The following is a 61,117-nucleotide window of genomic DNA, read 5'->3' as shown; positions in this document are numbered from 1 at the left end:
AGAGCGGGCAGCACAGAGCGGGCAGCGCAGAGCGCAGAGCAGGCAGCGCAGAGCGCAGAGCACAGAGCGGGCAGCGCAGAGCACAGAGCGCAGAGCGGGCAGAGCGGACAGCGCAGAGCGGGCAGAGCGGGCAGAGCGGGCAGCACAGAGCACAGAGCGCAGAGCGCAGAGCGGGCAGTGCAGAGCGGGCAGTGCAGAGCGGGCAGCGCAGAGCGCAGAGTGGGCAGCACAGAGCGGGCAGCGCAGAGCGGGCAGAGCGGGCAGAGCGGGCAGAGCGGGCAGCACAGAGCACAGAGCGCAGAGCGCAGAGCGGGCAGTGCAGAGCGGGCAGCACAGAGCACAGAGCGCAGAGCGCAGAGCGGGCAGCGCAGAGCGGGCAGTGCAGAGCGGGCAGCACAGAGCACAGAGCGCAGAGCGCAGAGCGGGCAGCACAGAGCGGGCCGAGCGGGCAGCACAGAGCGGGCAGCGCAGAGCGCAGAGCGCAGAGCGGGCAGCGCAGAGCGGGCAGCGCAGAGCGGGCAGCGCAGAGCGCAGAGCGCAGAGCGGGCAGCGCAGAGCGGGCAGTGCAGAGCGGGCAGCGCAGAGCACAGAGCGGGCAGCACAGAGCGGGCAGCGCAGAGCGGGCCGAGCGGGCAGCACAGAGCGGGCAGCGCAGAGCGCAGAGCGCAGAGCGGGCAGAGCGGGCAGCGCAGAGCGCAGAGCGGGCAGCACAGAGCGGGCAGCGCAGAGCGGGCAGCACAGAGCGGGCAGCGCAGAGCGCAGAGCGCAGAGCGGGCAGCACAGAGCGGGCAGTGCAGAGCGGGCAGTGCAGAGCGGGCAGCGCAGAGCACAGAGCGGGCAGCACAGAGCGGGCAGCGCAGAGCGGGCAGCGCAGAGCACAGAGCGGGCAGCGCAGAGCGCAGAGCGCAGAGCGGGCAGCGCAGAGCACAGAGCGGGCAGCACAGAGCGGGCAGCACAGAGCGGGCAGCGCAGAGCGCAGAGCGCAGAGCGGGCAGCACAGAGCGGGCAGCGCAGAGCGGGCAGCACAGAGCGGGCAGCACAGAGCGCAGAGCGCAGAGCGGGCAGCACAGAGCGGGCAGCGCAGAGCGGGCAGCACAGAGCGGGCAGCACAGAGCGCAGAGCGCAGAGCGGGCAGCGCAGAGCGGGCAGCGCAGAGCGGGCAGCACAGAGCGGGCAGCACAGAGCGCAGAGCGCAGAGCGGGCAGCACAGAGCGGGCAGCGCAGAGCGGGCAGCACAGAGCGGGCAGCGCAGAGCGCAGAGCGCAGAGCGGGCAGCACAGAGCGGGCAGCGCAGAGCGGGCAGCACAGAGCGGGCAGCACAGAGCGGGCAGCACAGAGCGGGCAGTGCAGAGCGCAGAGCGCAGAGCGGGCAGCACAGAGCGGGCAGCGCAGAGCGGGCAGCGCAGAGCGGGCAGCACAGAGCGGGCAGCACAGAGCGCAGAGCGCAGAGCGGGCAGCGCAGAGCGGGCAGCGCAGAGCGGGCCGAGCGGGCAGCTCAGATCTGTCGAGCCCCGCTCCCCCCGCGCCCCCACGGTCGGTGCGCGGCGCTCTTGCGCCCCCTGCCGGCCGCGCCGCGCCGCTCGGAGCCGCGGCCGCGCAGGGCCCCGGTGCCTCCTACCCCCCGCCCCGGTGCGCGGTGACGCCGGGGCCCGCCACCCGCGGCGGGCTCGGTTACTGATGAGCCCAGCTGTAATCCAGTGCACAGCCCGCCGAGGAAGGAGAACGTGTCACAGCGGGCAGCCCCAGCCCCATCCCGGCTTGTTGGAACGGCTCCTTGAGGCGAAGGCTCATGTTTCCAGACAAGCGGGGAAGTGACCCTACCTACTGCCTCACCACATCCTTCTTCAGCCTCCTCACTGGAGAAGGAAGAGGTTTACTGCGAGAAGGGAGGACACTCCTTTGACTGGAAAGGGTCTCAGAGGCCCCTCTCCCATTGCACTAAGAGAGGAGGATCCCGTTTCAGCCACCGGGTCATCCTCAGGATGAATCCGTAATTCTCATGTTTCTCTTCTTTCTGTGCTATTTACTCTTCCAAGGGCACCTTATCTGCCTCCCTTTTGGGACTATCAGTCTCGTGACGGACACATCTGCCTTCCCACCCTGTGCTCAGAATTTGTCCCCACACATGGTTTCTTCTGGAGTGCAGGTCACAGTAGCTGTTGCCAGGAACTGATGTATGACCTTGTGGGGAGGTACAGATGCCTCCTGCCATGCTCTGTCACACCAGTGGCTTGGGGCTCACCTGAGCCTCAGCAGCCCTTGGGAGTCTGTTCTCTCCACCCGGGGAGGGTTCCTCTCCTGCTCACCAGCAGCCTTCCCGCAGGCCCCTGTGCATCCATGATGCATTTGGGTCCTTCCTCTCGTTCTGCACAGCTGGGGAACACAGATGTCCTGGGCTGCCTGCCCAGTCTGGGGTCCAGGTGCTGGCAGCACTCAGGGTTTGAGCACTGTGGGGGTATGGGGGCAGCCCATTTGGGTCCTCCCTGGGAACCTGTAGCCCTGCTCTGGGCCACAACAGCTCTTCTCTGCCACGCAGAAAGGTCAGCAGGGGCTGTTCACCCTAGTGGAGACAAGGTTTGTTTGTTGAAAGGTGTGCAGTGAGTGTAGCCTGGGGAAATGGAACCCAGTGTATCACCAACAAACCCAGCATATAATTCCATATAACACATATAACCACAGCAGCGACATTACGGGACTTTGCCCTGCCCTGCCCCTGCTCACCCCAGCATGAACATTGCACAGTGCTGGAGCTTTAGCCTACAGCCTCAGGCCAAGGTGGGGCAGCACAAGGGACCACAGTCTGCTAGCAAGGCTGGAGGGATGCTGAACCCGCAGCAGTGTGTGCTGAGGCCATGTTCTGGTGTCATTGCCATGCTGCAGAGGCTGGGGACAAGGCGCAACACAGCCCTCAAACACACTCCATGCCCCCAGGAAGTGGCAGTTCTGCCAGCACTCCAGGTCCTGCTCTTCTAGCACATCTTCAGCTCTATGTTATCCCCCTGTGGAGACTTTTAGCCCATGGCAAAGGGATTTGCATGGAGCTGCTCACAGTGAAAACATTCCTGGACAATGCTGAATGTGATGAGCACGTCCTAGGTCACCCTATTCAGCAAGCAGCTGGGGTCAGGAATTCATTTTGAGCCTCTCTCTCAGCTTCCTGAGCTGCAAGACCTAAGCCTGGCCCTTTTCCTGAACATGCTTTGGCTCATCTTGATCTAATTCCATCCCCTCATCACTGCCATGGCGGTGTGTGCAGATCGCTCAAGAATGTCACCCCCACACCTTACGCTCCTGTCTGTGCCCCCCTGCTCTGCAGTGACTGCTATGACACCGATACGCTCCTTCCCCACGGCAGGCAAAGGGACCAGCGTGTCCCCAAGGGCGCGACCGCAGCGGCCGCGGGCCCTCCAGCCCCGGCGGGTGCGCCCCGGCCCGGCCCGGCTCGGCCCGGCGGCCGCGAGGTGGAGCCGTTCCCCCGCAGCTGCGGCCGCGCACCCCGGCCTGTGCCGAGGAGAGGCTCCGGCAGCCGCGAGCGGGTGGGTTGGGACACCGGATAACGCACCGGTGCCACAGACAGCTGAGTGTGCGTTCCCATCGGCGGGAGGGAGGCTGAGCGTGTGTTCCCTTCGCCATTAGGGGAGGGATGCTGTGCTTGTCACGAGTGGGAGGACGCCACGCGTGTCTTGCACACTTTGTGCCGCGGCAGGAGCCTCGGCATGCTCTCGGGGCAACGGGGGCCTCTCAAGGATGCACAGCAGCCCACCAGCGGCATCTCTGCTGAGCCGGATTATGTGGCTGCAGAGTGAGGGTTTCTCCTGGGAAACATCTCTCCTGAGTTTTAAGAGCTGTTTTCCAGGGCCCCAAATGCTGTTCACGGGCCTGAAGTCAGAAGCAAAGCTTAGCTCTAGCGCAAGGGGCTCTTTAAATAAACCTCATCAGCTACCTCAGCATCTTCATGTGCTGGGGACCCCGCTCCCGTCTGCTCTCCTTTCCCTGTTCCGAGCCTTGCGCGGGGATCGGAAGGAGTCGGGCGGTGCCCTCTCGCACCGGAGGAATGTGAGCCCTGCCGGCTGCAGATAGCATCTTGTCCGCTGCGTTGCAGGAGCAGGCGGGACCGCAGGGAGATGTGGCAATCGGAGCACAGCGTGTGCCTGGTGCTTCAGGGATGTTCCCAGCGAGACACCAAGGGAAGAGGTCACAAACCTGCCCGGCAGATGGAGGCTGTCCTGTGTGAGCCGGGAGCAGCTTGCTAGGCTGGCTCTGGCGTGGCTGCAGTTGAGGTTTGGCTGGTTTGCTCCAAACCAGTTCAGTGTTTGGGTAGATTTGGGCTGGTATTCCAGAGAGCCTCAGCAGCTTGGGCTGCACCTCTGCTGCTCAGTTGGGCACAGCCCAGGGGACCTTGGCTGCCCAAGGGCTGGGGACCCCAGCCTGCTGCTGGGACCACTACAGCACAGAGATGCCAGCCCAGGGCTCCAAGGCAGCAGGGCCTGCTGCTACTCAAACTTGCCTCGAGCAGCTCCTGTGGCTCCAGAGCCTGCTCAGTTGCAAGCAGCAGCAGCCACTGTGATATAAACAAATCCCTGTTTTTTGAAGTGGTCATGGAATTGAAGTGCCTGCCTCCTGAGCAGGCCTCTAGGGATGAAGGCAATTCACAGCCCCAAACTGGCCAGAGCTCCAGAAGTGTTTGGACAATGCTCTCAGCCACACGGTGGGAATGTTGGGGTGTCCTGTGCAAGGCCAGGAGCTGGGCTTGATGTTTGAGGGCCGCTTCCAGCCCAGGAGATTCCGTGATTCTGTGAGTTCCTGTGAGGCAGCAGAAGTGTGAACACGTGGTCAAATGCATGTGGCCACACTTCTCCAGTCCTCCCGACTGTCTGGGGAGGTCATCCCTCCACTGCCTCTGCTGATGATCTGGGGCTGAGCTCCCGGCGAGGCAGGAGCCCAGGGGGTCCTTGGTGTAGCTGTGTCAGACTGAGCAGATGGCACAGGCCTTGCTGAATCAACTAAAGACTTCTGTCTGTCTCATTTTTGTCCTGAAAATGAGTCTTTCTGAAAGGTGGTGGTGGTATGTGGCTGGCAGCCAGATGGTTGGGGGAAGAAGGGATATTGAGAAGAAGAGCTGGGAAAAAGGGTTTGGAAAGAGTGACCAGGGTGAACAGTGAGAGAAGGAAGGCAGGAGAGGAGAGGTGGGAGGGAGGGAAGAGAAAGAAGCTCATAGGAAAACATGGTGTGAAGAGGGAGAGAAGAAAGATGGTTTGGGGGGTTGGGGGGAAAAGAAACACACAGAGAGTTTTGTAACAACTTAAATTCATTCCAGACAATGTCCAAGGAGCCCTGGCAGCACGGGTTGAAACTAACCCTGCCTTTGATTTTATGAGTTCATTATATGTTGTTTGGGACAGTGATTCATGCATCTTGGCTGCTTCACATTTTCCCTTGTGTCACAAATGAAGAGGGGACCACGAGATGGATTCTTTGGATGGAAAGTATTCCCTCAATTGTTAGGTAGATGTCTCTGTGCCATGCAGAGATCCCAGGAGAGTGGTTTCCTGGGCTGCCCCAGCTCCCTGCACAGCACACACAACCTCTGTGCCCCGTGTCTTGCTCCTTCTTAAAGGGAAAGTACTGGGCATGGCTGGGCAGAAGGATGCCCAGTGGTGGCCATGTATGTTCTGTGCCTGCTCCTTGCTGCAAAGCCCAGATGGGCCAGAGGATGGACAGCTGGGAGAGCTCAGACCTGTGTGGGGAGCATGTCCAGTCACCAAAGACGGTCCTATGGCCAGTGTCCCAGAGCCCATCTCTGCAGATGGTGAGGGAAGGTGACCCCAGGGCCACAGTCCCAGCTTGGGGACCATGCTGACATCATACTGCAGCACTGCTCTAGGTGTTCCTCACCTCCTTCCCCACCCCAAGACCATCACTGCACTTACAGGTTGTCACTGCTCAAAGGGGGGGGCACTAGATGAACTGCAGGAAAAACTGTTCAGGAACAAGTTATTGGCTTCTAGACCATTTTGGTTGGCAATATTTACAACCCTAATAATAGGCCCTGGTCAGAAGAGTAACAGAACCTGCCCAAGACAGAATCAAAGTTTGCATTAGACCTTACTGCAAAACCCCAATGACTTGGTTGGGTATTGTTACTATTTTTATCTTTCTGTGTCATTTCAGGCTTTCCAGTGAAAGAAAGAAAAAAGTCTCACAGATTTGTTTTTAACAGGTTGGTAGAGAAAATACAGGCCCCCAAAACTGGACACCAAATGCTCTTTGACTGGCATTTTCTGGTTTTGATTTAAAGTCTCTTCCAAATGAGACAAAGTTCAGCCTGAAAAATTTTGACCAGAAAGACATTTTTCAGTGTGTTTGGTCCTAGCCTGAGCCCTGTAAATGATAGTACTTCTACACTGGCTGTGACCAGCATGCAGAACTTCCCATGCTTCCGTACCTTACACTGACCAGTGGGAAAGTGTCTCGAAGGTCCACACTTATTGGGGCATGGAAACCTCTGCAGAGGCCTGGAGTAGCTCGAAAGGAGAGCTGAGGTTTCCTTACAAGCTTGCACTATGCCAGATGAGCTTCATGTGGACTCCCAGGTGCAGCCACCATGCAGAAACCCATGTGTGATGTGCTGTGGTGAAGAGGACGAGAAGCACTGAAGAGGGATGTCTGAAAGCTCGGGGTCTGGCAGGGGGGACCAACAGTCCAGCCCTGTAAGCCCCAGTCTGCCCTGCTCCAACTGAGTTCCAGAGACCCGGGTAGCCCACACTGCCTCCTTCCTTCAGGCCTGGGCTCAGGCACTGCTGTTCCTGTGGGGAGCCTCTTCTCAGAATGCAGCACTCTCATTCTGCTGGGATTGCAGGCCAGCATCTTTCCCCAGCAAAAGCTTCACTTCAGGAAAATAAGGAGGTTTTTTTTCTTTGAATGTTGTTGTTTCTAAAGAGAATTCTTAGGAAAAACACTCGCTGAGACGGATCAGTTCATGTTCGAAGTTATCCTGAGGCAAAAGGCAGAGGGTGTGGGCTGTGATACACACCCACATCTGTACAATGAGGAAGGCAACAGCACAAAGCAAAAACAATTGCATGAAAAGCTTTCCAACAACAAAGTTTGCAAACCCACAGAGCCCAGGCTATTTCTTGTGGTCGGTGGGTAAGAGTTCCCAGATAATAGGGCCTGACAATGGAACAATGGGGGCCGAAAGACTCGGCTCATGATTAGGAGTTATATAACAGTGGCTGGCATTTATTAATAACACTCGTGTTGGGCTTCATTTTCTTAGTTAGCACTTTTCAGGTTCAGAGCACTTTATAACCTCTGGCTATTCCATATTGGATGCTCAGCATGAGGTGACCTGGAGCAGTAGGAATAAACTTCATGCCTGCTTCTCTTGCAGACCTTAAAGGGGAGAAAGGAAAATGCCAAGCAATAGGCTTTCATTGGCTATTTGGGACCTTTCTTGTACCCCACAGTCACGGTGGGGTATAAGACCCCAAAGGAACATCATTTGGGAAAACAGAGTTTTCTGAGATGTGTTACTGAACCTTAATGTTTACAAAATGCTCCTTTTCATGGAGAGCAACAAAAACTGGGACTTTCACTGGGACTCAGGAATAAGTTTGGGTGTGATCCAAAATGGGAACCAGCTCTGGAGGAACAGTCCCACAGCCAGCCTGCAGTGATGGCATCTGCCTCCTGGCACAGTTCTGGGAGCAGGAGTGAGACATCCCACAGAGACAACCCCGATGGGTGCCTACCCCATCCAGGCACGGCTGCTCCCGGAGGATGCCCTCAGGCCAGGCCGGGCTCTCTGTGCCGGCTCCCATGGGACCCTGGCGCGGCACCGCAGCCATCCCGCCAGCGCAGGGGATGAGCGGTCCAGTCTGAACAGGTTGTCTCCTTCTGCTCTGGCTATTTATTGCTCCTCTGACTGTTGCTCATGGTATGTGCTGACCGCTCAGCCTGCTTGTGAAAAACAAGAGAATTCCCGTCCAAGCTCTGATGCCAAGCAGGCAGCGACGCTTTTCTTCTGAGCAGGCCTGAGAACCTCTCCTCAGCCCTGGGAGGCAGATGTCTCAAAAGCAGCTCAGACCTGGGAAAGCTGTGGTCCAGGATCAGGCGTTGGCCCCAAACACCCAAACAGCTCATCAGACAGTCCGCAGTCTGCTCCAGAGGCAGAACCAGCGCAGGCAGGAGAAAAACCTGCCTGTGTTCATGGAGGCAAAAGCAAAGGGCCTCATGGCCCCACAGCTTCACTCCTAACCCAGAGGCAAGGGAGAGCTGCAGATTCTCACAGGAGAACACTACAAGGAGAAGGAAGAAGGGTTTGCACCTACAAGGGATAGGACCTTGTGCCTTTTTCCACTGGTTCTAGAAGTGCATGTGGTCCCATAAGCAGTCCAGAGGTATGGAAATTCACACTTCCAGCAGTTCCTCTTATAGGAAAGGCCAGGAGATTCTAAGCAAAGCCAAGGGTAAAGAGCCACCCCAGGGACAGGCCTATGACAAGCCCCAGGAGTCTTGGGGAGGTGCCTGCCCCTGACTGGAGGCACAGGACTGTGATGCTGAACTGATTCCCAGAGCCCACTGAGCAGTAGCCAAGCTGATGCACCTTGTAGGAGGAAATACCTTTTTTTGGTAAGATTGAAATCATTCACATCTGTCCAGATGTGCCAACCTGCATAGAAGAGATCTTGAGATAACAGATACCATGACCCTGCTTTTTTTCACATTGTCTTTCAGAGATGCTGGCAGCACCAGGAGCAATTTTAGCACTTGTAAACGATCCTCCCACATGGGAAAAAACTTCCCACACCATCAGCTAATGCTGTCTGGTGGAGAGCAGATTGCACTCCAAATGCCAGAAGCACTGATGGTTCAGGGGCTCTGCTCACTGGCAACCATCTGCCAGTCGACGTCTGATCAGCTCTTCCTCCTCAGAGGTGTCTGGGGGCCCACCCTGCACACTGGTCCCTGCACATCTTCCCTGCCTGCATGCCAAGTGCTTTGTTGGGCAGGGACAGCCCAATGCCAGGGGCTCAGCATCCTCTGCAGTGCAGCCAAGTACGGGTAGGGCTGTGAGCAGGGGCCACTGATGACACAGAGGTGGGGCTGGGTTGCCCTCAGGTCTTTGGCTGCAGAATGGTGGTGGTGTCAGGGGAAACCAAGGTGTTTCCTGGGGTTCACATCTCCTCATGTGTCTGCCTCAGGCTTGGGAAAGGCACTGCTGGGGCTTCTTCCTGCTCCTCCTGTGTGCCTTCCTGCACAGCTGGGGTGAATGACAACCAGGCTGGATCGGGGGGACCCCACGCAGCATGGCCGTGGTCATGCCATGTGACATGGGTACTACAGGGGGAATAGTGCCTCTCAAGGCCCCAGCCCAGGACATCTGGCCCTGATGATCACTGGTGGACTACCCAGGGCAGCCCAGCATATGGGATCCAGCTGCCTGCGCCTCACTCCAGGTGAGGCGGGATGAGGTGAGACTGGCTGGATGAGACGAGCAGCCAGGCGAGATGATGAGAGTCATTTCAGACCTTTTAAATCAAGACTTGGATGTGCCCTTTGCTGCTGAGATTGAAATCAGGACCCTCCTAGCTTCAAAGATGGTGAGCATAAAAGGTCAGATTTCTTTACTGTACATCCCAGGTGAGAGCTACAGCCAGAACTGTCTAACAAGCACAGTGTTCCAGGCAGGAGAACCCTTTCATTATGTGCCCTGAAGTGCTGAACAGAAAAGGCTTAAATACAAATTAATTTTTTACAGGGAGAAATACATACTGACCCAGGCAAGCTGATGAGAATTAAAACATTCTCCTCACACTTACCGGGAAAGGATAACATTCACCATCTGGCCTGGTTCTTTCTTGGCACCCAAATCTGAATGCACAGAGTCTATGAGTTCAAAGTGGGTCAAAAGGCTCTGGTACTGTCTGGGGGAAACCTCTAAAATCCCATCATTACTTTTCCCCTACAATTTAATTTGTTGGAGAATTGCACAGGCAGAAACATAATATAGTTTCAAGGTAAGTTTGGTCTAAAAAAGTTTCCTTTTTGGCCAATGCCAAATGCAGTTCCTGGGGCTGTTTCCTTCTGGCATTTGTCTCTGCACCCATCTTTCATGCCTTCCCACCACCAGATGAGGAGCATTTAACAGTGTGGCACTGGCTTAATGACAGACGGTGCCAAAGCTGGTATCTCTGGATCTTAGTGGCAGCTACTCAATGGCTTATCTTTGTGTGTTTCTCCATCTGCTCTGCCTTGTTTGAGGTTTTACCCTGTTGGAGGTTGGGGTTTTCCTGCACTTGTCCTTCTGATCATGGCTTGCACCTTGAAGATCAAATTGAAGAGCTTTTAAGAGAGAAGGAAAAGAACTACATGTTCTCTGAATCCTTGCCCTGGGCATTCCCTGGCTGTGCTCCAACAGCTCTCAGGGCACAGCAGAGCCATCCTCCCCCCTCGAGCTCAGTGTCACAGAAGAGGAAAGGGAGAAGCAGGGAAGCCATGACTGGAACTATAAGACCATGGGTTTCATTAGCAGGAATTTGTGCTTTATTTACCAGTGCACTCCTCTATGCCCAGCGTTGTCCTCACATCCCATGTTTCAGCAGGCTTGCCCAGAGCATGTGAACAAGAGCTCTTATTCTCCTCAGTAGGCATCCACAGTCACCTCCTGTCCGTGCTGCACGGGGGGAGGTTTGCAAATGGTCTTTCTTAGGCAGATGGGCCACATAGTCTGTGACAGCAGTTTTTAACAAAAAGGGCATAAACATATAAAATTTCGATGAAGAACAGGGGGAAAAAACCTGATTGAATTTTCACAATTCCTTTCCCAATTCCTGTCTCACTTCAGTCGGTTGAATGTTTCTAAATTCAGCTATGCTTCAAAAATTTCTGACCAAAAAACATAAGGATGTTTTTAGAAAAACGTTTCTCAGTTTTTCCCTTCTGGTTTGGCCATGTGTTTGACTCACTGAGAGGAGACTCCAGTTGGTTTTTCTGACTAGAACCACACTTTAAAGAGAACAGCCATTCCCTTAATTGCGGCTGATAAATCTCGTGGGCACAGATGAAGATAAATCACATTTTGAACCCAGAGTACAAATTCTCAGGGTTTAAACATTTGTGTGGTATTTGTTAAGCAATTTGAAGTCTTATTGAAGTAACTGAGCTGGACAACAGGGTTGGACCTGGCCCAGGACAACAACTGTGCCCAGACACTAGGCCTGTGTGGAATACGGATAGAGGGGCCTGGATGAATCCCACTTCACTCGGAGCACTCATGGAGGATATATCCTTTCTTCTATGCAGGACATCTTTGGTTGGGCTTCTTCCACTGCTCCCTTTGGGAGGATGGAGGGATGCTCTGTCAGCCCCCGTGGGCAGCCTTTATATTCCAGGCATGCTAAAACTCCTCATGAAGAGCAAATTTGCTTCAGCCCAGAGGAGAGTCATGGAGGACTTTGGACTTCCTGTGTCTGCTGCTGCAGCTCCAGAGGAAAAAGAGGCTCCTGCCACCCTGGGGTGGCCCAAACGGGACCCCAGAGTCAGCAGTGGCTGGGATGAAGTTGGAATTCCTGGAAAATTCCTGGAATTCCTGCTGCGTGTCCAACACGCGCCATCCCACCGAGGCATAAAGCCCCAGCACTGCAGCCTCGGGCTGCTCCTCAGGACGGCACAGCTCCCTCGGAGGGACGAAACCCTCCCCGGCACCACCTCACTGCGGCTGCCCTGCCAGAGGCGCTTTCATGGCCGGATGCTTGAGGCGGTGCATTCCCCTGTGGAAGCACCTCGAGGTGCCCCGAGCCATGTGGCGGTACCGGGCTCCTTGGGCTCCGAGCCGTGTGGCGGTACCGGGCTCCTTGGGCTCCGAGCCGTGTGGCGGTACCGGCCCCTGGGGCTCCGAGCCGTGTGGCGGTACCGGCCCTCGGGCTCCGAGCCGTGTGGCGGTACCGGCCCGGCCCCTGGGGCTCCGAGCCGTGTGGCGGTACCGGCCCTCGGGCTCCGAGCCGTGTGGCGGTACCGGCCCCTGGGGCTCCGAGCCGTGTGGCGGTACCGGCCCTCGGGCTCCGAGCCATGTGGCGGTACCGGCCCTCGGGCTCCGAGCCGCGTGGCGACACCGGCCCCTGGGGCTCCGAGCCGTGTGGCGGTACCGGCCCCTCAGGCTCCGAGCCCCACGGCGGTACCGAGAACCCCCGGGCCCAGCGGGCCCAGCCTGCCCCGCACGGCCGCCAGGTGGCGCCGCCCTCCCGGGTCAGCGCAGGGCCGGGGCCGGGCCGCGCTCTCGGGGCCGGGGCCGGGCCCCGCTCTCGGGGCCGGGGCGGCGCGGACAGACAGCAGCCCCGTGGGGCTCCGTGAGGGCACTGCCGCGCCGTGTCTGGCCAGGGGTCCTTTCACCAGCCTCCGCTGGGACCCCCAGAGCAGTGTCCGGGAGCAGGCAAAGCCCCCGTGTTCCCGTTGAGAAGCCACGTCCCAGCCCGGTCCAGCAGCCTGGGCAGAGGGCACCTCCCGGTACAATGCAGCCCAGGGCCCTGTTGGGTGCCACAACATCACAAACACCATCACCAAATCCTTTATTAGTATCCTCCTTTATCCAGCTTCATGGCGACGCGTTGACCCGCACGCTGCCTTTGCTGGCTCAAAGAGGTGTCCAAGAAGATTGCTGGCTGCAGTTCCCGGGTGGCAAGGGGGGAGAAAAATGTAGGCTCTTTCCTAAAATATGGTCGAAGAGCAGAACACCAAGTGCAGCCCAGTGCTTAATCTCAGCTCCAGGATGAAATACAGTCTCTGCCCCAATAAAGTAGATAAACTGAGCCAAGGCTGGAGGCTCAGTCCTTTGTTAGTACCATCTCCTGGAGAGAAAGTGTCTTTTGGCAGCAAATGTGATGGAAACAGACCGGACAATGCTTGAGGACACAGCCAGCCTCTAAGGAAATCTGATGGCTCTTGCAGAATCCTCCAAGAAGCTTATGGACTCAAATACGTGTACATGATCCAGCATCCATGACAAGGAACTTTTTTCTCTGGCACAGCTGTTCTATTTCCCACCTCAGACTCAGAGCTGCCTCTCCAAAGGCTGTCCTGCCACGGCATCCAGGGATGCAGCTTTTACTTCTCTTCTCAGCCTTCCTCTGCTCCACTCTGCCTGCTGCTACCCCCCAAAGGCAGCTCCAGAGCACCCAATGCTGAAATAGAGGAGCTACAAGGAGCTTTGGACACGCTGCTGCTCAGTGGGTGGAATCCTGGAAACCCCAGGGTCCCTGCTGTGGACCCCCAGCAGCTCTGGCAGCACTGGCTCCAAAGCCTCAGCTTCTCTTAGTGTCATGCAAGACTCCCCCTGGGGAAAGGTCGAGATCTTACCTAAAATGGGGGGGTCAGTGACCTTGGCTGGGCACCTTGCTCACATTCTCCAGCACGGGAGATCACTGGTGTCCATGGGCCATGTTCACAGGGGACAAAGCACTGGATGTGGCTGACCTAGTCAGGTTGTCTATGAGCAACCATGTCCTATATCTGGATATCCTTCACTCCCAGCTTCCAAATACAAGAAGGAGCCTTTCCCATCACATGCTCTGTCATGTTGCTGGGACCATGGGCTTTTCTGAGGTCTCCTCTCCCTTTTTAGGACATCAGTGTGATGCTGGAGAGCAGGGTCTCCTACCATATCCCAGCGGTGGTCCAAGGGCCCTTGGTGGTCTGTGTCCCACTCCAGGGTGCCCGGTAGGAGGCCAAGGTTCTTTGGGCAGGTCATTGAAACTCCTTGGAAGGAATGGTGGGGCCTACAAAAAGATGGGCAGAATCAGCCCACTGAAATTCACTGATGGGCAACAGCCACATCCCACACATCTGTTTCAGGATTTGGGTCAGACTCATGCAGACGAAAAAAAAAGACTGTTTTGCTGTTTGCAAACAGGCCCGGCTTTTTTTTTTTTTTTTTTTTTTTTTTTTTTTTTTTTTTTTTGTGAATGGATTCATTCACCGTCCTCCTGAAAGGGCAATTTTAGCCAATGGCCGGCTCGCAAGTGCTGCCTCCCAGCTCCTCCTGATTTGCTCTTCACGGCTCTGCCTCTCTGATTGGGCTCCCAGTGCCACATGATGCTGTCCCTTCTCCTTGACAGGGTGTCTGACACTTTTAGGCAGAATACCAAACAGCTAACGCCGAAGAGCAGCCATGTCCCTGGGATGCTGCTGCTGTTAGTGTTTGGTTTTAATCACTGGGGAGGAGGGGAAGCTGGTGCACAGCTTTTGCAGATGAGCCAGCAGCCCTTCTGACACCTCTGGAGTGTCATTGTGTAAAGCCCTGCACTCCCTCATGGAGAGGGGCCAGAGTCCTGCTCTGCCGAGCAGCAGCTGGGCACTGGTTGGGTTTGATATACATGGGCACAGCGAAGGAGAACTGCATGGGAGTGGAAAGGAATCCTGGGTCTTGCACAGAGAAAGCAGAACCCCCACACTTGTACCCAGTAGCCGTGAGGAGATGGTGAGATGAGCCCAACTCTGCCCACCCTGCAGGGCACACGTGGTCAGCACAGGATCACTGAGGTTGGAAAAGACCTCTGAGATCACTGAGCACAGTGCATCCTGGCACTATTAACCTCAGCAGTGTGGCTTGATTTTCATTGAGGTGATGAACAAGGAGCTGGGGGTGCCTGAGGAAGTGGGTCCAGCTCAGCTGGAGCTCCTGACCAGCAGCAGTCAGAGGATGAGCTCACCAGAGACCTGCTGCTAGACCAAGCAGGGGCTGCAGAGGGACTGGCTTTCTCTGATAGCTCCTGGTGGCCCTGACAGGCTGTGAAGGAGATTGACAACAAATGCTCGGCCTGGAGGAGGAGATGAACACAATATTGTATCCTGAGAAAAAGTTTAGCTTGGGCTTTAAAGGTTGAGGAAGGCAATTACTGCCTCCAGTCCATTCATCTGCCTTTCTAGGAATGATGAGTGATGGGCCTAGGTCATCACCTGGGCCTGAGTAAGATATCTCAAGAGCTGGCACTGAACACCTGTGAGCTCTGGCCCTGTGAATCTGAGTTACCCTGGCAGAGCCAGCGTGCTGACAGAAACTGCATTCCTGCACAGCGGCCTTAGTTGAGGGGACATGAGCTAAACAGGGAGAGGCAGGGCGGAAAATGGGGATGAAATAAGCTTTGCCAATGAGACGAAGAGTTAACCTGCTGCTGGTGTCAAAACCAAGCTGGGATGTGAAAGAGGAATGGAAAGGTGACTTTATCCCATCAGGTCAAATGTCAGGAGCCATCCTGAACTAATTTTCTCTCTCAAGAGAATCTGGATAATCTAAATCTGGGGTTCATGCATGGGAAAGCAATTCACCAAGTGATAGAAGGGCCTTGACATGCAGAAGGAAGAGATGGAGACCTCTGCAGACCTGAGAGAGGGGCTCTTTGCTTCAGTCAGGCTTTGTAGGGACTGCAAGGAAGAGATCCAGCTGTGACTGAGCCAAGGGAGCTGCCCCTAAACAGCACGTGGTGTTGGAGCAGGTGAGCTCTGGCCAGTGCCAGCTGTGGAGAGGAAAGCTGCCTTTGCTTTCCTGTAGTGCCGAGGGACATGTGCCTGCAGGGCACGGAACATCCATTGGGTCCTGAGGAACCTCCTTCATCACCTGTGCTCTGCCCTGCCTGAAGGAAGGAGTGGTTAAAGGGCTGATCCTTCAGATAAACACCTTCTACCTAAGAGTGGAAACGCAGTGTGGAGAAGGGACACTGCAAAGCGTGGGGCTCACTGCAGCTCCACAGGGCATGGGGATGGTTCCCCTGGCAGCACCAGGGCAGAGGAGGAACAGCTGGGTGCCCAGGAGTGGGGGTGCACAGCCCTGGCAGTGAGTGCCTGTGGCCGTGTACGACTTTGGACAGTGCAATGACAGGAGGGACCCAAGTCAGAGGATGGTGCCCACCCTCAGTGCTCCAGCCCTTTTCCCAGGCCATGACCCCAGGAGGCACTGGGAAAGCCCATGTCTTCAGAAGCTGGCACCCACCACATCTCAGGGTCCTGCCAGTTCTGCCTGTTCTGCCCCTTTCCCCCTGCAGCTCATCCCTTAATCACAAGCAGCTTGGGGAGACAATGCAATAACCACACCAAAGAATCAGGCTCGTTCCCCTTTGTCTTGCTCTCCTTTGAGGCTCGGCAGTTGAGGCGAGCCCTCACGCCCACGGCCCGGCCGTCACACGTCCGACTCACCGCCTGCCAGGGCAGCCAAGCTCCTCGGCATGAGGGCAGCGTGCCACCAGCACCAGGTGACCGTGGCCCAGCGCTGTGGAAGGTTGGCAAAGCAGAGCTGGGTGGGCTGGCACGTGGGACTGCCCTCTGCTCCCCAGCTCTGGCCCTCACTGAGCACCTTGGCTCTCAGCTCTCACGCTTTCACCTCCAGACAAACCATCATCTCAAGCGGGACCACTGAGTTCCCCCCAGAGACGGAGGCAGCCCCCTCCTCCCTCCAGCACATGGCATGGAGGCTTTTAGGCTGGTTTTAGCTGAGTTCACACAAATCTCGCCTTCCCCTTTCCCAGCCCCCCTTCCCCGCGCAACTGAACTCAGCCATTGAGCCCAGCGAATGGTTTATTTCCCAGGTTAGCACAAAGCAGGGGTCTCTGTGTGCCCCTGGAACCAGCAGAACAAAACGCACAAAGACGTTAGAGGGCCATTTGTAACCAAATCCCAACACACCAGATACTGTTGGGATTATGTCAGAAATATTTTCCCAGAATGCCTTCCCCCCATGCTCCCTCCTACAGATGTTCGGCCCCCACACCACAGATGTTGTTCCTCTTGCAAAATGAGCTTTCCCCTTTCTCTCTGAAATGCCCGTGATGTTTTGCACATTGTCTTTGCCGAAGTCTCGTTTTCACCCTGCCCTCTGCATCTTCCCCTTCACCGATCCCTCACTGACAAATGTGGAAAGGCCAACCCTCGAACAGGGATGAGGGGATGGCAGCAGGGCTCTGCAGGGATGTGGGCTATGGGATGACACTGTCTATCTTGCCTTGTCCCCACCATGCCCATCTCAACAACCCTCTCCCTGTTTCAGCTTCAATGTGTGACCTCCAGGCTCTGCAGGCCTGCTTCATGGGACTTGCTGGACCTCAGTTGCCTCAGACGATGATGGAGGGGTACAAGCCAGACCCCTTGGAGGGTCCTGGTGCCTTCCCATGGGCTTGGTGTCATACTGCTCTCCTGTGCTGCATGCTAAGCTGGAGGGGGGCAGGGTCTCCTTGCTGCTCCACAGCTGCTTTGGGGGAGAAAAACTCCTCACTGGCCAGGGCCTTTGGCAGCAGGGATTTTTCCTCAGGGATGAGGGCACGTTTTGGGCGCGTTTCAGACACATTTCATTCACCAGAGGGAACGGTCAGACCTTCCCCTCCAGCACCAGCAGTCCACGCAGAACATGCAAGGCAATGGCCTGGCAGCCCGTCAGGGCCGTGCTCCAATCCCTGTGACCGACCGACTGACAGACAGAGAGACCGACCGACAGACAGACAGACCGACCTCCATCGGCAGCGGGCTCACACTGCCAGCGCCCTCGCACTCCGGTGCCGGGCTCCTCCCCAGCCCACCCGTGCGGAGCCGTCCCGTTCCTGCCTTGCCCCGGCTCCGTGAGCTCCGGCGGGAGTGCGGGCGCTGCAGCCACGGCAGGCTCCGCTGTCCCCACACAGCCAGCGGGCAGGGACACGGGCCCTGCTGTCCCCGCACAGCCAGCGGGCAGGGACACGGGCCCTGCTGTCCCCGCACACCGAGCGGGCAGGGACACGGGCCCCGCTGTCCCCGCACACCGAGCGGCGCTGCGGGCAGGGACACGGGCCCCGCTGTCCCCGCACACCCAGCGGGCAGGGACACGGGCCCCGCTGTCCCCGCACACCGAGCGGCGCTGCGGGCAGGGACACGGGCCCCGCTGACCCCGCACACCCAGCGGGCAGGGACACGGGCCCCGCTGTCCCCGCACACCCAGCGGGCAGGGACACGGGCCCCGCTGTCCCCGCACACCCAGCGGGCAGGGACACGGGCCCCGCTGACCCCGCACAGCCCGGGGCTCTGTCGCGGCACCAGGTCGGGGCGCAGGGCTCGTCTCCATCCTTCCCTCCTCTGCTAGTAGCGGCAGCCGAGAAAAAACATTTGTTCCGACACACGCGGGGCTGCCAAGCTGTGTCGGGCGCTTCGGTGGCCGGGGCAGCGACCTCGACCGCTTCCTCTGCCAGCAGGACGGCTGAATCCAAGAGCCGCGGAGCGCGGAATCTCCCAAGGACTTCAGGTGACACCTCCAGTTCGGGACATCGCAGCTCTTTTATGCATTACGAGACGTTTCTTTCCCGTCGGTGCTTTTCCCTCTGCCCAACAGGTTAGAGTTATACACGCAAAGAAATCCCAGAGCGGAATCCCGGAGAGACAGAAACCGGAGGAGCTGTCCCGACTTTTGGGGCATCTCGTGATTTACATCAGCGTGGCCCAGGCAAAGCCCTTTACTCAGCACCTGCTCTGAGTAAGAATCCGAATTTCTGCTGGTCTCCCAGAGAGCTGGAGTGCAGCATGGGGTTTTTCTTCAAAGATAGAGTTTATTGCTAAAAATGTTTTGATCAGTGATAGCTCATATTTACATTGATATGTTTTTAAAGGAATATTCAAGTAAACATTTCCAATAGTTTATGGCATAATCTCTAGCTTTTTTTTTTTTTTTTCCTATACACAAACGTTAAAAATAAATAAACTGTACACAGAAAATTTCCTTTAACATCTCTACACCACTATATGTATTCCCACACAAAAAAACCAATTCCACTCTTTCATAGATTTGTACTTTTCTTTAAAATTTCCTTCTTAATTAATTGTTATACACTTTTTAAAAAAACACTAGAGAGCTTGGCAAATTAGTTCAAACATCAGTGACAAGGTCTGAAGAAGATAAAAAAAATACAGCACAGAGAAACAACCACTCAGGGATGCTGCGGTTCTTGTTTTTCTTTTTTTACACCCTCCGCCCCTTTTCTCCTTTTGATAAAGACATCTTTACAAGAAATTTCTGCCCTTCCCTTCGGCAGGGAAGTGCTTGGGTTCTGTGGGGATGGGTTTAAAATGTGGTCCTATGTCTTTAAAATAATAATAATAACAATAATAATTATAATAATAATAAAAAAACAGCTGCAATTTCCCCCCCTTTTCCTTTAAAATCTCTCTATTTACACGGCTGGTAGGTTTTTTTTTTCCTTTTTTTAAAGTTTTTTTTTTTAATTTTCCTTTTGTTAGAAGGCTATATACGTATAAAAATAGACATCTGATTGTAGTGCTTTACTGTGCCTTTGGCCTGCCCTGCAGTTCCTGGGTTCGCTTTCCCCCCTTTTGAATAAAATAATATTAAAAGAAGTCCAAGTGAAAAAAAAAAAATTAACAGCATAAAAAAAAAAAAAACCCTGCAAAATTAACAAAAAATAAAAAATGAAAAACAAAATAAAACAAAACAAACAAAAAAAAAAACCCAAAGCGGTTCATCTTCTCCCACTTCGCTCTGGCGGATGGGGAAAAAAACCACCTCCCAAAAAAACTATCCCAAAAAAACCCACCCGAAAAACCTCCCCCCCGCTAAAGTGATCCGGAGGAGGAGGGCGGCAGTGCAAGGGGCCGGCGCGGCTTAGCAGGAGCACTTGCACTCGGAGATGAGCGGGTACTGCACGGGGATCCAGGTGCAGTACTTCTGACTGGACCAGCCCTGGCAGTGCCAGCGCAGGAAGGTCTTGGTGACCGACTTGACGGGCTTGCAGAACATGCCCTCGGGCAGCGAGCAGGACTTCTCGGCCAGGCAGTTGCCCTCCTTGATGTAGCGCGGCCAGAAGCGCACCCCCAGGTCCTTCCAGGCGTAGAAGACGGGGCAGTGGGTGTGCGCCCAGAGCCACTGCAGCACCTTCCGCCGCGCCTTCTTGCCCAGCCGCAGGCGCGGGCCCCGGGGCGGCCCCAGCTCCAGCCGCCGCAGCTCGGCCGGCAGCGCCGCCCGCCCCCGCCCCGCCGCCGCCGCGGCGCCCGAGGCGTTGGCCGGCCCCGGCACGGCCACGGCCATGAAGCCGGGGTCGAAATGGCTGCCCAGCTTCTTCCTCAGCGTCCTCTCGTCCAGGTCCTGCTCCTTGGGGTCGTACTCGGGGTCCGGGTGCTCCACGATGTCCTTGACGGGCAGGTTGTCGCTGGGCGAGGGTCGCAGGCGCAGGAAAGGCTGCCCGCCCGCCGGCAGCCCCAGGCAGAGGCAGAGCAGCAGCGCCCGGATCGCCGTCATGCTCCGGGCGGGCCCCGGCGCTGCTCCCGGCGGCCTCGGCTCCTAGCGCTGCCCGGCGGCGCCCGCCGGCTCCCGGGGGCTCATAAATAGGCAGAGACACCAGTGTCCGGCGGGGCCCGTTACTTTAAATAGCCCGGCCGGGGTTGTGTGACAGCCGCATCTGAGGCTCGCCCCGCGCCCGCGGCCGCTGGCTCCCGGGGCTCCCCGCCGGGCCGGCTCCAGCCGCGGTCGGCAGCGCCGGGGGGTCCGAGCCTCCCCCGCGGGGGAGGGCAGGGCACGGCGGCGGCCGAGCCTTCCTCCTCCTCCTCCTCCTCCTCCTCCTCTGCCGCCGCCGCCGCTCTCGCTCGCTCCCCCCCAAAATTCACAGCGGACTCGTCTCCATCGCCATGGTGACAGCTGGGCCGAGCCCCACGACAGCTCGTCTAGACGGTGTGACAGGGTTTGGCGTGAGACCGGAGCCCGAGAATAAAACCCTCCTTTATAGCCGGGCGCGCCGGGCGAGGGGGCGGGAGGAGGGTCACGGCGCCGGGGCGCTCGGGCGGCCCCTGCGCGGGCACGGCCGGGGCACGGGGCTCAGGCGGCGGCGGGCGGCGGCGGCAGCGCCCGCGGCCCGGCCGGGTTCCTCCTCATGGCGAGCGGCGGGGGCGGCCCGCGGGCCCCCGGGGCATCCTCGGCGTGATGGGGCTGGGGGGCCGGAGGGTGTCCCCGGCACCGGCGAGGCGGCGCGTCCCGATTCCCTGGCGGCTCCTCGGCGGGGACGGGCAGGGGCGGGCTCGGCCGTCGCTCAGCAGCCCCGGCGACCCATGCCGGTGCCGCTGTTGCTGCCGCTGCTCCGGGGAGCCGGTCGTCCGCGCCGCACTCAGCGCATCCAGCCGCGGCGCCGCTCCGTGCCCTATGCTGCCTGCTCGGCTCGGCGCGGGGCAGCCAGGCCCGGCCCGGCCCGGCTCGGCTCGGTGTCGCCCGGTGTCGCCCGGTGTCGCCCGGTGTCACGGCGCGCCGCCCGCCGCCGCCTCCCGCCCGCCGCGCTCTGCCGCGCCGCCGCTGCCGCCCAAGTTAAATACGCGCCCCGCGCGGCCGCCCCGCCCCCCTGTCACTTTCCCCGGCGCTGAGTGACAGCCGGGTCCTGCCGCCACCCCCGGGGCCGCCCACCTCCCTCCGGAGCCGCGTCCCACCTGCGCTGCCGGCCCCGGGCTCCTCGCGAGCTGTCACCCCAGCGGCGGGAGCCCCGGAGCCGCGGGCACCGCCGGACCCCCGGCCAGCGGGACCGTCACTCCGCCTCTGCCTTCCACGGCTGCTTTGCTGCCCCATGTCTGCTTCTCCACAAAAGCCCAGCCGCCACCAAACCGCCTTCCAGCTTTACACAGAGCTTTAGTAGAATAGGGTGCCATGTCCTTAGAGGCCCTCTGGGACAGCACACCAGGGTGGGACCACTCCAGCATCAGAGTCAGCACCGTCTGCAAGGCAGCCTGCAGCCTTCCAGGAGCATCACTCTCACTCGGGAGAAGGCACCCCTGCATCCCTCAGTGCAGCATGGTGTGATAACCAGCCAGGTAAAAGCACTGGCTCTTCCTTCACCTCCTTCTCAGCTGTGTGGGGCTACATCTTTTTTTTTTTGAGAAGAGCTGGACCCGCAGCCTTTGAGGCACAGAGCCTGCCAGCCTGGTGTGTGTCAACAGTGGGAAACCCCAAACCCTCCTCACCTCCTTTACCTCCACATTGCTGAGCGCTGAGCTCACACTTGAACCATATCCAGAAATTGGACACACAGCTGGTTCCTCCAGGCTGACAGTGTGTAAGAGCATTCCTGCCCATGCCAGTCACTCTCTCCCAAAGCCATGAGATAACCAGTTACCCACTGGAGGCAAGGCAGGGTGCAGAGGGGCTGACGTGGGTCGTGGGGCCAGTTCCTCACCACAGTGTGCTTCTGACCTAGCAAACTGAGGGGCTGCAGGGACAGATCATCCCAGAGCATCCATCTGGCACATGCTTGGGGCTGTACAGGGCTGGCTCCACTTACTAGGCTAAGTAACAGAGCATCTCCCCTGGCTTCTGTCTCTTCATCATTCCAGAAATGCCAAATGTTGGGTTCAGACAGGAAACATAAACAGATCCCCCTAAAACAGAGTGGCTGGACATCCTGAGTCTGAATAGAGTCAGAGCATCTGCTGGACACTGGGGAGACAGAGCTGCTGATCCCAGTGCATCCCAGTCATTTACTGTGTGCAGGAGTTTCAATGTCTCAAGCCTTTCTTCCCTCACTCTGTATTTCTGCTTTCATGATCCCAGCTTGGTTTGCTGAACTTGGAGCTTTTCTGCGCTCATTTGGCTCACACATATTCTGCAATTAGACCCATGGAACTGTACTGTTTCCGAGCTTTTTCACCATTACCTCTCAACAATTTGCAAAAGAGATGGGTGTTGCTATCCCCTGAAGCTGAGAATTATCCGTGAAATGTTCTCATTATCTATTTTCTGACCCCGATGCACATGCAGTGCTTGAAGTGAAGGCAACCTGAATGTGCAAGATGTGCTCTGCCATCTCTCGCTGCTGGGTGGGAAAATGCAGCGCTCTCAGCAGTGTCAGAACTAAAGCAAACACAGAAATGAGAAGCAGCTCAGGGCAGAGACACCCAAGAGTCAGGAAGGGGGCAATTACTCACCAAGATGTACTGCTGTTGGCACTGCTGCCTGAGTAAATCCTGGTGGGGTGATTAACATCTGACTGTAATTGTAATAATAAAATCCGACATGTACACAGCATTTTTCATCCTGAAGGATCCCAAAGCACTCAAGTAACTTAACTCCTTCAGCTGTCTTCTGGACTTTATAAACATGCTTCTTAATCATCCTGCCCAGGCAAAGATGTCTTTGCTCTGGCCACCCTCACCTTGCTTCAACAGGTCCCCCGTGGGAGAGGAGAGGCTCTCCAGGGTGGGCTGGAGAAAATTTCCCCTTCTGGAGGCAAGATTCCTGGCAAATGGTGCTTGGCATGTTCCAGGGTTAGCGAGGGAGAAGGCACCAATATCTCCAGGGGGCTTCAAAGACTGCAGTGGGCTAACTGCTCTGCTTTTGTGCTAGCCACCGTGAAGCATCTCACTTGGTCTTCTTCTGAGCTTCCCAAGAGAGAAAGGGGAAATGAAGACAACTCCTGGACAGGAAATATAAGGCTTCATTCTGTCTGCAAGGTCCACCATGAGAGCCAAAGGCTCCTTCTTCCCTTCCCTTCCCTTCCCTTCCCTTCCCTTCCCTTCCCTTCCCTTCCCTTCCCTTCCCTTCCCTTCCCTTCCCTTCCCTTCCCTTCCCTTCCCTTCCCTTCCCTTCCCTTCCCTTCCCTTCCCTTCCCTTCCCTTCCCTTCCCTTCCCTTCCCTTCCCTTCCCTTCCCTTCCCTTCCCTTCCCTTCCCTTCCCTTCCCTTCCCTTCCCTTCCCTTCCCTTCCCTTCCCTTCCCTTCCCTTCCCTTCCCTTCCCTTCCCTTCCCTTCCCTTCCCTTCCCTTCCCTTCCCTTCCCTTCCCTTCCCTTCCCCATCCACTTTCCCTTTCTGCTCCCTGTGGGCACACAGCCCAGCTCCCAGTCTAGCCCTTAATTAAAGGATTTCAAGTTGGAAAGGGTACATATCCCCTATCAAAATAATTCTGTGTAAGAAGAAAGGTGTCATGTTAAAGGCACTTTCTGAAAGGCTAAAGGGGTTTTCAGCTGCTTATTTTTGCTACTTTTCCAAATCTGGCATCCCTTTGTCAGCTAAAGAAGACCTGGAAGATTTTGTGACAAAGTATAAGGGCATTTTTAGTTCATGTTTGAAACTGTTCTCACTGGAAGGCTGTCAGCAGGTAAACTCCAAGTACCAGCAAAGCATCAGTGATGCTCTCTTACCAACAAAGTTTTTCATCTGACAAAGTGTTTTATCTTTTAGCTTGTGTCGGACAGAACAAATTGAACTCAAAGCCAGATGTGAAGATACCAAGCAAAACTGTGTTTGTTATAAAGTCATTCCTATTCCTTCAGCTGTAGGCACAGAAGCTTCACATCCACACTTGAAACCCTGGAAAAGTCTCCTGCCAGGTGTGGCACAGGAAGCTCACACTTCGAAAGATGAGACTGAAAGGAGAGAATTGAAGGGAGAAAGAGAAGGAGAGAAAAAGAGAAGGAGAAAAGAGAAGAGGAAAATAGAAGAGGAGAACACAACTCCCAGCCAAATGTATTTTGTCACTTTTGGTTGTATTTTTCATGCTGCTTTCTGTGTGTTTAAGTTTTCCAGGATTTCTTTATGCTTGAGAAACAATGGTGATGGGATGGCATGGCAAATATGAGGAAAGGCTTGGATCTGACAAGACAAAAGCTCTAATTTTCACTTAAAGAACCAAAAAAATCTCCCAATGGTGCATCAGGTTTTCATTAGAGATATGTTTATTTTCCAGTAGAAATACATTACCCTCCTCTCGTCAGTGAGTCTGAAGGAGCTGTTCTCAAAGTCTGCCATGGCAAGTGGCTGGCAGGGCTCCAGGGGAGCCTGGGCAGCAGCTCAGGGCTGGCTGGCTCCTGCTGTCTGCTGTGGGCAGGGCACATCCAGGGCCTGACAGCAGCTGGCAGCCCGAGGCCTGGTGAAGGCGACAGGGACGGCAAAGGCCACACAGCCACAGTGTCACCGTAAGGGTCAGATGAATGGGACATGCACACACAGACACACAGAGTGTCCCTCGTGGTCATCACGGAGGTACTGAAGTTTAATTTATGTCAGTAGCTCAATAATCCCAGTTTTAATGAAGTTATTCACCAGCTCACGCGTTTCTCTTCAGGAGAATGTGATAGGATGAGATATAGGGTGGCAAGAAGGCCCCAGTCACCTTCTGCTAAAATCTGTCTACGTCTTGGACCTGCCCTGTTCACGCCCACTGTCTGCTCCTCAGCCTTGGGCCACCAGCCCCAGCAATCCCCCCCTCCACCCCTGCTGCCCAGTGCTGCCCTTCCCCAGTGGGACCAGGAAGGAGCATCTGGCAAAGGTGTCCTCTGAAAGTCAGGCCAAGTGTCCCAGTGGAACCCTCCAGCTGTGCCTGGGAGCTCAACACTCACCCTGCACTGAGTTCCAAAAAGATGATGGGGACAAAAGCACCCCTGAAGCTCCAAGAAGGAGGTTATGTGGAGCTTAGGAGATTAACCCTAATGCTAACCCTCAGAAATAAATTTTCTCTATCTCAAGTAGGGTGGTTTTTCTATTCTGAGCTTTTGTTTGCCCTTATCATTACACCTTTTTCTGTTTTTCAAGCTCCTTGTGACTTTCTCCCTTGTGGCATCATGATATTGTGCCCCATCTCTCCCTGTCCCACCCCTTTCCAGTGGTCACTATCCCTGGCAATGTTCAAAAGACATGGATATGGCATGGTTTAGTGGTGACCTTAGCAGTGCTGGGGTAATGGATGGACTCGATTACCTCAGGGGGCTTTTCCAACCTAATGGAATCTATGATTCTATCACTTCCAACCAAACTTGTTTCTTGCCATACACCTGGCCCAGTATTTCCCTGTTTCCTGTGGAGCTGTACCTTCCATTCCCCTTCAACTGCCTTGAGCTGGTCCTTGAGCATTCTCACTGAGATTCCCGCTCTCTGCACTGGCTGTAGCACCTGCATCTACCATACCTGACACCACTCACTTCAGTGCCCCATTTCCCTGTTGTCCCTGAGACTTCTAAAATTACTCTACCAGTTCCAGTTAACAGTCAGCCTGGTTTCTGGCACATTTTTAGTAGTGCCTGACGTTATAAATGCTTTTAAAAGACCTACCCTATCACCATTTTATGGGAAGCAGTCCAAGGTGGTGGTTTCCTCCCTCCTCTCTGAGAGCTTGGAGTTGGTTACATCCAATTTACTATGGCCTGGACAACTGGGAGAGGTGATGCCCAGGGTGGTGGAGAAGGCTGGTCTGAGCCAAAGGTTGGGTTGCTCTCAACCCATTCCCAGTGACTGCAGTGCTCACCAGTTGCTGGGCCATCCTGAGCATGCTGTGCCTGCACACAGCACAGCAGGAGCTGCTCCCCTGCAGCCACCAGCACTGTGAATATTCACACGCATCAGTTATGTGGTCCAGTGCTCGTGGGAAGGAGATCTCACCCTACAACAAGGGAATCTGCAGAAGCAAAGTCCCTGGTGCAGCAGTTTGATCTTCCTACCCTCCCTCAGCCCAAAGCATCCATCACATATCCTGGGGGCTGGGAAAAAGTTGGGATCTCAGGATGGATCCCTCTAAAACTCCCCTCTTCCAGGGGACCTGGAGGAACACTGAGCAGTGCAGAGACCAGGAATGATCCCTGGACATCAGCCAACATTAAAAAACAGCAGCATGGAGCTCTGAGGTTTTACCCTCTTGGCAAATATCCGTCACCACGTGTTGACACAGAGCAATGCTGCCACGTCACGTTGTACGTGGCACTTGCTGTCAACACCAGTTCAGGGCAGAGAGAACTGCTCAGGGCAGCTATTTTTTGAAAATGTCCTGAATAAAGGGCTGGACCAAGCCCTGGGGACACAACCTGCCACTAAAGGTGGCCATGCTGGGGAGAACTCTGGCTCGAGGGCTCATGAGACATGGCTCAGGGATAATGTGTGTAAACCAAATACAAACGACCAGCCCCAGGCCAGCCTGGTGACACCAGGCTTTGAAAATTTGTGACCCCTTCCTTTCTGCTTGGACATGCCTTTTGCCACTCTGGAATACAGGAAGGCCTGGTGGCCAGTGTTGGGAACTTGCCAGGCAGATGAATAGAATCACAGAACCATTAAGGCTGAAAAAAACCTCTGAAATCATTGAGTTCAACCATTATCCTGGCACTTCCAGGTCAACTGACAAGCCATAGCCCTGCACAGCACATCCAGCCATTGCCCAACTCAAATGGGAATGTGTAAGGACTCTCCTCCAAGAGCAGCTGGACCAAAGATCCAGCTACAGCCCACCCCCAGCGCACTTCCCATCCCAACAGCCATCCCCCAGCAAATGCTGCAGAAACACTTTCTTTCTGCTGCCTCTTCTCACCTGTCCTCAGTGCTGGTGAAGCTCCCCTTCCTGCAGGGCTCTGGCAGGTTGGTCCCTTCCCTAGACCACTGCTCCAGGCTCCCTCCTGGGTGCAGAGCCACGTCCCAGCACAGGGATCCCATCCCAGCTGAAGGAGCACCATCGGTGATGCTCCCAAGGACACCAGGCTGTGGCTGGAACCGAGGTGGGATGGAGGGCAGGGCTGTGACTGATGTGTATTGCAGGGACCTCAGGGTGCTCCAGCTCAGCTGACAGCAAGGACAGGACACACAGGGCACATCCAGAGGTTCAGTCACCTTCAATCAACCCCTCTGCCCTTGCACCCCCCAGTGCCCTGCTTGCCAGGACACGTCGTGCTGAGGTTCCATGGCACTTGGCTGACCTGCCATGCTCCATCTGCCTCTGCAGCTGCCTCTGCTCCCCAGTCTGGCACCCCCAGCACAGCCCATCTTACCCTGAAAAAGGGCTGTGTCTTTGTCTTGGGAGTTGCACTGAAGGCAAATTTTTTTCATCTTTTTTTTCCACTTAAGGGTCCTTTTTTTTTAACCTTTAAGGAATTTTTGATTTTTTTTTTCTTCAAATATTGCCCTGCTGGGTGGCCTCAAGAGGCAGGGAGGTGCTCCCATGACCATGCCAGTGTGCTGCCTGTGGGACTGCCTTGCCAGCTGACACGGTGAGTGACTTGTGCCCCTGGCTCTGGGGACACTGTGGGGTCTCAGAGCGCCTTGCTCCAAGCTCACACACACAAACAACCCTCGCTGGGTCTTTCCTACAGCGCTACTTCAACCTACTCACTAGCTTTGGGAAGCTACATCTCAGAGATCCTCCCAAGGAGAGGGATCTCCTTCCAGCACTGCTCCCCTCCATCATCAAAGCATCAGAGGAGGGAAGGGCCAGGAGGGTCTGACAGCTTAAACCACCAGGAGACAGGGGAACCTCAGTGACTTTGTGGAGCTGCACCCAGTGCCCACTAAACCACAGTCTGTGGAGGCCAGAGCAATTTGAGGAGAGTGTGTTCAGGGGTTAGTGCTGCAAATCCTGGTGCCTCTCCTGTACAAGGGACAAAGGTCAGTTCTGGGGTACCTCAGTTTGCTTCCTCCTGTTTCATGTAGCTCCAGTAGGGACATTTCTCACTGCAGTGACATGGGTCCCTGACCAGGAGAAGCTAATGGAAAGCAGCAGGAGGCGTGAGCTGACACAGGATGGAAAACAGGATCCTATGTCAGCATGTGGCCTCATGCTGTCCCTGAAGAGGTCACTTTTCATAGAATCACAGAATCTCCTCAATGGGAAGGGACCCACAGGGGTCATCCAGCCCAGCCCCTGTCCCTGCACAGACACTCCAGCAACCCCACCCTGTGCATCCCTGGCAGCGCTGTCCAAGCTCTCCTGGAGCTCTGGCAGCCTCAGGGCTGTGCCCATTCCCTGGGCAGCCTGGGCAGTGCCAGCACCCTCTGGGGGAAGAACCTTTCCTGATATCCAGTCACATCTCCCTCTGGTCCATTCCTTCTGCTCCACAATGCCAACAGAGCCGACTCCATGCTAGAAGCTGGAGGGAAAATTCCTTTTCTGTTTAAATCCTAAGGAAGTTGGCTGTGCCCCTGAGAGTGATTAGCACTGAGCCACCTCATCCCTCAACAAAGTCCATCCCAAAGCCAGGAGGGGCAGAGCAGGAGATTCTCCTCATGGAAGAGATTTCTTTTCACCCTTTTCACAGTCTAAGGAGGGAAACTGGTACCAACTCGGAGCATCCTCTGCAGCCCAGTGCTGGGGTCACACCAGCTCTGAGTAGCCTCCTACCTTTTGTTTTCTCCCACAGGCTTGTTCTTAGACAAGGAACAGGAATCTTGCCTGTTGCAGATGGTTCATCTGGAATTTTTTCTTTCAGTCTGAAAATTCAACTTATTTCAGCTACAGGAGACAAGGTTATACATTTGACAGAGATCATTCTAACTCAAGACACAGAGTAGCATCCCAGTTTTCCTGTGTGCAGGCTGGAAGTCCTGCTACCTGCTTCAAAATCTGTGGGAACGACAGCTTTCCAGCTTTCCTTGGGCTTTGGTCAAATCCCTGGGGGAGTTTATATTGCACCCATGCAGCCTCCTCTCAGCTGTGTTCTGCCACTCTATTTGTTTTCTCTTGACTCAGCTCCAGCTTTACTTGTTGTCATGGTTTAAGCAGCACACTTGTCCCTGAGATGCTGTGGAGATGTGGGGAGATAAACAGGGAGTGAGGTGACGCAGGGACCTGGCAGGAAGGGAGCTGGCACAGCGAGGCGGTGGGTGCCAAATCCTCCCTAAATTCCTCTTTGAGAAATTCAGCCTGTGAGTAACAATTCAATGCAATAACGTCATCTCTGCCTGGTTCTAGCTGTCCTGGGAGCGCGAGGAGCGGCCGGAGGGGAGCAGCTGTTGTGGAGCAGGGCAAGCAGCACACGGAGCATCCCAGCAGAGCCCAGGCGGGCCCTGCAGCACCAGCAGCCACCCCAGTGCCCACCCAGGGCTCCTCATGCCCCTGCTCCACACAGGATGGCTTGGGTGGGAGCTCCAGCCCCGCACGCAGGGCCTGCTGGCACGGCGGTGGGCAGGGCTGTGCTGAGTGCTCTGCCTGAGCTGGGCTGTGTCAGCCTCCCCGGACAGCCGGCACGGCTCTCAAGGCCAGAACCTGAGAAGGCATTTGCATTTTAGCCCAGATTTTCCCAGTTAATCGGGACCCTTCAGTCTAGTCGCTTGCTTATTTTTTTAAAGCAATGAAAGAGATTTCCCAAATCCAGGCGTCTCTAGGATTACACGCAGGCAGAGACACCATCAGTCTCTGTCAGTCATTCGCTCTGGCTGCAAAGTTGGCGGCAAAGGAGTTCAACTGCAGGAGCAGGGGAGCTGAGCCTGGCCCCAGCCCTTGTGGGTGCCTGGAGCTGCTGCTCTGCCCTGTGACATCTCAGTCCCCTTCAGCCCATGCAAATAGTTGCAAAAGATGCTAATTTGCATCCAGAAGGTCATGGGTCCTTGACATGGTGTTTGTCCTGATGGACATTTCAGAGGGCAGCAGCAAAGGAGGAGCAGAACGAGGGGATAACATGAGAAGGAACAACATCAAGCTGTGGAGAGCTGTGAAATGTCTGCTTCAATGTGAGAATGGGCTCTTCAGTGCCTTCCCACTAAGCAGAGAAATTCCTTCTGTTCATCCCTGAATGGGATGGTATGTTGGTATGTTGCATTTAACAACAACAACAACAACAAGTGATATAATATTCCTGTAAAAGATTTGATTCAGCACTGTCGAGACTTTCCCCCTCCAGCATCTGGCCCCCTGCAGGGAATATGATTTGGAGAGTGGAGTTGAGGAAGGGGTATGAAAGGTGACCCCTTGCAGCATGTGGCATCCAAGGGCTTGGAAGGCAGAGTGATGCAGATAGAAAGGATGTGAGTTCCTTGCTGGAGAAGAGTGAGGAAGGCAGCACTTGCTGCGGGAGCACATCCTGCCCTTCCCTCCATGCTGATACACAGCCCAGACCTGAAGCTGCTCCAGGTCACAGCAGTGGGTTGGCAGTTTTATTCCAGTGAGGAGTCATTTATTGACGTTCTGCACCAAAGGACATTCCTTGTTATTCAAGCCAACTTCTATTAACCAAGTCATACTTACAGTCCTTCTTCTCAGTGATTTCAGACATCCACAGTCCTCATCCCATCCCCTCCTGGTCACCACCAGGGCTCCTGCTGTGTTCTTGCACTCTTGACTCCTGCACCACGCCAGAAGCAATAGTAGCACAAGCAGGAGACAACATAAACCTGATGCTTGTTCCAATGCCAGGAGCACTGACCGGACCTGGCTAGGAACCGGCCGTGCTGGAGCTGGCTGGAGCCAGGCTTTGTGGGTGTGTTGAATGGGATAATCTACTAAAATTAAGTATCTTATTCTGTAGCTCATCACCTTGTCTGTCTCGTTTTGTAACTCTTCAGCCTAGCTGGAAAGGTTTGGGTGCTGGTTGTTCAAGCAGCACTGCCTGATGTTGGCCTGTCCCCTTGGCTCATGAGAGACCACAGTGGGACACGGCAGCAGTGATGTTGGAGAGGGGGGTTTGCATCTGTGCTAATCCCAGAACCACTTCCAACCCAGACCGGGTTGGAAGGACCCTCAAAGCTCCTCTGGTCACATCCCCTGTCACAGACATGGACACCTTCCACTATCGCAGCTGCTCCAAGCCTGCATCCAGCCTGATGAGCTCTTCCAGGGATGGGGCAGCCACAGCTTCTCTGTTCTCAGCTATCAACAGTCGACCTCGTATGAACACATGAACTGTCTGGCCATCCCAAAGCAACCACCTGGACCAGAGCAAGCCCTGAGGGCACACATTGCCACCCTCTTCCAGGCAGCCCTGCTCCAGGGAAACACGGCAGCTGGTACTCCAGGTTTTGCTGCTACAGCTCTGCTCAGCTGCAGCCCTGTCACAGCCCACCTGCCTGTCTTCTTTCAGTGATCCTGCTTTGCCTCAAGGCTTCCCTCCTGTGTCACACACTCACTGAATCCTTGCCCCAAGCTTCCCATCTCCAGCTGTAACACAAGCCGCCCCAGGAACCTCAGTGCCCACAAAACTCTTGATTTCACACTCCTAGGCACCATACAGGTCTCCCAGGTCTGCTCCCTGCTATAGCAGGCTGGCAAGGAGTGCCACCCAGCACAGACCCTCCAAGATCCTCCATTCTCATTGGGCACAAGCATCCTCTTTGCTTTCAACTTGAGGGATTGGCTTGAAGCTGTATCAGGGGAGGTTTAGGTTGGAGATCAGGAAAGGTTCTGCCCCCAGAGGGTGCTGGCACTGCCCAGGCTGCCCAGGGAATGGGCACAGCCCTGGGGTTGCCAGAGCTCCAGGAGTGCCTGGACAGCGCTGCCAGGGATGCCCAGGGTGGGATTGCTGGAGTGTCTGTGCAGGGACAGGAGCTGGGCTGGATCCCAGTGGGTCCCTTTGGACTCTGGAGATTCTGTGATTCTGTAACTCCCCATGTGTTGCAGGGCTGTGCAGGGCCAGGAGCTGGGCTGGATGATCCCTGTGGGTCCCTTTGGACTCTGGAGATTCTGTGATTCTGTAACTCCCCATGTGTTGCACCGAGGCCAGCCCTGGCTGCTGCCTCCAGAGCCTCCTCCAGCTAAAAGGGTGGCAGTCACAGGAGTCCCAGCGTTTTGCTGACTCATTTCCAGCAGAATCAGGAAGCTGGGGTTACAGGGAGAAGTTATGAATGAGAGGAGCTGGTGCTGGGTTCCACGCAGGGCGAGGGCATTGCTGTCCCACACGATGTGTAATTAAATTGTGGAGCTCATGGCCACAGGATGCCACGTGGGCTAAAAATACACACGGCTTTGAAATGAGATTAGACAAATTCACCGAGGGCAGGCTCGTGGTGGCTGTTACACACACACCACTCCTGGCTCAGGAAATCACTAAGGCATCAATTGCTGCAGAATGGAAGGGTATCACAAGGGCAGATCTCCTGCTCTATCTGCCTGCAATTTGTTACCATCGCTGGCTGGGGCTGAGCTATCTTGGCTACCCAGCCCACACTGCTGCTCTCCCTGTGCAAAGCATGGCAGTGGCAATTTTGGGGGTCCTGGCACTCTGCCTGCTCCCATCTGTGTGCTCTCCTCCATTGCCTCAGAGCTGCCTTACCCAAACCTCTGAAACCAGGGCTCAAACCCCTCCTGCTGCACACAACCACCCAGAGATGCTGCTGCTGCAAGGTGAGCACCTCCTGGCCCTCTGTGCCCTGATAAATTCACAAACCCATGAACCCTTTGAGCTTGTCCTGTCTTTACACTCTGGGGAGCTCTTGTGATGGAGGAGCACCAAGTCAAATCCCTGCCTGCCCCACTGAAACTGGAACTGCTGGGTGTGTGCTCTTCCCAAGTCCCAGAAACAAAATCTCTGTCTCTGCAGGTGTCTCACCAGCAGTGTTGGGGTGCTGCTGGTGCAGAACTGATCCTTGTGATTTGTCAAGGCCTGGCTGAGATCACATCCCGTCCTGGCAGTCTCCCAGGGCAGGTGATCCAGATGTGCCATGGGGCTGACAGCAGGGTTCTGGTCCCAGCACTGGGAAGCCACCTCACAGCACACCGTGTGCCCCAGCTCACACTGCTGCCCCTCTCCATCCCCACTGGGCTCAGGCTTTGCACACCCCAGGGATTTCTCCAGGCTCTCTCATCTCTCTTCCCTGGCACTCTGTCCTCTTTCCTACACTGCCAAGGTCTCTCAGCTCCACTGCACTGCAGCTGTCAGCTTCAGGAATCTTGCTCTGCTGTCAGTTCTTTTGGCTGGAGTCTCCACTCTTGATGCCCTCTTCTCTGTGTCCCTACAGCATCCCTTGGCCTGGATGGACAGACACACTGGAGTGTGGGGCTGGAGCACACACTGGGAAGGGGCTGGAGCACCAGGAGGGGCTGAGGGAGCTGGGAAGGGGCTCAGCCTGGAGCAAAGGAGGCTCAGGGGGGACCTTGTGGCTCTGCACAGCTCCTGACAGGAGGGGACAGCTGGGGGGGGGTGTGGATCTGCTCCTAGGACACAAGGGACAGGAGGAGAGGAAATGGCTTTAAGTTGTGTCAGGGTAGATTTAGATTGAATAACAGGAAAAATTTCCTCCCTGGAAGTGTGGCCAGGCATTGGAATAGGCTGCCTAGGGAAGTGGTGAATTCACCATTCCTGGAGGTGTTAAAAAAATTATGGGACTTAGGGACAGGGTCAGTTTCAGGAATCTTGCTTAGGGACACTGGTGGCCTTGGCAGTGGCAGGGTTAAGGGTTTGACTCAGTGGTCTCAGAGGACTTTTCCAGCCTTAGAGATTCTGCAATTCTCTGAAGGAGTCTACAACTGAGGCCCATGCTATCACACCTTGCCGAGGTATCCAGCCTTCCACCACCCAGACCTGCTCTGGTGCCTCAGTCTCTTGCTTGTCTGGCTGTACCCTTCAGCCTGAGCCCTGGATTGTGCCCGTGGTCTGGTTTAGGATGCTGGGCAGGGAGCATGAAATGCTGGGCTGGCCATGCTGCCATGCATGGGGTCAGGCTGGAGCAGGGATGGGCCAGAGGGTGCAGCCTCCTCTCCTCCTCTCCCAGGAGTTTTCTTCACCCTCCCTGGCACGGGCATGAAGTGCTGGATTCTCTATGGAAAGCAAAGGAATAAAATTCTGATAAAGACTTTGACTCTGGGATTTGTTTATGGTTTTTGATAGATCATCATGAAAAAAAAAAAAAAGATAAAAAAATTAGTAAGTATTTAGAGGAATTTGGAGGAACGGTATTAAGTATTTAGAGGAATTTGTTTATGGTTTTTGATAGATCATCATGAAAAAAAAAAGATAAAAAAATTAGTAAGTATTTAGAGGAATTTAAAGCTTGGAGCAGCTGAGGAAGAAACCATGGGAAAAATACTGTTTCTTTATATAAAACAGGAGAGGGACCATGATCATGCCAAATCTGAATTTTTGTGGGTCATTTTGTAGACATGAAATGCTGTCACCTGAAAGAGAGGGTGGTTAGAGAGGTGTGGCTTGAGAGTATCCGTGAAATACCCAGTACTGAAGAAACTGAGAAAAGACACAAGTGACTGGAAGGCCTCATGTGCTCACAGGCTTGTGCTCCAGTGCTGCCCTGATGGCTCTGCCTGAAAATTGAACACTGGGAGGTTGAACAATGGCTTGAACATTGGGAGGACACAGCAGCTGCATGAAGGTGTTTGAAGCAGGAAGGATGCAGGTGGTGTAAACCCAGGAGCAGTGCTGGCAACTTGCAGTGAATGTGGGACTGGTCCCTGCTCCACAAGCCTGCCTTGCACATGCCAGGTAGGTGGCCAGGCCTTAGGGACTAAGCTGGATGCACTCAGCACATGGGCTGGCACCTCCCCTCCCTGTCCCCTGCCCAGAGGCAGCACGGGCAGCCCAGACTCCGGGAGCCTTTAGCTGGGGGCAGCAGGAGCTGGAGCAGCCAGTGGCCTGTGGCACAGAGCGATGGCAGCACATGCACGGCCATCCCTGGGTTCCCTCTTTTCTTTGCAGCAGGGCTCACCCACGTTGTTCTGAGGTGGGAGAGGCGAGTCTGCAGCACACAAGGGACAAAGGAGCAGTGCCCAAGCAGGAGCTGGGATGGGAGCAGGGCCGTGCAGATACACCCACGGCTCAGGGGCATCTCTGGTGCTGCTGGGACAGGTGAGGATCACAGGGGCCTTGGGTGCACTCATTTTTTTATTTTTCCCTTTTCAAAGGAGTAACTTTTAAATCACTTCCTAAACACCTAAATTTTCTGTCCCCTCACCTCCTGTACAAACGTTTCCAGGACTCTGCTCACTCCTCCTCTGCCTCATCCCCACGCTGCCTCTCCCCATTACACGCTTCCCCCTCATCCCCCTCCCACCTCCCCGTCCCTCCTCCTCACCCGCTCCCGGCCCGGCGAACCCGCCCCTGCCCCCTTCCCAGGCCCGGAGGTACAAATGATTAGATTTTCAGCCCAATTAAGGCAGGCTGTCTCCTGGCTGGGACAGAAAAGGTTGGCTCTGGAAGGTGGGAAACAAGCTTTGACAGGTCCTGGCGTCCCCAGCGCCCTCCGATGGCTCTGCCCGCTGGGCCCCTTTGTGCTGCTGCAGGAGCGGGAGCAGGGCCCAGCTGGGGGCCGGGGGTCTCCTCTGCCCCTCCTCTTCCCCAGCCCGGCAAAAAGAATAGCTAATTAAGAGGTCTAAACGCAGGCAAAGCTAATTCCCTATTCAGAGCTCTGAGGGGCAGCGGGGAGGGAGGGGAAGGCGGCAGGCGGTGAGCTGGGGAGCGTGGCAGCATCTCCTGTAGGAGCAGGAGCCGGGGCAGGGTTAACCCTCTCCTCTCTGCCCTCCGGGGCCGTCAGCCGGGCCAGGCCCACAGTCCCGTGTCCCTGTGTCCCCTGCTCAGGGATCCCCAGTGCTGCTGCTGCTGCTGCTGGACCCAGGCTTAGCTCCATCCCAGAGATGCTCTGTGGGATCTGCCACAGCTTTCCCACCCTGCTCCCCTTCCTTACCACACACGGGCAGCACCAAAGGCCTCGTTGGTGCCCAGCAGCCCCGTGTCCCCCTCTGCCTCCCCACACAGCTTCCCTGTCCCTGTCCCAGTGCTACCTGTCATGGTGCAAGCCTTGAGCCACAAGCCCCCTCCCAAGGCAGCAGCTGGGGACAGGCCTGAAGAGCTCAGCCGCCTGCTTGTCACTGCATCCTGGCATGCAGGGTTAGCTCCTCAGCTGCCTGCTTGTCACTGCATCCTGGCATGCAGGGTTAGCCAGGGCTGCTCCCCTGCTTGTCACTGCATCCTGGCATGCAGGGTTAGCCGGGGCTGCTCCCCTGCTTGTCACTGCATCCTGGCATGCAGGGTTAGCCGGGGCTGCTCCCCTGCTTGTCACTGCATCCTGGCATGCAGGGTTAGCCGGGGCTGCTCCCCTGCTTGTCACTGCATCCTGGCATGCAGGGTTAGCCGGGGCTGCTCCTCCCCTACCCAGCACAGGGGCTCCAGGCAGGGCCTGCTGCCCTCCCCTGCTCCTCAGGCCCCTGCCAGGCCTCTGACCTGGAGGGGAAGGGTTGAACATTCCCTGGAAGAGGAGACAGGAGTGTGGCCAGCCCAAATGGATGCTGCTGGGATTTAATTTGCTTTGGGTAAACAGAACCATGTCCACTCAGGTGACATAAAGGGGCATGAGGTGAAATGCAGCGCTCCTGAGCACCTGTGCAGGGAATTCCATGAGTGTTCCTGCAGGCAGGGTGCACAAACCATTCTGTCTCTCCAAAGCCAACTTCCCACCCAGCTCCAAGGCTGGACTGCTGAGCCATGACCCAGACACAGCACTAGGCAGAGCTGGGCACTGCTCCTGGGTCCCCATGAGAAGGCACGGGGCATGGGGAGGAGCAGGATTTCTCATAATGTTTAAAAAACTCTTCCAGAAGTCTGTCTCTTTGGGGTTCTTGGGGGAGCTGAGCTTCCTCTAGACTCAGGTCCTCATTGCACTGAGTGTCCCCAAGGTGAGAGAGGAAATACCACGCAGTGCTATGGCTGCCTGCAGCGGCAGCCTCCTTCCCTCCCTCCCTCTGGAGGATTCACATGCCCTGGGCATGGACATGTCTGGGCTCACGTTGGAGTGAGGACATCCCCATCCCAGGTATCCCTGTCCTCAGCCACCTGACCTCCCCCTCCACAGGTGGGATGCTCACCAGCTATGGACCAGCAAAACCTGCTCCATTCAGGACAGAGAAATTCCTGCCAAGAAGCTGGTTAGGAATTCCCAAACCCCACCCGCTTTTCCATCTGTGCCAGGCATGGCACACTCAGAAGCCCTGGCTCTCTTTGGGCAGGGGGTGCTGCTCCTGTGGCAGGAGCGAGTGCTGCCCACTGAGCTGCTGCTTCCCAGGCACTGCCTGGGCCAGGACTGTGGACAGGCTTCTCCATGTCACCACTGCTGCAGGACACGGATGCCACCTGCGTTGGATTGAGTCCCGTGGGTGAGGGCAGGTGATGAATGGGCAGCCCCAGTGCATCCCAGAGGTTTTCTGTGGAGGGATGGGGGTATCCCACAAAAATGAGCCTCCCAGAAAGAATCACTGCCCTGCTGGGAGTGATGAACAGTGCCAGACAGCAATCCCAAAGCTTTTTGCTGCCAGAGAGCTGGGAACATTCAGGCAAACTGTGCTTAGGAGGAGACTGGAATCTCTGTCTCTTCTCAGCCCTGCTTGGAAGCAGCCATGCTCCATCTCCCTGGCTGTGGGTGTCCCGGGGAGCTGGAAGCAGCCACAGGCTTGTGCAGAAGGCATGAAGATTTGTTCCTAATGCTCTTCACCATCCTAAGACATGGCTGGAACAGGACTCCACTCTGAGCAGCAGGCAGGGCTCCAGCAGCTGTTCCCATCACAAGCCTCCTTGTGCTTCTCAGCACCTTTAGGCTGCTGCAGACTTTGCTTCTGCCTAGCTTTACTCTGCTCTAGGAAGGGTTTTCCCCATGAGTTTCCGCTAAATTCCTGGGATATTCTATTTTATAAAAGTTCAATGTGGTCTTTCCCTGCCTTCAAGTGAAGCATGGACTTCAATTTCACTTCTCCTTTCTGAAAGAAGGAAGTGTCCAAGGCCAGGTCGGAAAGGGCTTGGAGATACCTGGGATAGTGGAAGGTGTTCCAGTGAATCCTCCCCATGGTAGGGGGCTGGAAAGGCAGGGTCTCTAAGGTCCCTTTCCAGCACAAACCATTCCAGGGCTCTGTGATGTCTCATTCCATGGCCTGGGCAGTGTGGAGCTGTCAGGTCTCACAGCATTGCCCATCTCGGTTTCCTGTGCCAAGGATTGGATTCACTGGCACCACCCAAGACAATGCCCACACTGGGCCCCACACACTCACCCTGGTCAATCTCCTTCAACCAAAGGGCTGAGACAGACAGAGGGTTGGGTGGGAAACATGGGTCTCCTCTCAATTTTTCATTAAAACTGAATTATTTTCTTTAAAAGAAGATCGAGGGAAAGCATCCAGAAAAATCTGGAGAATTTCTATGAGGTTTTACAATGTCATGTCTTTCAAAGGGATTCCATGGAAAATATCAGCCAAGTGCTTCCATTACCATGGAGAGCTGGAGGAGATGGTCCTGGGTGATGTTAGGTCTTGAAATCTTTGGGTGACTTGACCTAAAGCAGGGAGAGGAATTCAGAGAAGAAGCAGAAATGCCAACCAACATCTCCAGCCCAAATTTCCCCAGTGCAGCCAGGGTGCCCAGGTGGCCAAGGTGGGCTGGGCAGCCCCATCCCTGGCCAAAGGGTGCATCTGCCAAAGGGGATTGTGCAAGCTGGGGCGGAGGGAGGGGATGCTCAGGGCCCCTCAGGAGAACCAGCCCTCTTCCTGCTCAGGCTCTGTGGTGTGGCCATTTCCTTGGTCTGGGCCCCAATTAAAAGAGCCAAATGGAAATTGCCGGAGAGAAAGAGTGAAAGAAACAACATTTCCTGCCTGAGGAGATTAACTCTCCAAATTACATGTGAACAGAGGGGGAGGCGAGAGGGGAAAAGGAAACCCAGTTTCCACCCCAATAAAAGCCAGTTCATTTAATAAAGGAAGAGCAAGGAGGGGGAAGGTGGCTGAAAGAAAATGAGGCTGGGGGGTGTGGAATTAGCCTTGTCAAACAAGGGGCTTTGCTGTCCCAGAACTACTTCTTTATTGTTCCAATTTTTCATGCTTACTTAGCTCTCAATGCTGCACAAGACAACAGCTCATTATTGGGGGGGGGGACAGGACGGGACAGACACGGCTGTGGCGGTACTGAGAAATGGAAGGAAAATAAATTTTTTTAAAAAGGAGTCTTTTCCCTGGGGCTTCAGCCTTTCTCCTCTGTGTGGAGGTGCAGACATTGTGGCTGGAGAGGATAAGGCATTGCCAGGATGGGAAAAAGGGTTTTCCACCACCTTTGGCACCAGTACTGGGACAGAAGCAGCTGACCCTGGAATGTCATCCTATGGCCTGGTGAGGGGGAAGGAGGGGTGACTGAGGGTGACACAGAGGGCTCCCCCATCTTCTTAATACTCCTGAAGCCTGTCCCAGTGGCTACTGAGGGAAGAGGGGCTGAAACAGGGCCAGGGCAGGCAGGACTGTGGGGACAAAGCCCCCTCTGCCCTGTGGCCAGGCTGCTGAGCCCTTGCAGATCAGCCAGCCAAGGCACATCTGTGGCATCACTGTCTACTAAACAACATCTGCTCTGACTCTGGAAAGAGACTTCCAGCCTCCTCCCCAGGCTCCTTGTTTGTTTTCTCCCCAGGATTTTCCTGATCAGATTGGCTTGGCTTACAAAGCCAAACTCACACCAGAAAGGCTATCAGGATGTTTGTGGCTAGGGAGGTTATGCTCCATATTAGTGATGCTGCCTTATAAAGCCCTGTTTGCACAGGCTCATAACTCTCCGAAAAATGCTCCCTTTTAGGATCAGAGGCAGGGACAGCTCTGAGAGGCAGGCAGCACTGGGAGCTGATGCTTCCCTCTGCGTCACCTCCCACCCCCATGAGAGCAGCACCGGGGACAGGGGAGCTGCAGGGTGCTGGGGACAGAGGAGCTCAGAGCAGGGACAAGAGCAGCTGTTGCCAGGCTGGATGGTTCTCTGTGGTCCTTGGTAGAAACCCAGCAAACAAGGGTGCAGACTGACCTAGCAGGTCACAACCATGTGGCGATGCCAGCCCCCAGAGGTGACAGCCACAGGAGATCAGTTAGGGACGCTCCTGGCCCACGAAGAGCACCGATAGCTCCAGCCAGGACTTGCTCGGCACCTGCAGTGGATGGAGGGTGCACCATTTTGTTTTCAAATGTTTTTTGATATTTGCTATCCACAGCTTAATCCATCATGAGATGCCCAAGTACTCCTATGCTGAAGCTGCTCACGAGCATCGAGACCCAGCTGTGCTGTTGCTCCCAGTAAAATTGGTGGAAGGCTTCTCCAGATGGAGATGTTGGACTTGGAGATGACTTGTACCCACATTCACATGCTACATGTTGAGTTACCATTTCTAAGTGGAAGAAGGTCGACCCTTCCAAAGCAGAAGCCTCTGCAAATGGATGCTGTCCAAGAGTGGAGCTGAAACATTCCCCCATTCTCCCACTCTGGTCGAGTTTTCCAGTTACTGGATGCAGTCCCATTTGGGAAGCTGTAAGTCCAGTGGGGTCTGTTCTGGAGGCAGGAGAAGTGAGGGTTCCTCAGGACACCCTGAAGCTCCAGGGCATTTCCCCTTCACCAGGCACAGTCTGCTCAGGTGCCCAGTGCCACCAGCCAGAGAGGAGTCACAGAGGGGGCACATTGCTTTTGGTGCCCAGGGAGCCTTTGTAGCCCAAGCAGCTCCTGATGCACTGGACCCAAATCCACTCTGGGTATGGCAGGGGGTGCACTCAGGCTGTGGCCATCCCTGTGTCCCTTTGCTCTGTGGCCAGGGCTGGCGCTGGCTGCAAATGCTGGAAACTTCTCAACTATTCAGAAACAGCTCCTTTTCTCCAAAAAATTTGAGGCATGCCTCACTTAAGAGAGCTGCATTCCATCCCTCCCACCATGGCAGTGGCCACATGGGGCAGCTTGGGCTGCAAGCCTGGGGAAAGCCCACCTGAGGGGGAGGCTGCAGCCCATGGATTGTAGCCCTGCTGTCACCGTTCTTCTGGAAGTGTCCCGGGTCTTTTCATGCTTGGGAATACATCCCAGCACCCTCCCAAACCTCTGCAGCTGCAAAACCTTTTTATGAGACAGGAGATGGAGGATAAACTGGACAATGAATGCCACAGTGCCCTGTGCTGGAGTACCCTCATGGCCTGAGTCTGTTTGGCTTGTGGCAGCAGCTGTGGGCAGATTGACAGTCCATGGGATAGATGAAAAGCAGTTCATGCTGGAGCTGGAATTTGACTTGGTTTGGCCTCTCTCACCTGCCTGCACAAGGCACAGCAGGGATGGGGCAGGCTGGGCCCCTCTGTCCCACTGCAGGGCAAGGGGCAGCAGTGCCCCCCTGCCCTGCCTGCAGCCCTCACAGCCTCTGAGGCTGTCCCAGCTCCTGAGGACACCACTGGGCTGATGCTTGGCTGCTGCCAGCAGCAGGTGCTCAGTGGGACCAGAGCCCAGCCCCTCGTCAGGTGCTTAGCAAGGCAGGGTGGACAGACAGACAGCAGGAACCTAAAGCCAGGCTGACACCTTGCATCACTGCTCAAAACCTTGCAGGATGGTGATCCCAGCCTCTCCATGAAAAACTGCGTCTCTGAGAATTTTCCCATTGCTGCTCAAGTGTGAGCCCAGAGATGCTGCACATCCATCCGGGGCACAGTTTGTGTTGGTGCTCATCTTCCTTGGGGACTGGCACCTTCTTTTCTTCCCCCCTCTCTTCTCTGCACTCTCCTCCCTCATCTCTGCCTTCAAACAGTAAGGAACAAATTCCAGGGATTTTGCCTGGGGGCCCACGGAGCGGGGATGCGAGCTGGTCTCCATCTGACTGCGACTGAGTCTCTCCCCCTCACTGGAAATTGAAAGCAGAAGCCGTGGAGCGGTGACAAAAATCTGCATTACGTTATGGCAACTGGATTTTTTTTTTTTAAAGATTTTATAATACATCGTTTTGAAACTCTGCCAGTGATCATCATCAAAGGGAGAGGAGCGCCTTGGAAAGAACAATGGTGGCGCAGGGTGGGGAGCAGGGTGCTGGGTATTGATGTGTAATCCTTTCTAAAGCCGGCTCTAGACACAGCATGGAAGAGGGTTTTTGTGTTTTCCTGAAGTGCAGATAAAATTTAGTCTCATAAGGGCAGGCAGCAATGCCAGAGCTCTAGATTAGGGTGCTGGATTGCATTAGGGCTGTGGAGCAGTCACCTCCCCACACTGCCTCTGGCCCCAGGAGGGCAGGGAGGGCAGGAAACACAGAAAGGTCCAAAACAGGAGCTGGGAGAGGAGAGGAGAGGAGAGGAGAGGAGAGGAGAGGAGAGGAGAGGAGAGGAGAGGAGAGGAGAGGAGAGGAGAGGAGAGGAGAGGAGAGGAGAGGAGAGGAGAGGAGAGGAGAGGAGAGGAGAGGAGAGGAGAGGAGAGGAGAGGAGAGGAGAGGAGAGGAGAGGAGAGGAGAGGAGAGGAGAGGAGAGGAGAGGAGAGGAGAGGAGAGGAGAGGAGAGGAGAGGAGAGGAGAGGAGAGGAGAGGAGAGGAGAGGAGAGGAGAGGAGAGGAGAGGAGCAGCAGCTTGTGTTCTGCCAGCTGTCTCTTGGGCTCTGCCAGTGCCCCTGGCCACCTGTCTGCCCCTCCACCAAAGCCCAGCCAAGCTGGGGGGACTCCCACGGCCCCCAGTGCCTTGACATCAGCCCCTTGGCCTGTGTGCCACCTTCTCTGCCCAAGCAGTCATTCCACTGCCCTCATTTCCCTTGCTACAAGGCCTCCTTCTTCAAGCCAAACAAAACAAGGGACTTCTCCCAATCCCTGCCCACTGAACTCCTCGTGCTGCACAGGATGAGGGGAACGACACAGCACAGCACATCCCAGTGACAGCAACTGCTGAGGAACCCCCCTGGCTCAGAGGGACAGCGTGTCAGGGGTGCTCAGGTGCTCCCCAGAGCACAAGTCTCACTTATGTTCTTCTGGGTTAAAAAAAAGAAAGGCAAATCCCCAAAAATCATTCACAGTAATTTTCTCACAGAAGCCATATCAGAAGCACCTATCACTCGGTACAGACTCGTAAGGATAAAGCTCATTATTTTGGCATCTTTGCAACATCACATCACCAGCCATGCCAGCTGCCCAGGTGTGGCACCTCATGGGAGATTGCTGACCAGGTGGGAAGAGCACACAGAGCCACGGAACCATTTTGCATCACCTGCTGCTGCTCTGGAGTCCAGCAGCCCACAAAGGCCTGGCCCTGCTCATGCTGACCCAGACACATCCATCCAGGCTGCCAGGCCTGGCTCCTGCTTGATCTGTTCCAGGCTGCATCTTCAGAGGCTGTTCCTTGGCAAATGAGGCTGGGAGTTCTCCTCTGTCCTGCTTTACCAGCAGGGTCTAGCCCTAAGGCATCTCACTCAGGCTCTCATCTCTCTTCCTATCACTGAAGCACAAGTCCTCACACTTCATAGCTTTGTGAAGGACAGAAAAAATGCTTCCTTCCTCCAAGTGACTCACAGAAAGTGCCTGTCCCCAGTGAGCCCAGCTTGGTGCTGCAAGCTGCTCACAGGGGAGCTCAGCTGCAGCCCACAGAGGCAGATCTGGGAGCAGACCTCATCCCGTGCATGCCAGGCTGGAGCAGAGCTCAGGGAGGCAGGCAAAGGGCTGCAGCAGGTCCAGGGCAAGGCTTCAAAGCCTCTGAGACTCTCAGGCCAGGCCTTCAGAAGATGACAAATCTCCCGGGCTTGCTGCTGCTCTGTGCCCAGAGAGTGAGTGAGGGCACCAGCAGGAAACAGAGCTCACACAGCCCACCCTTGCCAGGACGTGAGTGCTCATCTCAGCATGCTCTGGTTATAAATCACAGAGTCAAGGCTGGAAAAGCCCTCTGGCCTTGCTGAGTCTGGCAATTCCCCAGCACTGCCAAGGCCACCACAGACCCATATCCCCACCTGCCACATCCACACAGTTTTTAAATCCCTTCAGGGATGGGGACTCGACCACTGTCCTGGGCAGCTGTGCCAGTGCCCGACCATCCTTTCTGTGAAGGAATCTCCTCAATATCCAATCTAAACCTTCCCTGGCACAGCTTGAGGCCATTTCCTCTTGTCCTGTCCCTGTTCCCTGGAGCAGAGCCTGACCTCCCCCAGCTGTCCCCTCCTGTCAGGAGTTGTTCAGAGCCAGAAGATCCCACCTGAGCCTCCTTTTCTCCAGGCTGAGCCCCTTCCCAGCTCCCTCAGCTATTCCTTATCAGACTGGTGCTCCAGCCCCTTCCCAGCTCCATTCCCTTCCCTGGACAATGCACAGTAAGCCTGAATCACTCCACTCTCCAGTGCCACGTCCAGGTGCCCTCTGCCTTTTCCAGATCACCTAACAGCAATTGCTCAATTCCCTCACCCCATGGAGAATTGCAGTGCCCATCAGAAGCTGGAGATCTGTAAACTGCAGCCCACGTTGTTAGAAGCAGCGGCTCGGTGCTCCCTGCTAACGATGGGCTGATAATTGAGCCCACTCTGTCCCACCGTCAGCTTTCCCTACCCGTTAATCCCAACAGCAAATACGGCTGATTGGCTTTGCCCTGGTCTGTAAATGCAGGAGTGCTCTGTTCCAAGAGCTCCCTGCTGTCCTCTGAGAGGGCTCCCCCTGCACCCCGGGCTGGGCAGCGGGTGCCAAATGCCTCAGGGAGGTGCAAGCTCTGCTGGGCTGGCTGGGGAGCAGCTCCAGCTCACCGTGTGGGGGCAAAGTGGGGTGTTTGGGGTGCTCCAGGAGGGCAGAGCCGGGCTGGGAGATCAGAGAGCCCCCAGCTTGTGCCCTGCTCTCCATGGGCAGCCTGGACACTGGCCAGGGGAGCGATTCAGCTCCTGCCACCCTGCCCTGCTCCTTCAGCACTGGGCACCCTGAGCTGTGCGGGCAGGAGAGGCAAGAGAGGGGCGTTTTGGGGCTCATTGCCAGGACAGTGTGTGTCCCAGGCAGAGTGGCATGCCAGGGCTGGATTGCCAAGGACAGATCCAGAAAAAACCCCATAGAATCACAGAATATCCTGATTTGGAACAGACCCACCCTGTGCACCCTTGAGATCACTGTCCAGGCACTCCTGGAGCTCTGGCAGCCCCGGGGCTGTGCCCATTCCCTGGGCAGCCTGGGCAGTGCCAGCACCCTCTGGGGGAAGAACCTTTCCTGATCTCCAACCTGAACCTGCCCTGGCACAGCTCCAGCTGTTCCCTGGGCCCTGCCCCTGGTCAGAGAGAGCAGAGGTTGGAGCTGCCCCTGTGCTGCCCCTCGGGAGGGAGCTCTGTTTGCACCATGCCAGAGCTGAGCTGCCCACATGGGGAGCTGGGGACCTCACCTCAGCTCTCTGGGCCTCCCTTCCCTGGGGCCTGCAAGGGACTCCTTCCTCAAGCTCCCTGGGCATCCTCTGCCCCATCCCTGAGTCATTTATCTTCCCAGTGTTCTCCCTGCTGCCAGGCAGGGCTGCCCAGAGGTGGTGAATGGCACCTGCCCAGCATCCCCAGCACTGCCAGGGGCAGATGTCCTGCCTGGCCAGGCCCTGTCACTGCCCAGGGGGGACATCCCAGCTCTGCTCCCACCAGCACGTGTCAGACAGTCCGTGGCAGCCAGACCCTCTGGCCAGGGGGCACAGAGGATGTGGGCATTGGCCAGACTTTGCCTGTCCTTCTCCTGGACCTTCTCCTCACATGGCTGTGCAGGCAAACTGCTTCAGCAAGGGGCTAAAAACCCACTCTGGCCTGAGTCCCTGCAGAATGGGTACATTTTCTGGAGCCCTCCTCGGGATCCTTGCCCACATAGCAAGCCTGGCTAGATCCCCTGTTGGGATGACATGGAAGTATTTCTGCCTTCCTACTCCTGGGGTGAGCCAGAGTGGCCCTGTCATGCCTGCTTTGGGCAGTGGCCTCCTTTGGCATGAGTTTCTGAGAGAGACCATGGGGTGGAAGCATGGGGAGGTGTCCTCAGCTCGGCCCTGGTGCCCACAGGAGACAGCCTTGGTCATTATCATTAAACCCATCATTATGTTGAGAGCATTATGGGTTCATGCCTTAGTATAAAGGGGAGTTTTGACCCAAAGACAGCCGAAGCCTGACCCCATCTTTCTGCCCCCAGTGAAGATGCCACGGCAAGTCAGGTGGGGAAAATGGGGAAAGGTACCAGCAGTGGTAACAGGTCTTTGAGGATGGTTCCAGATAACCATAGCAAGAACAGGACTCACTTTGCTCAGACCACTGTCCTTTTCAGCTTTTCATCCATCTCTTCGTGTGCATCCATCTCAACAACAGAACCCTGGGCTGTCGCCCACAGCAGATCCCAGCCCCAGTGTGCTGTTCCTTGCTGTGGGTGGATGGGGACAGGATCCTGAGGCACTGAGTGTGCTCTGTCCCCATCCTGCACAGCACAGCCCCACAGGCAGCAGGGGGGTGCCAGGGGGGCATTTGGCTCTGCCCTGTTTGTGGGGTCCCTTCACCACCCAACATCTTCTGGGGGCAGACAGCAACAGCCACTTCTCCCTGGCTCCAGCTTTCGTGACAAATGTTCTCCTGGAGACACCTTTGTATGATGTCTGGGGACAAGAGTGCCTCCCACTGTGGCCACAGATGTGCTGTGCAAAGCCCCAGGCTCAGACACTGAGCAGATCCCCGGCTGCCTTGAAAGGTTGTCCCTCTGCTGGGGGCTGTGGAGTGCTGTGACACTGAGGGACAGCTCCTCTACTGCCTGGGAGCCTGCAGGGGCACCGGGCAGCCCAGTCCATCCCCTCCTCACTCTCTTCACCCAGAATTAGGACTGGTTGGTACCACTGGGTGCTCTGCTCTCGGGGGGATGGTCCCTGCCCCAACACCTTCCAGGGGGATCAGGCCCTGCACGGGGTGTCGATGTTCAGCTGATGTTCAGCTGGGGGATGATGGGCCCCTGTGAGCTGTCCGTGGGGAACAGCCAAGGAAAGGAGCAGACATTAAAGAGCCACTTTGCCTGTGCCTTGCAGGTGCCTTGCGGGGCCATGGCTGTCCCCAAGGTGTGGGGAGGCATCGTGTCCGTGTGCTTTCCTCCCGCCTGTGGGGCAGGGAGTGCTTGCTGCCCTCCAGCCTCGGCATCCAGCCTTGTCTCTCCCGGTCGGGAAGGTGCCGTGTCCAGCCTGCGGGACCCAGGCAGGGCGGGCACCGCCTCCCTCCCACCCTGGGTAACTCCCTGTGCCCGGGCCGGCTCCCAGCCCTCCTTCCCCGCGGGTGCTGCGATGGAGGGTGCCGAGCAGGGGCCGAGCACACCCCGCACGCCCCTCTCCCAAAGCATCGGGCTGCCTTTAATGAAAAGCAGCAGATGGGTATAGCTGGCAAGTGCTGGCTTCCAGGGCGGGGGCGTTTAATGATGTCTTTAAACATTGTGAGTGTGTCTGTCTCTCACTCGTGTCCCTTCTGCCGTGCGGAGGGGACGCCTCTCCCCAGGCCGGTCCTTGGGAAGAGCCCCCTCGGCGGCGGGGCAGGTCAGGGAGATGAAAGCATGCCTGCGAGCCGCGGCTCCCCGCCTAGGAGACGGACATCGCCTCCCAGCCCGGGGACAATGGCGGGGCCTGGTCCCCCCGCGTCGTCTCTAGGTGATGTCACATCGATCAGAGCAGCCGTGCCGAGGGGAGGGGAACAAACACGCTCGCACACAAAGGAGCCGCTTTGAAGTCCCGCGGAGGAGCGTGCCTGCGCCTCGGGGCCGCGTGTGAACCGGGGCAGCGCGGGGTGCCCGGCCGGGCACCGGGGCTGAGCATCGCTGTGCCCGGGCTGGGCACCGGGGCTGAGCATCGCTGTGCCCGGGCTGGGCACCGGGGCAGAACATCGCTGTGCCCGCCTGGGCACCGGGGCTGAACATCGCTGTGCCCGGGCTGGGCACCGGGGCTGAACATCGCTGTGCCCGGGGGTGCTCAGGGACCCTGAACATCGCTGTGCTCGGGGATGCTCGGGGGGCTGAACATCGCTGTGCCGGGCCGGGCACCGGGGCTGAACATCGCTGTGCTCGGGGGTGCTCAGGGACCCTGAACATCGCTGTGCTCGGGGATGCTCGGGGGCTGCGGCTTCAGTTCTGCCCTCTCAGCACAGCCGGGCTCACAGCTGAGCTCTCCAGCTTCTCTGCCCGGGGTGTGAAATCCAAGCCGGCGTCTCCGTGGCCGGGGGATGCTCAGGGACCCTCAGCATCACCACACCAGCCATGCTGGGTTTGGGAGTCGCTCTGGGCTGGCAGGCAGTGCTGCTACCAGCAGTGACAGGGATTCACTCGACCACCTAGGAACAGTGCACCAGTCTTAGGCAGTAATTCACCACCACTGGGTTTTGTGCATTTCTTTCCTGATGAACCAGGAAAGAAATTTTATCATTTGTAGCATACCAGTTTTCTCCACACCTGGTAAGCTGGGAGATTATCCAGTGAAAAGGAAAGTGTTGTTGCATGACAGAATCGCAGGATCACAGACTGACAGAATGGGTCACGTTGGAAGGGCCCCCAGTGGCTCATCTGGTCCCACCTCCCTGCTCAGGCAGGGTCATCCCAGAGCACATGGCACAGGGTTGTACCCAGATGGTTCTGCAACATCTGCAGTGAGGGAGAGTCCATCCCCTCTCTGGGCAGCCTCTTCGGTGCTTGGTCAGTGCACAGGAAAGTTCTTCCTCATGTTCTTCCTGTGCATCAGTGTCTGCCTTTGCCTCTTGTCCCATTGCTGGTCCCTGCTCAGAGCCCTCCCTGCAGACAGGGACAGACAGGGATGAAGCCTCTGAACGGCTCCAGCCCCTCAGCCTTTCCTTGGGAGAGCATCACACAGCACCAGGAGCTGGGGATTTGGTGGCAAAGCATCACCATGGGTGCTGCCTACAGCCATAACCAAGCCTGGTGTGTGATCAGCCTTCAGCAGCTTGTGAAGAGTATGGGAATATTAAAATGCTATGGACTATATGTATCAGTGACTGGCTTTGCCACCAGATTTTCTCCCTGGCTGTACAGAGCAGCAGTTCCTACCCACAAAAGGAACATCACCCTTCACCCTGTACCACATCTGCCTTGTGGTCACTTCAAGCCAACATTGCTGCGCTGGTGGCATTACTGGAGTCACCAGGATCCCTCCATCTGGCTACTGCAAGAGGAAAAACACATGAAATCCCCATGGGGCAGCTTGGGCCAGATCTCTTGGTGCCCCAAAGCAGTGAGATGAGCTGTGGTGCCTCAGAAAGCTGAGCAGAAGGGCAGTGAGGAGCTGCTCATGCCTGCACGAGGAGCTCATGGAGCAGGAGCGGTGACTGCAGGCTGGATGAGCACCGAGAGCTGGGTCCCCAGTGCTGGTGGGATGGACAGCATTTCCTATTGACTTCAGGGCTCATCTCAGAGGCTGCGCTTCCTCCTCAGAGAATAACTCACTGATTGGTATAATTTTCACTCATTTTACACACCCACTAAATGCCACATCAGTGCCAACCGCCCTGGTTTCCAACCTCCACCCAGAGCAGAACTTCTGGCCTTGGTCACATCACAGCTGAACGAAGCAAAAGAAGCTGTTGGCTCCAATTTTTAAAAAGTGAGTAATTGTTTTCAGCATCTTCTTTTAAATTAAAAGATTAGGGATCAACCCAAAAACACACAAGAAGAATTCAATTTTTAGAAAGAGCAGCACACTTGTCATCTGGAAAAATGAGACAGAAGGCAGCTAAAAATAGCATTCTCCTGAACTTTGAAAATCTGTGCCCACTTGTGCTGGTTTTCTTCCACTCCAGTCACACGCAAAGCCATCCAAACCTTTTCCTCCTTGCTCTGTTTGGGCACCATTGTGAGCACAGAGCCAGGAGCAGCGTGCGCCGGCAGCCCTGTGCCGAGCAGCCTCTGCAGAGCCTGGCTGCACAGCCCGTTTGCAGTGCTCAACACCCGTGAAAGTGGTGGCAGTGTTTAAAAACAAGGATGTTTCTCCATCTTCTGAAGACAGCCCTGGTCTGGCCTGTGTTGTGCAGAGGTGCTTGCAGACCCTCAGGAGCTGGCGATGCTGCAGCAGCTCCTGCCATGGGGAGGATGATTGTGCCAGGACCCGCTCCTGGCTGTGCCAAGCCGGCACCAGATTCATGCCAGGACCTGCTCCTGGCTGTGCCAAGCCAGCACCAGACCCATGGTGAGCTGGGAACACCCCTGCTCTTCCCAACCCCCCTGGACAAAGCCCATCCCTGGGCAGCAGCTGGGCTGGCACGCCAGGGGAGCACAGTGTGGGGGTGCCCAGCTTGCCCAGGCTGCTCCCCTTGCTGATGGAGACAGGAGGTGCAGCCCTCAGGGGTGCAGCACTTGGGGTGCAGCACTCAGGGGTGCAGCACATGGGGGTGCAGCTCTTTCTCTCTCTCTCTGCACTCACAGTGCTGGCAGATGTGCCCACGGGGCACAGCACACTTTTCATTGGTAAAGAACCTCCCGGAGCATCTCCACCTTTAAAAGGACCCCCTTTGAAGCCCAGCCTGGAATTCTATGCAGCCAACCAGAGAATCCCATCTTTTGTGTGTTGGGTTTGCTGCCTCACATCTGGAGAAGACGAGACACCAAATACAGAACCAAACCATCCAAAGGAAAGCACCAATACCACTATGCACACCTGTGGCCTGAGAGGATAGAAGGGAAGAGAAAATACGTGAAAGAATAATCAAAAATTTAAGCAAAAGTTCTAGGATATCTGAAAAGGAAGGAGGTAAAAGTTTCAAATGCCCTCACAGCTTTTTCCTGTCAGAGTTTCTCTGCTCCTGGTAGAGCTCCTCTGTGATAACAACACAGAGCATAATTGCCCCTATACACTGGCAAACCCCCACTAACCCACTGGCAGGAAACCCCTGGGCCCTCATTTTCCACCCAGTGGGTACATTTCCTTGGCATCTTGGATGTCAAACGTTCTTGAGGCAACACGGTGAAAACACACAGCTCACAAATGGGGGATGTTTTGGGGCTGCAGTAAACACCAGTGCTACTCCCTTTCGAGGACTTCTCCTCCCTTCTCTGTAACCCAGACTGCACCACAAAGCAGCAGATGCTGGTGCTGCTTCTTGCTGCAATTTATTTTAATTCCAACCCCTCCATCTTTTTTTTTTTTTTTTTTTTTTTTTTTTTTTTGCGTGTGTCTGGGTAAATTTAGTTCCCATAAAAGTGAAGGACTGTCAACACCAGCTCTGGAGCCAACCATACTGTCGGCAGCTGTTGTGCGGGCTGTGCACACAAAGCCCCTGAGAGCACCTCGGGCTGTGCCCCCAGCCCCCCAGCCCTGCAGCAGCTCCAGCTCTGACCCCGGGGCTCTGTCCCAGGGCCTGCAGCCCCTCCTCAGCTGGGATCTCACAGCCCCTGCCCCGCTGCTCCCAGCACCTCAGCCCAAGGCTGCCTCGATCCCTCCTGCTCCCCGCTCATCCCCACGGCCAGGCTGCTCCCCCCAGACTCCCTGTCCTCTCCCATTTCCCACAGCCTTCCGAGGGACAGCCAGCCAGAGATGCCATTCCTTTGGCCAAGGCAGAGCTGCAAGGGCAGCTGGGGGGACAGGACGTGGGACTGCTGAGGGAGCTCTGCCTGCACAGGGATCTCCCCAAGGCAGCTGCACGTGGCCCAGCTGGGATGGATGGCACGGCCGTGGGAGGCTCCTGCAGCACTCTCCATTCCCACCCCTCTGCCCGGGCCATCCCCTGAGCATCCCTTGGCTCTCCCTGGGCACCAGAGGAGCTCCGTGGGGGTTTCCTCCACCTGGATCTGGATCTCTGCCATCGTGGGGTTCCTGTGTGCAGCCTCCTGCAGGCAGGGCCTGAGGGCTCTGCAGGCAGCAGCTCTTTGACAGCTGCTCTTCCACCCACAACATTAAATATTTTCCTGGAGTTTCCTATGAAACTGTGTCAGGAGACATTTGGGAGGAACATGTCCCCCGCACCTGGGCCAGCCCAGGCTGTCACCACCCGATACCTCAGAGCACAGAGCAGCAGCTCTTGGGCTTGGGGGTCACAGAAATTCTGCTCCCCAAGCAGCACCACCTGCAGGGTCCCATGGAAGCAAATTGCTTGTTATTCACATGCTGAGGTGCCCCATCCCCACTGTGGGCAATCCAAGGGGGACCTAAGGGCTGAGATCCTCTCTCCACTTCCCCACAGCTCCAGGCTAACAAGGGGATCTGTTCTTCTCCCCTGAAGCATGAGCTGGCTCTTCAAAGCCGGAGGGAACACTTTGTTTTCACAATTCTCTTCAAATTGAGAAGTTTGGAATTGCCATTGGATGTGCTGTGTGTGTTGATGGACCTTTCCTGGTTCCTCCCTGCTCCTCCCTGTGCAGGAGACCGCTCACCACAGCACTGCTGGCACTGCCCACAGATCCTGATGGATGCCTCTGCCCCTGGGGCACCAGCTGCCCTGACTGCCTCTCACCCATGGCATCACACCATGGTCATCCCTCCCATGCAGCTCCTGGCCCTGCCTGGCTGTCCTGATCTTGGCTGGGGTTACATCCCCACACCAGGGCTGCAGCCCTGCACTGGTCTGCACATCTGGGCTTCCTCCATGCATGGAAACCAACTTATCCAAGGCAAGGGGTCCTTGTTGGGGGCCCTTCTACAGGTGGCAAACTGAATGCTCAGCAGAGAGTTGAAATTTCTTGGGGTATGGCCAGAGGAACTCTGAGACCCCAGTGAGCAGCACAACCCTTGCTTGAGGACTTGTACAGCAAGCACTGAGCATCCAAGCATGCTCTGCACCCCACATCCCTTCTCAAGCTCCCGAACACATCTGGCAGGAGGCCCCAAAGTCTGTCCCAGGGTCTGCTGTGTGGGTGAGGCCCCGGGAGGAGCCCCCAGGCTGGAGCAGGTCCCTGCACGGCAGGAGCTTTGTCCTGCCAGCGCACTGTGGTCCCACGAGGACACATGGCCTGCTGGCCTCCAGTCCCTGTGTGCTGCTCCTGTCCCAGCCAAGGACTCATCCTGCCCCTGATGCACTGGGACTCCGACTGCTCAGACAGCTGGGCTGGGCTCCATCACCTCTCCTGCTCTGCTGCACGGCTGGAGCCTCGTCCCTCCGGCACCTCCGGCCACCCACGCACCTCCTGAGGCTCCCGTGACTCTGGCTGTGACACCAGCCCCTCCATCCCCCTTCTCAGGGAAAAGGGGTGATTCAGGAGCTGGGGGAGCCTGGGGGCATGGCCAGGTGCCATGCTTGCCAGGGACCAGCACAACTTCACCTTGCTTGGAGGGGACGGCTGGGAAGTGGTTAACACTTTGGTAGTGGAATGATTTCTCCTGGAAGGAAGGAAGTGTCCTCACACAGAAAAAATGCAGAAATAACAGTGTTGGGGTGGGTGGGTTTTTTTGTTTTGTTTTTGTTTTTGTTTTTTTTAAATAACTATTCTTTTTTTCCAGCCATCTGTGTCATTTGCAGCTGATGGGAGGGGGGACAATGCTGGATGTGGGGAATCGTTTGGGTTTGGGACCAGTACTGCATTTACAGTGTACAAAACAAGGCAGGACATCTGTCCCCAGTGGAGCATTATGCACAGATCCAGGATTTTAGCATTGTGCTCACATCCAGTGCTATCATCATTGCAGATGCACAAAGCAGGGATGGTCATGCACAGCCCTGTGTTCCCTCCTCCTTGCTGTCTTCCTTGTCTGCACCCACCATGTCTCCCATTGCCCATGGTCCTGCTATTCCCAAATCTCTGAGTGCTTTCCAGCCTCCTCCAGCCATCTCCCATCCCTTTTCCTGTCCGTGGATGCTCTGGGGAAGCTGCAGGCAGGAGCCAAAGGCTGGTCCTTCACACCTCTCAAAGCTGGCCATGGAGATCACCGTCCTGGGCTGAATGAGGGTCTCCACACCTGATTCAGGGACAGCCCTCAAAGGCTGGACTCATTCCTCATCCAGAAAAATGGGATCACAGGCAGTGTCCTGCCAAGGGCTAGATGTGTGTGGTGCTGCAGCTCAGCTCTTGGGTGAGGCTGCCCTGGCTGTGCTCCCTGACAGCAGCCAAAGGTGTTTTTGCCACAGCCCTGTGTCAGACACGCCAGGCTTGTCTGCAGAAGAGGATCCGGGTGCTCTCTGGTGTTTCCACAGGACAACTCAAGCTGGAGCAGAGCAGCAGAGCCACTGGCTTGGGAATGGCAGCTGGGAGCATCCCTGGGGAGCTCGTGGAGGGCAGGGGGCTGCTCCTGCCAGGAGATGGAAATGTTGTACTGAGCCTTTGGGTAGCATGTCCTTGGGCACAGTCCTGTCACTCAGATGATGGGCCCTCCCTCATTAGCCCTGGGGGTCCCTGGGTGGGTCTGGCTGTGGCCAGTGTGGCTTTGTCAGGAGCTTTTCAACTAAACCTTTAGCCTGACTCCGGCTTTCATCTTCAGCATGTTCCTCCTCTGCCTTTCCAGGTTATTTCCCATGGAGCAATCACCCATGCAGTATTTCCAATCCCACCAAAAGAGGTCATTTGAATTGTTAGTGAATATTCTAATGAAGAGAGATGCTGCTCTGCTGGCTTGAGTGAGACAGGATGTGTTTGTGTGCAATGTGTGCAACGTGTGAGGCCTTCAATAAAAAAGGGACCTGGGGAATTTGGCTCTGTTGGAGAGGTCCCAGGTTCCCTGCTCCTTGCCTTTGGAAGTGGAGAGGAGAGAGGCAGGTGAAAGATGAACCAGAGGAGAGAAAAGAGGGAATTGGAGGAGCAGAGCAGCCCGTGTTAATTTTATTATCTATATATAAATGTCAAGGTATGCACGTGCCAGCTGGAGGTTTGCATGCCAGGTTTGTGGCCAGGAGGAGAGGCAGTGATGACAGGACAGAGAGGGCTGCCAGTGCTCAGGAGAACCTGCTCTGAGAGCAGGGAAGTGAGCACGCGCCCCACTCCTCTGTAGGAGCTGCTCAGGCAATTAATCTGCCCTGCCTTGGGACCCTGGAGCAGAGAAGCAGCAGACTGGTGGCTGTGTCCTGTGATTTACAATACATCTGATAGTTCTAACCCATTAATAAAGCATGCAGTTGGCCATGAAAGGCACATCTGCCTATTTTAAAGACCATAATAATGGATAAAACTCTGACACATGGATTTCTGTAAGAAAACTAGCACTGTAAATAGCATTCCAAAATTATGTATTCGATCAAATTCAATGGGACAGTTATTGTATGCTAATTAAATACTACTGAACTATTTGACGTTTGGATGGTGAATAGAGACACAATTTCAGAAATGCACAGTCCCTCAGAACACCCACAGGCTCCCAAGGCTTTACTGTTGTTCCCAGCCTGCAATCCATTCTGATAAGAGGCTGCAGGCAGGGCAGGGATTCACAGTTCCAGAGCCCTGTCTGTGAGGAGCCCTGGCAGATGGGACATGGTTCAGTGGTGGACTCGGCACTGCTGGGTTGAGGGTTGGACTCGATTATCTTGGAGGGCTTTTCCCATCTTAGCACTTCCATGATTCCGTGGCCACAGATGTAATTCACTGTCCAGGTGGGTGATGATGGTGAATAAAGGTTCCTCACTCTGTCTCCTGCAATCCGACCAGTCCAGAGCCTGCTCCTCTGCTGCGCCTTGTCCCTGGAGAGAAGGGTTCCACATGCTCCTCACTGGTGACTCTTCCCCCTTCCTGATAAGATTTCCTGCCCACACTGCTGAGACTTTGTTCACTTTAATTCACCTGTGTCTGCTGGTCTGTCTTGTGCCCTCCATGCAGGGCAGACCCATTTCCCCGTGGGTTACAAACCAGCAGAGGCACACCTGGGGTTTGCAGTGGAAAGAGAAGCTGGATAAAAGAAACAGGTCTTGTGCCAGCTCTAAACTGACCTGCTCCAGGTTTGAGCTGTTCTCTGGCAGGGATGGAGAAGCTGGGGGGATTTCCAGGAGTGATGCCATGCTCCATGATCCCACAGGAGACCCTGGTCTGAAATCCTGGGCTGTACACATCACCTCTCACCCACCTCTGGCCAGTGGGGTTTCCTCCCCTTCCTCCTCCCCATCCCTCTCCAGAAACAGCCAGACCAGAACCTGATGAAGCAGAGACAGACAGACAGAGAGACTTACAAATCTTCACTGATGCTTCACATTATAGCCCGATACATGAGATCTGAAGAGAATCTCCTTCCACCCAGTCCCTTGGTCTGGGAGCTTTCGCATGACCCACGACTGCCAAGCTCTCTGCACCAGAGCTGAGTATTGATAAATCCTGTGGACACTTTCAAGTCTGCTAAAAAAATGTTCTGAGGTGACAGATCTTAAGCAACACACAGAGCTGAGGCTGCTCTGCTCTCCACACCCTTCGTCGCTGCAAGGGAAAAGCAGCCACTATCAGTGATAGCTGGATCCAATTTATCAGGCGCTTCGAAGAGACATTCATCAGGCAGGGAGATAAATAATCTTCAGATGGAACAATTAAATTTAATTGCCTGAAGATTATTTGTCTCCTTCCCTGATGATTGTCTCTGCTGAGCGCCTTATAAATTGGATCCAGCTATCAGCAATATTAAAGGCGCTTCCCCTCAGGACTGGCCCAGCTGCCCAGACCAAAACATTGGGCTCAGAATGAACTTTCACTGTTACAGACTGTCACTGTTATCGAAGCTGAGGCTGCCTCAAGACTCGTGGGTGTTTTTTCCTTGCAGTTAGACAGGGCTGTGCTCAAGGTGCCTGGGTTTTCTGGTCCCTGGTGATGCATTCTGAACTCAGCAGAACTGCTCCAACTCTGGTGGCCCTGTGGCAGTGATGTCCTGCTTGGTGAAGGCTTGAGGAGGGATGTATTGAGGCCCAAGGTGGATCATGCAAGGTTTCAGTGGGCTGGATTTTGTTGTGGCTGCAGAAATGAAGAACTGAAGTTGTGGGGTCCATAGCACACTATGGAGCAGCGATGGCATTTTGTGCTGGCCATGCTTGTGCTGCCCATGACAGAAATGGTGACAGAGCCACATCTCAGCCTGAAGAGACCTTCAGGATGTGTGGGCTCACCAATGCCTGCCCAGCCAATCTGCCAGCTCGAGGGCCAGCACACTGCAGGAGCACAGCTTTTCTATGCAGACACAGAGCCAGGGTAGCCACCTTATTCTTGTTACTCCAGTCCAGGACCAAAGCTGGAACCTCTTCAACAGCCCAGAAGCCATCAACTCCCTCCTCTGTATATGTCTGAAGTCTGGAAAATATCTTAAATATGGGAGAGGAAAGGGAGGGGTTTGATCCTCAGCTGGTGTAAATCAGCGGAGCTCCATTGACGTTGTTGGACGATTACTGAGACTTATGTCCTCTGACCCCAAAAATTTCTAGGGAGGGAGGTAATGACTGCAGAGCATTCCAGTGTTGCAAGAGATCTTCCTTCAGCCTGGCTTCAGAGGCTGCAGGGGCTGGGAAGCACAGGGTAAGTGTCTGGTGAAAGAAAGGGTGAAGGAAAGCCCCAAGGTACCCAGCTGAGCAGTACCCGCCAGAAGGGAAGCTGGAATCCAGAGAGGCTGGGCTGTAGGGACCATACACCAGGGGGACATCTCATCCTCCTGCACCTTTCTGAGTGTGGATGGCCCTGGATACAAACACCATGGTGTTCTCAGCCCCTTCTGGGCCGTGGTGGAGTCTAACACTTCTGGTCCAGACCCACTGGTGCCCACCCTGCACCCAGGGTACCCCAGAGCAGTCAGCGGCTCACCCCACATCGTCTGCCCTGCCTGCCTTGGGAAAGATTTCATCTGTTGGCAATTGCCAAGAGCTACAGTAACACACTCTCCACTCCAACACTGCCCGTGCCCTGACAGATGAGCTGTGTCCAGGCATCCCTGAGCGAGACGCAGCATTTGGAGGTGCAGGCGGGCGCCAGCGCTGCGCTCCTTCCTGCGAGCAGCACCGAAAAGACCCTGGAATCAACATGTTTACTGACAGACTCCTGCACTGTTGGCCTGCTTTTCTAAGGAAATGAAGCTTGTGCAATCACATTGTCTGGGGGTGTCTGTTCCCAATAACTTCTCAGTCCACCAGCCAACTCCAACCCAATTTGTCGGACGAGGAGAAGTCTCAAAATATTGCGCACTGCCCAGTGTCCCTGCAGTGTGCTGGGTGGCAAAATGGGGGTGGGAAACTTGGACCAGGTGAGGAACAGGAGCACCTTTGACACAAGGTCATGGAGAAGAGCAGCAGGGTCACAGCTGTGGCCAGTAGGCAGCCCCAGCCCTGTTGGGAAGAGGACAACTCCAGCTGTGGCCAGAGCCGGATGCGCACCCTCAGCTGAGAGAAAATGCACATTGGGAAGGATGGACGGAGCCGCGGCTCCTCCGGGCACGGAGTCTGCACGAGCCACGGCTGCCAGAACACCTGGGCTGAGCGCTGAGCAGCCTCCAGCTCCCCAGAACTCTGGGGCTGAGCAGCCTCCAGCTCCCCAGAACACCGGGGCTGAGCAGCCTCCAGCTCCCCAGAACTCTGGGGCTGAGCAGCCTCCAGCTCCCCAGAACACCGGGGCTGAGCAGCCTCCAGCTCCCCAGAACACCGGGGCTGAGCAGCCTCCAGCTCCCCAGAATATCGGGGCTGAGCAGCCTCCAGCTCCCCAGAATATCGGGGCTGAGCAGCCTCCAGCTCCCCAGAATATCGGGGCTGAGCAGCCTCCAGCTCCCCAGAATATCGGGGCTGAGCAGCCTCCAGCTCCCCGGAACACTGGGGCTGAGCAGCCTCCAGCTCCCCAGAACACCGGGGCTGAGCTCTGAGCAGCCTCCAGCTCCCCAGAATATCGGGGCTGAGCAGCCTCCAGCTCCCCAGAACACCGGGGCTGAGCAGCCTCCAGCTCCCCAGAATATCGGGGCTGAGCAGCCTCCAGCTCCCCAGAATATCGGGGCTGAGCTCTGAGCAGCCTCCAGCTCCCCAGAACACCGGGGCTGAGGGCCCTCAACTCCCAGGGAGCTCCCAGTGGGCAGAAGCCCCCCTTGCACTGGGGATGGACATTTCCAGGAGCGGGCCCTGGCCAAGCAGAGCAGGACCTGTGGCTGCCGGACATCGCGCTGTGTCTGCTGCAGTCTGGACAGGATCTGGACAGCAGTGCCTTGTTTCTCCTTTGGATGCTGCTTTAATTTGCTGAAGGCATTCAGTGGCCCACATGGTCTCTCCAGCTCAGCCCTGCCAGTAACATGAGCTTAACAGAGCTGGAGAGGACTATTTTTTTAAGTGCCTATACAAACATGATTTGTTTTGTAATAACTCTTCCTCTGTTCTGTTTTGAAGGGGATGATGGCTCTGGGATCTGAGGAGCTCCAAGACAGCTCAGAGCAGCTCAAATTCTTCCCCACGTGCTTTCAATTAACATCTTCATTAAACACCCGTTCAAAGCCACTTCCAGCCAGAGGATGACAGCGCAAGAGAGTTTGGCCTCGTGAAGTCACCCAGAATCGATGACAAATCAGAAAGGGCTTGGCTTGTCCTGTACCAGCCACACAGGCAAATGGGTGACAGCTGCCAACGGAGGGAGTGAGTGTCCTTGTTCAGCTCCTCATCACCATCCAGACCCAAAACCAGCACCCAAGCCATGGGGGGGACCTGCTGCCTGTGCACTTGCTGGGAGTGGCAAATCACCTCCCCTGGCCTGGCACCCTGCTCCCAGGCCAGCCCCCTGCTCCCACCAGTGCTGAGGGCAGCTCTCCAGTTGACTTCCATGAGACCTGGCCTTCAGTTAACCCAGCAAAGCAAGAAGGTTGGGAAAGCCATCTGGAAGGAAACATCACTACACAATTGTCCAGATTGGTGTTTCTTAGAGACTCTCCATTGTATCTTCTCCCTCTAATTTACTTAAACTGTGGGCATGCAGGAATTCCAACCCCTGGCAGTGTACAAACTGCCTGTCTGCATGGTCATGAACAGCCTGGTGTCCTCAGGGGTGACCAGAGGGGACCACAGCCTTCTGCTAGCAGAATTCCATCTCTGCTTGCATGGCAGTAATGGCACCAGCTGGCTCTGAGCCAGCCAATCCCTCATCGCAGACTTGGTACAAATATTTGTATTTCAGCCTGGAGCAAAAAGGTGTTTCCATTGTCAATCAAACCAAAGAAACATGGGATTGAAATCCCTGTGAGAGCCTCGGTGCACTGATAACCCATGCTGAGTGCTCAGCCTACACTGCTGACCCCACCACAGGCTCTTCCCCTTTGTTAGGCATCAAGAAACCTGAACCCCCTGGTGAAACCTGGCAGCACAGGGTCCCACCGTGCAGGCCCACCCACCTCTCTCTTCCCGTGCTCCTTCCTGCTCAGGGTGGACAGGGCACCACCACCTCACCGTGGATTCTCACTTGGTGCTTGCAACAGCCAAGGTGGCAGGACCAGGCAGCTCCTGAGAGGACAAACTGGGAATGGCCAGGGGCTGTCTGCCAGCCTGGGAGGGGCATCCACAGTCATGTTTTACAGGGATAACAGGGGGACCTTGGAATATTATCCCTCCCTTGGTTCTGGGCCCAAACACTTATGGTAATTAGGGCTGCTCTACTAAATGTCACCCAAGGGACCTATTCTTTAAAGATACCATAGAATCACGGAACCACAGATTGGTTGGGGTTGGAAGGGACCTTAAAGCTCATTTTGTTCCACCCCCTGCCACAGGCAGGGACACCTTCCACTATCCCAGGTTGCTCCAAGCCTTGTCCAACCCAGCCTTGGACATTTCCAGGGATCCAGGGGCAGCCACAGCTTCTGTGGGCACCCTGTGCCAGGACCTCACCACAGATCCAGATACATGGATCTATAATCAGCAGTTCATTTCCCACATCCTTTAGGATAA

The 61,117-nt window shown here is 55.8% G+C and overlaps 1 protein-coding gene across 1 annotated transcript; it reads right to left on the bottom strand.

Annotated features, from left to right (window-relative positions):
• Positions 1-18,529: 18,529 nt before the first annotated feature.
• Positions 18,530-20,455, bottom strand: LOC134426422 (noggin-2-like). The gene has a single exon (XM_063171432.1). It carries the CDS (start codon positions 20,255-20,257, stop codon positions 19,625-19,627), a length of 633 nt encoding a protein of 210 aa, XP_063027502.1. The 5' UTR covers positions 20,258-20,455; the 3' UTR covers positions 18,530-19,624.
• Positions 20,456-61,117: the final 40,662 nt, after the last annotated feature.

The sequence above is a fragment of the Melospiza melodia genome, chromosome 18, assembly GCF_035770615.1.
Source record: "Melospiza melodia melodia isolate bMelMel2 chromosome 18, bMelMel2.pri, whole genome shotgun sequence".
Lineage (NCBI taxonomy): Eukaryota > Metazoa > Chordata > Aves > Passeriformes > Passerellidae > Melospiza > Melospiza melodia.
Note: the sequence above shows the minus strand (reverse complement) of the source record. Positions and strands in the feature narration are given on the sequence as shown.

Bases quoted from the DNA above. Each gene is read 5' to 3' on its own strand.
- LOC134426422 (XM_063171432.1), bottom strand. From the start codon at position 20,257: ATGACGGCGATCCGGGCGCTGCTGCTCTGCCTCTGCCTGGGGCTGCCG.